Raw genomic sequence first — 72,089 nt, forward strand, 5'->3', positions numbered from 1 at the left:
AACTGCTGAAAAGCGTTGGAACTCTATTCCCCTGTTCGACAAGAATTTTTTTGAATTGAACACTTTAAAAAAATATTTACCTTTTTTCTGGCACAAAAATTCTTTGCTTAAAGTAGACCTATTCATAAAGAACAGAAGCTTCTATTTTTAGGTAATTCTAGAGACATAATAACTTTACATCAGCCTCTAGCACATGTTACAGCAATTGCATTTATATGTGATGAAATTATCTCGCCTTTCTTTTCTGTATTAAGAGATATTTCATGTGTAATTTTTACAAAATCGTTCAATGATTGCATATGCTATAATTTTGAATGATTTCTATGCTTAAAGACGTACAGTACATCCATGTATTTCAAATACGCCATTTCAAATGCAAATATGTATTTTGGGGTGGGTAATGTTACACATGCATCTTTTGCTATAGTTTTTAGTAAATTGATGGACATAAATTTGTGGAGTGGGTGTCGCGTTCTAATCTAGGACCCCGATCAATACTGTGACTTATGCCCCTATACGGCTATAATCCATTTATTCCCCTATAATGGCATAAACGATCAAGAGTGATATTTCAGAAACTCGTCTCTGGCCTAACACAATCAGAGCCACATTTCAGAATCTCTTCCTCTGCAGCTTCCTCTGCAGCTCATTAGAGCAAATGACACAGCAGAAGCCACTATCTAAGATTCCTAGATTACACTCGGAGTTCTTCAACAAGATAAAAACTCAGAAACCTGGGAAAGCCCCGCTTGCTATGTTTTGATTAGTAATAGAACTCTAATGAGCACTGAGAGACGATCACTTCCTAGTACATCTTTATTGACGTCTTATGTCCAAAAACTTACGTCAAACAAGGCACCTTTCAGGTATAAATATTACCAACGTTGCCTAAAGCAAACGCTGCCTCAATGACATCGATGATAGCGATGGTGTGGTGAACATAGGAGCAGAACAGCTGTCCCCTGCAGAGCCCAGCAGATACAAGCTGCCCACAGACGCTGCCCCTCCTCCTCCTCGACGCGCTAAGAGAGACGCTGTCTTTTCTCCTGCCGAGAAAATCCAGCTCCGGCGTTTCCAGCCTACTCTTGCGAGTGACTGGGATATCGAGTCCTGGAAGGAGATACAAGACCTCCAACATTCTATTCCAGAGGTATGGTGTTGACGAAACCCTCAGAGAGAATTCTTGAAGCAAACCTTGGCAAAACCAACTTAACTAAAACTGCTACTTACTTACTCCCTCCTAAGTATTAGGCTTAGGTCAGGTACACTGGGGTAGGCGTAGTTAGAAGCACCAGTTGAGTACGTTAGTCAAATGTATATGTGAATGTTTCATTTTAACCATTGTATGGCTAAGAAACCATATTAATGCTTTTACAGTATTATTTCGCAATCCTCATTTTACTGTACGCACTTTTTATAATAACTAGTCTTGCAATTGTGGCAATTCATTTCTCTTGCACGAGAAGAAAGACTGTTCAATAAATAATACCTTTTTATTGAAAACGCCCGTCTCTCTATTTCTCTGCACTTTGGTGAAAGTAATCTGCACAACTGACTGAGTAAAATAACTGTCTATTGTTTCACACGACTCTAGAGATTGACTCTTTTTCTAAGGAGCAAAGTTGTCATGTTTATGCGGTTGTTGGAAAACTGAATCCCTTCTTGTCTGTACCAGGGAAGCTGATCACTTCCTATTCAGTCAAGAAAGTTTCCAGTGACCTCTGAGCTAGTTGGTAACAAACCCAATTAAGTTTAGCATAGTCAGTGGAGACCTGGAAGATCCGCACTTCTACGTCCATACTACTGTTTATGTTATTCCAATGCGCAGGGCCTATTGGGAAAATAGGAACTACACACCATGTGTTGACATTGTGTTGGACATCACAACAACAGGCCCTATGGGGAATTGCAGCCTCGCTGTGTGCTGCAGGATGTGTTTGGCTCATCCACTTAATCTTGTGTGCCAGTACATTTTGATTTCCAACAAACATGTTGTGAAGGTGTGGGCCAGCGTATGTACCACATGTTCTGTCAGCTGTCCTGTGAGTCTGTTCATATGGATAAATTGCCCTTTGTGCCAGTATGTCATGTCACTGTCACGTCGCTTCCTCAGGGCCAGTGGAGAACACTGCTTTGCAAGCCTTCTCGGTAAGTTGATAAGAAATTTCTATTCCCATGAAGCCAAGAACGTTGCGCTGATGACGTCACAACGTTGCTCTGTAGCAAATGTAAATGCTTACGTGGCTCCAGTCGGGTGCCATAAATTCCAGGATTCTCCTGTGGTGTGCTGCATATCCTGGTGACGGTAGGGGTGCTTTTGTGCCATTTCTCCTCATTACTCTCTCTGTTGAGTTCCGGCCCAGCAGCTTGTTCTGTTAGGCATTTGAAAGCCCAGTTGGAAGAGCCGATGACTGGCTCTTGCGGGGCTTCATTGTGTTTACCTAATTCCCTCCCTTGTTGGACGAGCTTCTTAAGGCTCTTGCGGGGGATGCGTAATATCCATTCTTGACCCGCATTGAATCCCTGGGGTAACGACGGATTGTTGGTTTTGTGTGAGTCACGCTGCAGCGCTTTTGAATTTCTGTTTATTGGACCTTATTCATACACTGTGATTTACAGGATTACCGCATGGCTTAACTTGCCTTGAAGCAGCCTGCAGAGCATCATACCCGCTTCATATCGCTGCAATACTCTGCTACCTTTTATGTGTCTTCTGTGATCCCTGTGCTACTTGCAAAATCCTTGGAACAGGATCATATTATTGGCCATTTCTTTTGCAACTCCTACAACATGATCTTTGGTGTGTTATGGTGTTTCATCACCTTTCCATGTGCTATGAATTCATGTGCATTGTTCATCTCTGTTTTCACAGCAGGGGCTTGTAGAGCTCATTCAGAAGTAAGCTCAAATTTCCCAGTTACGTGGCTGTTAAGACTTTTTTGGGTATGTTGATAACTGCTGGATAAATACATGTAAACGTATGGAACATCCTTCTTTGTAAGTATGTAGTAATGTCCTTGTTTGATCCCCAGATCTAGTAGCACTTTCATTAATGTGATCCCAACTAGGATACAGTGGCTGTTGTTTTCCTTTACAGGTGTAACTGTTACAGTATAGGTCCTGAGGTATTCTGTGATTTAGTGACAAGAAGTGTTGAATCCTTATGCTTGTTTACCTTTGTTTCAGATCTCCCTCCCTGCTGTTCTCTTCCTTTCCTTCCCTCGCCTGATCACCCTTTTGAGTCTGTCATTTCTACTCAGACCAAGGGGCTATCAGGAGATGGACCACTTTGAGCATCGCACGTTTCAGAGGATTCAAGGCCCTGACAGTCACAGGCAGTCTTGTGCACATTGTTTCACCAGGAGTACAGGTAAACTCATTACATGACTGTTAATTTATTCTGAGCAATGGCACCGGCCATAGACATTGGCTCATGCAGCATGGCCTCAACACATACTTGATCCGTTTGTGTAGTAAATGTGTTCAACAAGGTACAATGTGCCTCATCACTGTCACCGCAGATCTCTTGCCACTTTGCATGCGTCATCTATGGAATAATTGACAACGATTGTGCATATGGGAGTATGTGTATTTTGCCAACATGCATGCAGTTTTTCATGGCTAATGATCCCTATTGTGCATGAAGTACTTGGTTGTGTATGTATTTGTGCAGGTTGCTACCCACAACGGGCAGGCAACACCTGCTGACGCTGTGTGTCCTGGGTGCAGCTTGGCCTTTAGGTGCCTGATCCTGTGCCCGTCATTTTTGGTGATTTTGCATCCATTTTCGTTCAGTGACCCATGAGTAACCAGACACTCCTTCCTTTCCATACACCGTTTACACTGTGCCTTTCTAACCTCCTTTTTTTTTGTGTGCTACTTTTTGCCTGGTGTCTCATCCGTTCCGCCGTCAGGTGTTCACTCATTCCTGCTGCTGACTCCCCTGCGGCACCTCACCACCGAGTGCCATGATTCTGCAACCCACACGCCTCCCAGATGCTCCTCCCTCCACCCATTCTTAATGCAGGCAGCAGCTTGTCTGTGCCACTGTTGCGCCACCACCGTGCCAAAGGCAGGACCGTCAGCGTCCGTCAGCGCCTGCAACATGCACAGTGCAAGACCCCCTGGTCCTTGCTTGACCCACGTAACACAACGGACTCATGCTCCAGCCACCCTCCAAACAATGAACACCAGACAATCAACCACCTGCTATCAGGCAACCCCTAAGCGCACACACGGCAGCTTCACATGCTGTGTGTGCAACTCCTACTGCCGACACCGCGCTGCCCCGCCTCACAGACCATGTCCGTACAACCAGGTCATGTGCCTCCTACTGCACACCTGCTCCATCCACCAGCACGCCATTGGACTCTGTTACCTCCTCAACACAACAGCCCCACACATCGCCTTCATTACAGTAACCTGGCTCAACGCATCCTCAGCCCACAACTTCAACATTGCCATCACAGACTGATACAAGATCACCCGCAGGGACCAACAATCCAGGAGGATGAATTGCAATTCATTCTGAAGTACACCCTCAGTGTCACATTCAACAACAGGGACACACTCAGCATTGTGAAGCACCTGCAATTCAGGTTTCACACCAACCCCCTGACCACCCTCAGTCTAACACTCATCTACAGATCTCCAGGCCTACACCCACAATTCCGCTAAGCCATCAACAACTGCATCAGCACGCAGGACCTCACCTACACAGACTACATGTGGCAGGGGGGCAGCAACTTCTGGCTGGAGGACAACCACACCACCATCCTTCATTGGTATATCAACATTTGCATACAGTTCTCCGACAAGCAACGCACTGCCCCACACTCCGCTACAGATGCCCCAGAGATTCTTGACCTAAATCACCACAGACATCCGTCCTTGGTGTTCTTGTTGACTGGTGTGTTGCTCCGCCTGCAGGTTTTTGATCTCTGTGAGGGTCCCCACTACCTGGCTGAACTCCCTGGTGTCCCGCCGGTATGCCTCCATGATGTTGCGTAGTTGAGACATACCGGCCCCTACAGCTGGCTGGTCAGGTTCTCGCCTCCGCCTGCCGCCACTCCCACCACCCCTGCCCACACGAGCCTGGCCTGCCGTTGTGGCCACATCTGGTCGACGGAACACCTAAGGGATGGCAGTGGTGGTGTTGTCTGCCACCTATTGGGTGCCCGGCGAACCTTGTCCCTAATTGTCAGACTGGCTCAGTTGTTGACTGTGGGCAGGGCTCCAAGATGTCTGCTGGGATGTGGCAGGAATGGTGGTGGTGGTTGGCGCAGATGTTCCTGATCCAGGTGGGCATCAGAGGTGCTAGGTTGGTCGGGGTCATCCGTGGAGTGGTGAGAGGCGTCGCTGTCGGTCGGATGTGGGTCCTGCAGAGCCTGGGACTGTGATTCATCTCCCCCATTGTTGGGGTAGATTCAGCATGTTGCCTTGTCGGTGTGAGAGACAGACAATGTTAATGTCATTTAATGCAACATCCATTTTTCATACACATTGTAGTTGGCACTGTTCCACCTGGTAGTTGTCTATGCTTTGGATTGTCCTCAATGTTCACTTGAGGATGGGTATGTTGTGGGGTCAGATTGATCTGTGCTCAGGAGTCATTGACATGTGGGGGCATATTTACAATAACTGGCACAGCCCTGCATATCAACAGGGATTGGCCAGTCATTGTGCGCCACAGTTATGCCAGCATGGATGGGACACATTTAAAATGCGGAGCACCATGGGGGGAAAACGGCACAGCTGCATCACGCATCTGTGCCGTAGAAGTGGCACATTGCTGGAGTTGCGTCACCGGCCCAACGCACCTCCAGCAATGCTCTGTGGGGCCCTATATGCACAATGTTGCATCAATCCTTATACCTGCTTCATGCATGCACTGGGTTTTGATGCAGCATGTGCTTAAAAGTGACTGAGTGAAATCTTGTAGGGCGGCGTGGAAGAAGCGCAAGGGGCTTGTGAATCTGCACCTTGCATTTTTTGCTTTGATGCTTCTGCAAATCTGTATTGGGTTTATTGTGTTACATGGCCATTGTGACAGTGGGGCACTCCATTGCCTGTCCCAGGAGGGTATGTTTGTGTAAGGGGTGTGTAACAGGCCGTGCTGGTAGTTGCAGTCTTATTTGGAACTGGGCCTCCCTCGTGGTGTGGCTGTCCCCTATGGAGCATGCTGCCATGACAGTGGTTGTGAGTTACTGTCAAAGATATCTAACATTGTTGTCCTGGTGTTTGTGTTTGCATTGGTCCCAGGGGGCCTTGTGCTGCCTACACCAGGGCCCAGTGTCAGCTATCTTGTCAGTACTTTCCCACTCTCTGTGCATTGAGCATGGTGCATGGGTGTTTCCCTGGGCCACATGAGATGAGTGCAATTGGGCATGGGCGTCCACAGAAACGTTTCTAGTGGTGGGCAATTTTTTCACTTCATCATCCCTCTTGCACTCTTCTCACCACTGCCTTGCACCCTTCTCCCCCTCTCCCTTGCACCCTTCTCCTCCTCCCCCTTGCACTCTTCTCCCCCCCTTGTACCCTGCTCCACCTCCGCCTTGCACCCTTCTCCCCCTCCCCCTTGTACCCTTCTCCCCCTCCCGCCTTGCACCCTTCTCCCCCTCCCCCTTGCACCCTCCCCCCCTCTCCCTTGTACCCTGCGCAACCACCCTTGCACCCTTTTCTACCTTGCACCCTTCTCCCCTCTGCTTTGCACACTTCTCCCCTCCCCCTTGCACCCTTCTCACCGTCTGCCTTGCACCATTCTCGGACACCCCTTGCACCCTTCCCACCCAATGGAGGGGGCTGCCACCTGGAACAATGTCACCATTTCAAAAGCATGATTGACTAGGTCCGCCCCTGACTGGGCCCACATCAGACACACTGGCAATCCAGGGGGGGGGGCAAGAGCCCCCCTTGGCCCCCTTGCGGACGCCCATGCAATTGGCTCTGATTTAGAGTCCCACAATGCATTTTGTGACACCCACCCTCCCAGCATACCGGACATCCATTTTTGGGTCGGTGCTTCCTGTAGCATGGGACATGGCATGGCCTTGCTTTCTCAATGGGGCATACACATGTTAATGGCATTAGCGTTGTTTTTGGATATAGTTGTGGGTCGGTGGGCGCTTGGGAGTTGGTGCAGGCATTTTTTGTACTTGGGGTGTGGATGCCATTACCCCCATGTTACATGAGTTGTTTGTGTACTCACCAGGCTCCATGACTCCTTCAATTCCATGTACTCCCACCGGCGGTAGCAGGGCCATCACCTTCTCCTCCCAAGGCTGGTACTGTACTGGTCTGCGGGGGCCACCACCTCCAGTGTGCTGGCTCTGTTGGTACTCCTCGTCTATCTTCCGCTTGATCATTCTCCGCAGATCGTACCACCTGGCCTGGCAATCCTTCCTTGTGAGTCTGATGGGTGCAACAGCATTCACCCTATTGACTATCCTCTCCCATAGCTGTGTTTTCTCAGCTATGCTGGTCCGTCTGACCAATGCGCCAAACAGCTGATGCTCGACTCTGATGACTTCATCTACAAGATCTCCCTCCCCTCCTTTGTGAACTTTGGATTCTTCTGTGCGGACATAGTGTGGGGTGACGGTGTGTATTGAAGAACCAGGTTTTAGAACCCAGCGGCGCCAGGGAAAACGCCCGATGTCTTCGAGTTCTCCTGCCTTGGCAAACAGAGGCACGGGACACTTCTAAGTGACGTCAAAGACCAAATTTATTGGCTGCAACCAGGAACAGAGGTCTACGAAGCACAACACGGGTTGTTCGCTAGAGACTGCACAAATTCATAGAGCGAGACATCATCTTTTATGCTAAAAATCACATTCCTGACTAGCATCAATTATTTACAAACGGACCAATCACATGGTGACATTTCAAACGTATCGGATAACGACAAACCCACTTTTGGTTGTCCAGCCCACCAGAAATGACAAGGCAAAATCCAACATTCTTGCTCGGACAGGCCGGACGAACCCATATTAAAAGGACCTCAACCCAAACCATAATTAAGCCATAAAAAGGAACGAACAGAAACAGATGAGAAGCAAGATAGAAGGGTGTGTGTATGTACCATAAACTCAGCAATGTCCTGCTCTTTGATCTCTATCTGACCAGCTGCCTAACAAGGAACTGGCTCAACAAGGTCAGCTTCGGGCAAGGGAGTCAGTTTGTTCAGGTCACACAAAAGTCAGCTAAAGGTGTACGTGTCCCAAAGACTCGTTCGGCCGCAGTCATCGGCCTATGTGAGGGCAACCACAAAATGGCTGCCGTACACAAAATGGAACCCGTAGGTTCGAACGAAATCCCTGAACACGTAGTGTTTCCATAGATCGATTATGAAGAAAACACTCGTACATACCGCACTCGTCATTTGCGGTCCGCTGATACCAAAATCGTCTAGATGCGACGACCTTTATTGAACGGGTTCAGAATCACAGAACCTCAGACCCTCCTTTTGCCCTTACATAGGCAACAAACCCAAACCCATGTCAGTCCGAATCCAGGTCTATATTCATCAGATCATCAAGATGTTGCTGTAGCATCATCCTAGTACTTAGCAACTCTCTCTGGACAGGTCTCCTTGCACACGAAGTAGCACAAAGGCCACAAATAGCAGGAGCACACAGAGACAGAACAGGAAAAGGATAGTTAAGATCATCCCAATGACCATCAGAATCTTCCATCCCCAGGTGGATAACAATCCCCAAAACCATCCCATTAACGACCAATCTCCTTCGTCCACATGTACAGACTCGGAGATCTTATGTAGCTTGGAAATGGCTTGGAAAACTGTCGGAGCGTTGTCTGGAATGAAAACGCAGCAGCTCGATTGAATCAATTTACATACCCCACCTCTATCTGCAAGTATGACATCTAATGCAACTCTGTTCTGAAGAGTCATAAGGCGATCCGACTGGAGTTGAGCAGTCAACTTACTAAGGGCACCGGCAGTTTCGACTATGGTGAACTCAACCACTCTCGTCAACTGTCGAATGTTCCTGCTGTTAGCCATAGGTCCACATAACGGCAGAAAACCCTTCAGAAAATCTCCCAATTCTTGTCCTGCAGTATCTTCCTTACTGAAGACACCTCTAACAACTCTCGCCTTGTGGTAATCTGCCGCAGCTGTATACGTGGGAGGCAACAGGAACGAGGCAAAACATGTGCCCAAGAAATCAGGGGGCAACCATGTATACGCTCTATCGTAACAGATGAAATAGGTACCCTTAGCTGCTAGAAACACTGGAGAAGACTGGGACGCAAAAACATCCATCTCAGTGCAAACACTCTTCCCTAACTGAGCTCTCGGATTCTTGCCATTACCTTGCAGACAATAATGACCCTGATGGGGCACTATCCAAATCGAAGGGGATCTTTTCGCTCGCTGGTTAACACTCAGACTAACTCCATATCCAGTCACGTTCCATCCAATGTATGCTTGTGTCTCATCTCTCGGGATAGTCTCATAGGAACTAATTCCCCTAATCATGTCGACTATACCCTTGACTAGAGCACTTGTCTTCGGACTATCTTTCACGGAACGTAGGGGATAGACTTCACAAGCATAGATGAACATCGTTCTGTATGCCCATACGGAACCATTGTAACTAAAAGGCAAAACCAGGTAAGAAATACCTTTATCGGTAGTATGGGGCATAAGGCCACACACCCAACAATTAGTCGTGTTTACTACTAGCTGGTGTTGGTGCAGAAGCTGAACAAAGGAATTATTAGAGAATTCCATTCTCCTCACAGATTCAGGTTCGGGCAGAGGGTAAAAAGAATGTGAACAAACAGTAGGAGGAGGCATAGGTGGTGTAGTGGGCATGAAGTCACTTGAAAATAGAATGTCAAATATCCAATTGAAAACAACATTAAGCTAAACAACATAAACAAACACAATATTAAAAAACGTTTTCTGCTCATTACAATACAGATTTTGCTCTTAAAGTTCATTCTTTCAACAGGTCTCTCCATCTCGAAAAACTCCATCCTCTAATCGTGCTGTTCGCGGCGGTAGGGCGTTCCGCACTAGGCAATGAGTCTGTCAGTCCAGGGAACGCCCTTAGACCAACCAAAACCGTCGACCTAACGTCTTCGGCTTGCACTCCAAAGACTTGACACCGCGACCCTACAGCTGAACCTGGATGGTGGTTCGAAAAACATAAATCAAAACAGTTCCTCGGAGGAGAGCTTATCCCTAAAAAATCAGCAAAGAAAGAATGTATTTCTTTATTAGTCCAGCTACTCTCAGTCGCAATTTATAACGCTCTTTACCAGGCAATGTCTGTTCTCGAAACAAAAGCTCAGGTTCAGAAGTATCCAAACGATTCGACGGAGGCACAGCTTCTTGCAGAAGATCGTCGCTTTCTCGTTCAGAGTTCCTTCCAATCAAACGGGCATCGCTAAAAGGCAGAAGACGAGGCACGGTTTCAGTCTCAGAATCAGGAAGTCCTTTCTGGACCCACCGGTCGTATGGCAGAGGCAAAGGGGCCCTCTTACAATGTACGCCGTGGATCCAGTTCTTTTTACCGCGCACTCGCACTGCTGACCGTGTAGATAAAAGTACCAAGTAGGGACCAATCCAGCGGGGCTGCTCGTTCTTGTCCGCTGGAAATGTTTGATCAGGACCCACGATCCAGGTTCGATAGCATGTCCTGGATCTTCAGATGCTTGTGGCAAAGTATCATGAACCTGTTGATGCAAAACACGCAATTTAGCCGTCAATTCATAAAGGTAATCAAGCAACACAGGGTGCTCTACCTCACTGAATTTTGTCGGCCGCAGCACTCCCCATATATTTGCCGGGCGACCAAACACGACCTCGTATGGACTAAGTCCCATTTGTGAATGCACAATCATTCTCGTGGACAGGAGTGCTAACGGTAAGGCATCAGGCTATTGAAGACCAGAGCTCGCCTGGATCTTGGCTAGTTTCAGCTTAAGGGTGCCATTATAGCATTCTACCAGACCAGCTGATTGGGGATGATTTGCAGCGTGGAATTTTTTGCCTTATTCCTAACCCATCACACACTCTCTTCATCACTTGACCCACAAATTCACTCCCATTGTCACTCCAGACCATTCTCTGCAAACCATACCTAGGGAAAAATTCCTTAATAAGGGCTTTAGCTGTGGACAAGGCAGTGTTATCTTTCAAAGGGTATGCTTCCACCCATCTCGAAAAAGAGCAAACAACCACGAGCACGTACTTTAAGTTGTTGCACCTCTCCATGTGGATGAAATCTAGCTGCAAAGCCTCGACCGGATACGTTGGAGGAGCAAAATGACCAGCTGGAGTTGGAGTTCCCTTACCAGGATTGTGCATCAAACACACCTGACAGTTCTTAACCAAGTTCTCTGCACACTTAGGAATTCCAACATTCTGCCATACTGGAGCTAACAACTTACAAATCCCTTTCTCACTGATATGAGCCATTCCATGAGCCATCGTAACCACTGGAAGTACATACGCATCGGGTAACAACCATCGCTGATGCTCTGACAACTCAATCCAACAACCATTCGAATCCAATTTACCCTTACTTTCTCTCCATTCATCTAACTCTTACTCTGTAGCTTCAGCTTGGATGGATTTCACGCTCTCAATCGTATCTTCACACATACTTCTATCCGTAACCCATCTCGCCGGACCCGCAACATACATTCGACTCATCACATAGATGATCCCCAAAAGTGCTCTTTCACCATCACTAGAAATTCGATATTGGGGAATACGTGGCAATCTAGCATTCGCTTTCAACGTCACAACGTATGGCGGTATCTCCAAAAGACCCACATCGTTCGGACTAGTAGCCCAAAGAGAATCAGGGAGAGAAGACAATTCAGCTGGAAGTTTATCTTTAGATAAATACATCAGAGAGATCACTCGCTTACCTAATATAAGCTGTACTCCCAAAGGAGAACAATGTAGCATCACGTACAATCTTTTCAACAAGTCTAATCCCAACAAGTTCTCACCACAACCTGTCGTCAGAATAAGGGGTGCTTTGAATTCACAAGGTCCAACAGAAATAGACAACGGACTGGAAATCGGATTTGTAACCGGGGAGCCAGAAAAACCTACTGAAACATTCGTTAAGCCAGACAATGGTGCGCCAGGGAGTTTAGAGTGCATAATAGAACTCTTCGCAGCACCAGTATCCAACAGAAAAGGCTCTGACACACCTGATGCAATCACTTCAACATAAGGTTCATTCTGATCTACTGGAACTGAAACAACTCCCTCTCTTTGTCTATGGCTGTCCTAGCAATCATTACCATCCATATTCTCACCTTCGACGTAGTAATCGTCCGCATAGTACTGAGCTGTCCTACCAGACGCACCATTCTGCTGATCAAAGCTATTCATTGAATTCTGTGGAGGCAAGGAACGCGCTGTAACAGAACTGGACAACTATTCTTGAAATGACCCTCTTCTTTACAATACGCACACTGATTAGGGAATACAGTAAACCGCTGTTGAGAAGACTCGAACCTTTGCGAGATTCTCTGATATTGCTGAGGTTGCTGATAATCGCGCTGATTATTTCGAGGCGGATACGCTTGCTGAAAAAGAACCTTTGTCTTTAATTCTTTAGTCTTCTTGTTAGCTCTATCTTTCTCGTCCTTATCTCTATTCTCGTAGTACTGTGCAGTAGCCAAAATCTGCGCTGACAAAGAAACAGCCCAAGCACTCTCAGATTCCTTCAACTTATTGCACAACTCTGGAATTAAATTATGCACAAACGTATCAAAGAACAACCGTTGACCACCTTCCGTACTCATATCTTGACCACTATGGTCGACAAACGTCTCTTCGAACCTGGTGAACAAGTCGGACACACTTTCGTCTTTCTTCTGCTTACTTGCAGACAATTTGTCCCAATTAACACTCACGGCGGGCATCAAAGTCTTCATGTAATTAACAATCCTACCAGGGAGCTCTGCAACTAAATCCTCTGGTTTAGCACCACCAACTTGGCTACCATCTGCGGCACCAATATTAACCCATGTATCACCTAACTCTTGCGCATGATCCGTATGACGAATCATTCCCCATATAGGCTGTGGAACAACATTCCCAAACAACATGTCTATGTCGGCCAGATTCATAGTACATGAATCCGCAGTCTGTGATAATTCCTTATAGTGCCCTGCAGGATTTTTATGTGGATCAGGCAAAGACTGCTTAAGGGCCAAAATTTCAACTTGCTTCCATGGAACATGTACCCAAACACGCTGAAAATGAGGCGGAACAGCTGGATCAGCAGCTGCATCACCCGGTCTCCAAACTGGGGGAACCTCTCTCATCGGATATTGTCGCGCCTTTCTCCTAACTGAAGAATCAGGCTCAAACAACGACCTAGAAGGAGACTCACTCCTAAACGACAATAATGTCGCAACTGCTTTCTCAACATCAATACCCACTATAGTTCCCTTCGCAAACTCAGATTGTAGTCGGAACAACTCAGGCGGAGCTCGTCCCAATTCACCATTTTCCCATTCTTCACGAAGGAAAGCACACATTGTCCCAAAAACATATCTCTACGTCGGTGCTTCCCATTGACGGAAAACATCCATAACACACTCAAAACTATACTGCAAAGGGTAGGTAACCCATTTACGCGCTAAATGGTCCAATACTGAATGTTCATCTGGACCAGGCAACTGACTACGCAATTGTTTACGCTCTGCAACAGGGGTCATACCTAATGGCCCAAAAAGAAGAGAAAAGAAACCAGCAACAGTATCAGTCATTCTCTGTCGAACAGAAGGAGAAGTTGACAACAGAACAGGAGACAAAGCAGAATGAGAGGAAACCATGGTCGGAACAGTAGCAGAAGGAGCAGGTAATACAGGCGTAGGAGTAGCAGACGAAGGAGATAGCAAAGTCGGCGGCCCTTGAGAAGGCTGTGCCAAAGGAATAGGAGCCAACTGAAGAGGAGCTGGCTGTTGTAGAACCACAGGAGGCAAAGCAACCGGAGGTTGCGCAACTAAAGGTGGCCGAGGTGCTGTAGCACTCTGCACATAAGGGGGTGGCGAACTCAACAAATGTGCCATCAAAGGATATTTCTCAAGGTCTTTCTTTTCATCTTGCTGTTGAGGTGGCAAACCTGGATAGCACTTATCTATCGCCATTTTACGTTGCCTAAGCAACTGCTCACTCTCTTGTTCTTCTTCGTTATCCCTAAACTGTATAGCAGCTTGCACCATTGACATACCTCGTTCCCTTTTATTTCTCTTCGCTAACTTAATTTCTTTCTGTTTGGCTTCCTTTCGCCAAAGGCGGAAAGAGTCAAACATCGCCGGCCGGGCTTTCTTCTTGAACAGTTTGACTTCTAGATTATCTAAAATCTCAGTTTCAAAGCTGCCATGTTGGGGCCACTTTAGGACACCAGCCTTCCTGGTATACCTAATCCATACTTCATCATACGTGATAGGGCCCACGCCATGTTTTAAATAGAGCTCATAGGTCGGAGTTCCAATCTGAGGCACCGGACACGAGTCCTCTAATCGGGAATCCCTATTACAACCACAACAAAATATCTTTCCAAGTCTGCTGAGACCAGGCATCTTCACTCACTAGTCTAGCTTCAAACTTCAAGGGAATATCAAAGACGATAGTCTCGCGAATACACGAGTCCCTCGGCTTTGGGGCTTGCAAGTCCCAAATCAAAGATCCCAAGGGGATACCAAAAACAAAACTAAGAACTGGGGGACGCTCCACTCATACTTAACTGAAATATCGATGACGTCGCCATAAGACCCGTCTATTGTCTCGCACTACAAATCGTCTAATGGCTCCAAGACAGGGCGACAGTCAGGGCAGCAGTCCTTCGTAGCCGTCGGAAAGCGGGGAACCTCGCAGCAAAGACTTTCGGACCACTGAGGAAATATAAATTTTATGGTCAAGTAATGTTCCCTAACGTGCACCCCACCGTCTCCATGTACCAGCTTAAAGTGCATGTAACTTCCCTCCTGTGCCAGCTATGAAGACGCAAATACATTTGCGTCCAACGTTAACATGTCCTCTTTCAGACACACCCTGAATGGGTTGAATATTCCGTTTCTAAGTATGCTATGCCAACGTCTTTTTGTGGTGTACTTTACACGTTTTTCAGCTCTGGCGAAGTAGGCCCTGAATTCTGCCATCGAGCCTTTTTCCTGTTTTCTGACTCCGAAAGCCTCAGCCCAGGCTGCCTCTGTACCCGTGACCTCTGCCTTACTCCCTGTGCGGCTCACGGCGCTTAGCTCAGCCTGCTGCCTGCCAAGACTGTATTCAACCTTCGAATTATCTGTTCCGCTCCTCGAAAATGCATTCCTGCCTACTAGTTTAAGTAAACATCCCCCCAGCTGCAGAGCAAAGGGCCCGGCCTCACTGTCTCCGTCCAAGTAATTCATAGCCTCTGTTACCATGGTAGGCCCATGCCCCTCGCATCTCATGCAGACACTTAGGCGCTTATACACGCACTCACAGTCAGTATAGAATAGCTTCTGCCCCAGAGACCTTTTTCGTTTAGATAATATGGTTCCCAAACATCAGATATCAGATATGATAGAGGTACGAGTTGATCTGACATGCCAGACTTCTGTCTCTTTCCGCCAGTGTAAATGTCAAGTCCCCTGCACCCTCCGGTTTCACGTCAATCACACGTCATGCAGCTGCGCGCGCATGCAGGCCTCAGATTTCTGCTGACATTGCCAAATTCTGCTTTGTTGCCACCTACTCGTGACACTCACATGTGACGTTTCTAGCACACACCTCTATGTTCACGCCTAGTTCACGCCTTCTAATTACGTATCACTACCACGTGTGTGTTTTATCTTGTTTCTCTCAGCTGTTACGCCTACTGTATTGGTTTCTACTGTACGATTTAAGTATATAAGCTATGTATTGTCAATAAAATATTGCTCTATCCCTTCCTGCACCCCAGTGGTGGCAGGAACAAGATATCCGATCTGGTACCATGACCATTCCTTTTTAAGGAATAAAACCCCTAAGAACTCTAACACCACGGACTCTGCCTCTTTCTTTCCGATTGAGTTATTTTTGTTAAAGTACTTACCTGCATAGAAATTAGGACGGTAAATCAAATATTTACCACATTATTTTGGCGCCCGAATAGGTACCCCTCCCCCACCCCACGCGCCGGTTGGTGCGTTGCAAGCTCTGTCCCCTGCCATCAGTTAGACGGAACTACGCGTATTGGCAGGATTTCCTGTATCTCCCTCTGGCCCACGGAGGTGACGAAGACTGCGATCAGCACCCAGACGAGGCGGTGAGGAGTGCGGAGGATCCCGACCAGAGCCTAGCCGAAAGAAGCAAGGTCCGAGGTGTCAAGAGGCCCACCAGTTTCCGAAGTATCCACGTGTCGAGTCGAGTCGAGTCCGGTCCAGTCCAGTCGAGTTTTCCGAGGCCTTCTGTTTCCGTGCTTCCCGGTGAGTACCATTGCTGGGACGTATCTAGACGGGTGCATTAGTATGTATCCGGTAAAGACGGGTTTGGGTACACAAATTCGGTCTGCACTGTTTTAGACAGTGTATCTGTACTGTTTAGCAGTATATCCGTTATTCCAGTTCTTGCACTGTTCTTAGCAGTGTATCTGTGCTGTTTAGCAGTACATCCAGTATAGGGAGGTAGTCATATATGTCTCAAATGTCTTTCATGTGATTAATGTCGTGGTATGAGTGACTGTTTTTAATGTGCATTATTGTGTCCTTATGTAACTAGCTGTGTTCAGAGTTAAGTAGCAAGGATTGAGCATTCAGTAACTAAGTAAACAAGATGCAGTTTTTCAATAAGTTAAAGCAGATAGGAACTAGGAAAGGGATACTAGAGGAAGAAATTCCTATCCCCCCTAGGGATACTCCTGGAAATTTCATGTATCATAAGCATGGCTTAGATGCCATATTGTATCTAGATTTATGGGCCGATTATACTAAGCATCTAGACGAAAGACACAGATGGCCTGTTACCGGAACATGGGATGCCGAGTGCATCATGAAGGTAGAAGAAGCACTATGGAAAAAGAAAGCCAGACAATCTCAGAAAGACGCCATAGAATTTTGGCGTAAAGAATCACATAAACGTGCTGAAAAAGCACTCCGTAGAGAAGACAGACATAGAGAAGAGTCAGATAAAGCCCGAGAAAACGAATTAGTTACTGAAGGGATCCGAGTAAAATCAGAACAAGTAGACCGCGCGCGAAACAATCTTGTAAATGGCATGTATCTTGTGGCCGAGGGTTCGCCTGGAGCCACTTCAGAAATACCGAAAGATCTGCCGCCACCATTGGTTCCAACTAAAGTAAATCACAGGACTACTAAGGACATATTTCTGAATTCCTATCTAAACGATGTAGCACCCGCTTACACCAATCCACGTGCCCACGTCCCGCCTACTGACGGTGACGGAGATGGCAACCCGCCTCCAGACCATATCCCGCCATTACCGCAACAAGGTTCCCCCGTCCGACAGCCTGTCGTCCCTCCACCCCCACCACCTCCCACACCTAAGGTTAAGATACCAAATCCGTTTCTGCCTGATCCTACTAAGAGACAAGTCCAAGTACATATACAGACTCCACAGAGGGATAATGCCCAAGCCTCTGCCTCAGGAGGTGCGACCGGGGGTTACCAGACCCCGCCAGCAACACACAGATTACACCTTAGGGACATGCAGAACCACCCTACACTACAGTCACCCCGTCTCGACATACTCAAAGAACAACTTCCAGTTTGCAGATACGATCCAGTACCCGGCAAAGACGATAGAATGTTGATAGCATCACTACGTTTGCGACAAGCTACAGATTACCTAGTGTTATTCTCAGGAATGACTGATCACCTAGATAAAATATATCATTTTGTCCAGACTGGGGAAAATCCTGAAAGTATTAAGGAGGCCCTGGCACATCAGAAAGTCGACACTCAAGCATATATACTACGTTTTTTCATAAATTGCTTAATAAGAGAACGAGACAGGCCTGAGACAGAACAGGATGAAATGGAAGCACTAAACAAGTGGGGTCAAAATATATCCGAAGGAAAGCATGATAAAGCGAATTGTATAGCTAGTATGTACAAGAAAATAAGAAAAGCAGTAATAGACATACACGAAAAAGAAAAAGAAAATGGTTCCTCCGAGGAGGAGGAAGCACCTGAAGAACCAGAAAAGACTACAGATACGATAGCGTATGTAGGTAAGGGAACTTACCTTAGGAAAGGCATTCGTCCAGAAAGCAAGAGAGTTTTTCTCTCTGGCATATCAAAACCGAATTCTCCTGAACATCAGTTCCAAGACACTGATAAAATGCTTCGAGAACGAATGGGGTATCATGTACTCAATTCTATGGATGAACAAGAACTAGCCCGGTCAGCAGTACTATGGGCTGACAATCCTAACATATACAATAATGAAACAGTAGCGCAGACATTTCTGAACCTATCCCCAGACGAGCAGAAATTAGCAGGTACATATATGATTCAGCACCTCCTCAGGTTATACAGAAATCAACATTCTGATCCAGGTCCCTTACACGATACATTAGAAGCACTACTCATGGATAGATGGAGAGGCCTAAGTACCAAGTTAATACAAATAATTCTAGAACAACGGCACAGATATAACACTTTCTTAAGCTCACAATATGTTCCCGCTCCGCCCCCAGAAAGAAAAATGTATCATATGGAGCGTCTTGAAAGACAGAACCCTTTACGAGAAGTACATCCAGTTATGGGTACCGATAATACCTTGAAACGTGTGTATGTACACACACCTCTGACCAAGTTAGAACTATTGGAAATGAAAAAACTAGTACCCTGTCACGATAAAGACCCTGCAGGTTTTCACAGAGAACTTAAAGACATGTTACTAATGGGAGATTACACATATGCAGATATCATGAAAATGTTAAAGGTACTGCTGCCCACAGGTATCTACGAGAAACTGAAGGAAAGAGAATGGGAGGTGGGAGACAAAAAGATTATATGGACAGAAATAGAAGACGAGGAGAAACTTCGTACCCCAGGGCTAGGCCTTGGGGAGAAAACTAAAGCATTACCAGGTTTGATAGTACAGGTTCTGCCAAGATTACTGACAACTAGAAAGGAAGACTGGGACGCAATCTCGGCCTGTAAACAGAAACACGATGAAGATACCAGTGACTTCTATTCAAGATTCGAGAAATGTTTCATTATTAATAGTGGTCTTAAACCAAGTAGCGAGTCGTACCCGCATCTTTTTGTATCAAAGTTAGTCGAGAATTCCCTGACAGCAGTTAAAAACCGTGTATACAAGGTTGAGAGTACATGGCAAGCAAATACGCCATCCCAGATGTTACAGATGTTACAATACCATCAGAACAGAATTAGAGAAGAACAGGATCATGAACAGAAACGCATGAAAGACACGAAAATGAAAATGTTAGTGGCCCAGTCGGTTCCAGCCGACGGCCAGAGAAAGGGTACGGCCCAGACAGGAAATGCAGCAGCTCCCGTTAAGGGGACATGCAACTATTGCAAGCAGCCAGGTCACTATGTACATGAATGCCCAGTCCTGAAACATAATATATCAACAGGTAAAACTAAAGAAAGACCGCGTCCGCCTAGACAAGACCAGGTCCAGCAACAGACTTCACAGAATATCCAGCCCATGCAGAATACACAGCCTATGCATGTTTCACCACATACAGCACAGACAGTAGCGGTACCACAGTCACAGCCACAGCCCATTGCCGCGACTCAGCAAGTTTCACAACAGATGTACCAGTATGCCCAATCTGATTACCCCGATTATCCACGATACACATGAAACAGCCTAGAGAGGTAGGGTGGCTTGCCTCTTATTGAGATTCCTGTAGATCAAGAGGGTCCTTATGTACACAGTCAAGTATTGGGAAAAGACAGAAAGTTTTTAATTGACACAGGGGCAAGTCGCACAACAATCAGCCATGATGAAGTCCCAGGGGCACCCCTCTCAGGCTCACAGAATGTTTCCCTTGGTTTTTCAGGACAAACTATCGTAAATGAGGTATCGAAACCCGTCCCCCTGGCTGTGGGTCCATTATCACGTGTTACAGACTTGTTACTTACGAAATCATGTCCAGAAAATCTGTTAGGTATCAAAACATTGAAGGCTCTAGGAGCTGTGATATGTTGTTCTCCGGAAGGAGTTAGACTTTTCTTGCGAGATTTCAAGGGTCACTATGTATTACGAGAGTTTGACGTCAGATTGAAAAATGTACCGGATCACTTGTGGGCACAAGGCCCAACCGATGTAGGCTGCATGCACATTACACCATATCGTGTTACACTCAAACCAGGTGTTGTTCTACCACGAATCAGACAATACAATTTACCACCCGATGCTGTAGTGGCTTTACTGGAAATCATTGAAGAGCTCATTGCCCAAGGAGTGGTCGTAGAGACCGACTCCAATATCTGTATTTCCCCTATCATTCCGATTCTTAAACGTACTGATCCCAATGCACCGCCAGTATATCGGCTGGTGATTGATTTACGAGAACTGAATAAATGCATTGTACCACAGTACCCTGTGGTTCCCGACATCTCATCCCTATTGACTGCTATTGATTCAGAAGCAACGTTCTTTACTGTAATTGACCTCATGAACGCCTTCTTTAGTGTGCCTATTGATCCAGAGAGCCAATATCTCTTCGGATTCAGTTTAAATGGACGAAGTTTCAAATTTTCATGCGCACCTCAAGGATTCACAGAAAGCCCCAGCATCTATAGTCAAGCACTGAAAAGACAACTTGATTGTATTCAAATGCCAGTTAACACCGCTTTACTGCAATACGTCGATGATCTGCTGATCACCGCACGAAGTGAGCCCGAATGTGAACAAGCATCATTGACAGTTTTACATTTTCTGGCCGACAAGGGACACAAGGTGTCTCCTTCGAAGCTACAATTCTGTGTTCAGCAAGTTGTGTACTTGGGTCACTTGCTGTCCAAAGTGGGGAGACAGCTCACTCCTGACCGTATCCAGTTAATTGTAAATATGCCACAACCCCAGACACAAAAGGAAGTGCGGGCCTTTATAGGCCTCACCTCGTACTGCAGACAATGGATTCCTCAGTATGCATTTCTAGCTAAACCACTCATTCAGTTGACAACACAGGAGGCAGCGACTTCGACTGTCCTTCCTTGGACTCAGGAACATACACAGGCCTTTGAGGAATTAAAGAAAGCTTTATGCCAAGCACCAGTTTTAGCGACACCATGTTACAGCAAACCTTTTACACTTTTTGTTACAGAACGTGATGGTACAGCGTTGTCTGTCCTCACTCAAGACCAAGCAGGTTCACATAAGCCTTGCGCTTATTTTTCAAGTACATTGGATTCAGTAGCCCAGGCACTCCCTGCGTGCTTAAAGTCAGTAGCAGCAACGGCCCTAGCAATCAGACAGAGCGACTCAATTGTTTTAGGACATCAATTAACAGTACAAGTTCCACATTCTGTAGAGGTTCTTTTAAACAGAACTCAGACTCAACACTTGACTATAGCACGACTGACAGGTTATGAATTGACGCTATTCCAGCCACACATAGAAATCAGACGCTGCAGCATTCTAAATCCCGCAACATTGTTACCTTCGATTATGACAGATCCAGCCCCGCATGATTGTATAGAGATCATTAATGCAGTAACAAAGCCCCGACGAGACTTAACAGATGTTCCATTGACAAATCCAGACCTTACGTGGATGGTTCATGTATGAGAACAAGTACAGGAGAATTAGTGGCCGCGTATGCAGTGACCACTGAAACTGAAGTTAAAGAAACATATCGTATTGATACACTGTCCGCTCAAGCGGCAGAGCTCATTGCTCTGACCCGAGCCTGTATACTGGCCAAGAACAGAAATGTTAACATATACACTGATTCCCGTTATGCTTTCGGAGTCGTACACGACTTCGGAGTGTTATGGCAAGAAAGAGGTTTTTTGACCTCTCACGGTGCCAAGATCCAACACGGTCCCCTCATTCAAGCACTGTTAGAAGCAATACATCTGCCTTCAGGCATATCCATCATGAAGTGTAAAGCACATACTAAAGTTACAGATTCTGTTTCCCAGGGTAACGACCTGGCAGACCAAACAGCAAAACATACAGCATTGACTCACATCCAGACAACTGACGTGACAAAGACAATAGTACCGACACATTGTATGACAGTCAGGGATCCCACACTAGATGTAATCGATATTCAGACACATGCTACTACAGATGAAATAAAGAAATGGACTGAACTAGGAGGGATCCAGACAGATCAAGGTTGGATGACGAAGGGAAAATCTACATGGTTTCTCCCCGACTCTATGGTTCAAGTCATAATAAATACAGCACATAGTCCAGCACATCTAGGAGAGAAAGCGATGTTAGACAGTTTACAGAATCTCTGGTACAACAAACACTTACGAGCAGCAGCAAAACAGAAAGTGCGTACCTGCATGATCTGTTGTCAGTTCAATCCAGGTAAAAGCGTCCCTGTAGAGCAAGGTGGATTTCATCCTCCCGATCACCCTTTTGAAGTACTCCAGATGGATTATATCCAGATGGACCGTTGTCGAGGATTCAAATATGTCCTCGTAATTGTTTGTGCACTTTCCCGTTGGACCGAAGCATATCCAGTCCCAGATTACACTGCTCCGACCACTGCCATGAAGCTGGTTCGAGAATTCTTCCCACGATACGGCTTGCCTCGTGTCGTGTACTCAGATAACGGACAGCCATTCTCATCCGAGCTCAGGAAACAGGTTTCCCTGCTGCTAGGATATCAGTGGAGATTCCATTGTGTCCGACATCCCGAAGCCGCTGGCCTTGTAGAAAGGCATAACCAGACACTAAAAACCCGCCTTGCTAAAATCTGTAAAGAGAAAGGGGTCGACTGGATAGTCGCCCTGCCAGTTGCATTATTCTATATGAGAATGGTCGCCCATTCGAGATCAGGACTATCCCCGTATGAAGTGGTCTTTGGCAGACCACCGAATATGTGGGGGACGCCCATCCCTAAGAAAATAACCGATGTTGATTGTAATATGCTGACAGATTACCTTACCTCCTTGATGTCTGCACTCCAATCATGTCGTTCACAGGTTGCCGCAGCCTTTCCCGACAACACTGATGTAAAGCCGCACGATGTCCGTCCCGGAGATACAGTGCTAATTAGGAACTTCGACAGGAAAAGTCCGCTGGAGCCCCGCTGGAAAGAGCCGAAGACCGTCCTTCTTACAACGCGGACCGCTATCAAGGTGGAAGGCCGAAAGGGGTGGATCCACACGAGTCATAGTAAAAAATGTAATGAACTGTTGCCAGAAACTGACTCGTCCACCCCCTCCAAAGACTGCCTCGATACTAAAGACTTTAAAGTTACCAAACAAGAGAAAACTCCCCAAGAGGAGTATCGAATGAAACTTCGATCTAGCAAGTCAGACAGTTTAATTGTTTAAGTCCTCCCCTAGGTGAATCGGTTAAATAGTTTTCTGACATGTATCCCCTAGATCGAGATAGAGAGAGAGAGAGACAACTGAAGAAACGTACATATTGTAAATCACTCCGCAGTCACTGTATAGTGACGTTATTGATTATGTTTTTTCTAAGTCTTCTGATTATTGTAGCGAGTATATTGCTTCCCATATATTACCCTATCTTCAAGCGTGAACAATCTGCTTACAATGTCACTGCCGAACATTCTTTTAGTGAATTCCCTCCCCACGAACTATCTTACAGACTCGCGCTGCGCAACAACACATTCATTAGTATGTTACATCACTCCCATCAGACTAACAACGCTACAAACTGCTGGATATGTGGCCGATTCCCTCCCTATCAGAAATACAAGGGAGTTCTGCCTCTCTTTCCGTACCCGTTCACTCACAATGGCTCCTGTGGTGCATGGTTTAGAATAATTAATTCCTTAGATCCTGATGTCGCTGTTTTTAAAGGGAGCTGGGTTTGGGGAAACTTGAACTCAGTTCTGCTTAATGCCTGTTACCCTGACAAGAAGGGACTTCCCATTAGAATAGGAACAGATCTAGAAAATGAAGTATATGGATTAGGTAATTATACAATTAACCTTATGATTCTTACTGTCGAATCCGAAGCTGCACCAGTTCTCCCTGCTATGTCAGTATTACCAGTTACTGGTGATTTATGTGTCAGTAAGAAGGGTTCAGTACACTTAGGTCATAGTAAATGTACTACTGTGGTCGAATTCAGTGATCAAGGCAAGTCTTCCTTTAGAGCTACCCGTCATTCCTACTTTGTTTGTGGCCATACCGCATACATACGCTTACCTCCAGATTGGGATGGTACCTGTTACATTGCATTCCTTCTGCCACCTGTTTTTCTAGCACCTCCTGATTATCACAGAAATACAAATCTAGTAAAGAATAGACTCCGAAGAGATCTCCCGATTGTCGACTATACTGAAACGGCATGGGAGCAATACACAGATTTCAATAAAGGATTCTTTTTCTTCACAGGCCCCGTCCAAAATAGTAAACTAATACGCAGATTAACTAGAACACTTGAAGCAGTAGTGAATGAAACTGCCTCCGCTCTAGGCAACTTAACAGAGGAGCAGTCCGCCATGCGGGTTGTTGTTCTTCAGAATCGTCTTGTTATTGACGTCATCTTGGCAGATAGAGGCGGACCTTGTAAGGTCATCGGGTCAAGTTGCTGTGTTTTCATTCCAGAAAACGCCCCAACGGTATACCAAGCTATTACACGTCTTCATAAAATTGCAAGCCTGATACATCAGAATCCAGGCACCTGGACTTGGTCCGGTTGGTTCTGGACAACGTTGACCGCTTGGGGATGGAAGATCCTATCCTTCCTAGGCATTGCCCTTGTCATAGTATTCAGTTGCTGCCTGTGTCTACAGTGTGGGCCAGCGATATGTGGACTGTGTGCCACATCGTGCATTGAACATTCCAGTTTTCTCTCAAAACGTGAAAGGAAGAAAGAAGAACAAATGGTGTTACAAGAACAGACTGATCGATTCATGAGGATCGATATATCATGAAGGGTCCGTAGGGAACAAGGAGGGAATGAGGAAATATAAATTTTATGGTCAAGTAATGTTCCCTAACGTGCACCCCACCGTCTCCATGTACCAGCTTAAAGTGCATGTAACTTCCCTCCTGTGCCAGCTATGAAGACGCAAATACATTTGCGTCCAACGTTAACATGTCCTCTTTCAGACCCACCCGTTTCTAAGTATGCTATGCCAACGTCTTTTTGTGGTGTACTTTACACGTTTTTCAGCTCTGGCGAAGTAGGCCCTGAATTCTGCCATCGAGCCTTTTTCCTGTTTTCTGACTCCGAAAGCCTCAGCCCAGGCTGCCTCTGTACCCGTGACCTCTGCCTTACTCCCTGTGCAGCTCACGGCGCTTAGCTCAGCCTGCTGCCTGCCAAGACTGTATTCAACCTTCGAATTATCTGTTCCGCTCCTCGAAAATGCATTCCTGCCTACTAGTTTAAGTAAACATCCCCCCAGCTGCAGAGCAAAGGGCCCGGCCTCACTGTCTCCATGCAAGTAATTCATAGCCTCTGTTACCATGGTAGGCCCATGCCCCTCGCATCTCATGCAGACACTTAGGGGCTTATACACGCACTCACAGTCAGTATAGAATAGCTTCTGCCCCAGAGACCTTTTTCGTTTAGATAATATGGTTCCCAAACATCAGATATCAGATATGATAGAGGTACGAGTTGATCTGACATGCCAGACTTCTGTCTCTTTCCGCCAGTGTAAATGTCAAGTCCCCTGCACCCTCCGGTTTCACGTCAATCACACGTCATGCAGCTGCGCGCGCATCCAGGCCTCAGATTTCTGCTGACATTGCCAAATTCTGCTTTGTTGCCACCTACTCGTGACACTCACATGTGACGTTTCTAGCACACACCTCTATGTTCACGCCTAGTTCACGCCTTCTAATTACGTATCACTACCACGTGTGTGTTTTATCTTGTTTCTCTCAGCTGTTACGCCTACTGTATTGGTTTCTACTGTACGATTTAAGTATATAAGCTATGTATTGTCAATAAAATATTGCTCTATCCCTTCCTGCACCCCAGTGGTGGCAGGAACAAGATATCCGATCTGGTACCATGACCATTCCTTTTTAAGGAATAAAACCCCTAAGAACTCTAACACCACGGACTCTGCCTCTTTCTTTCCGATTGAGTTATTTTTGTTAAAGTACTTACCTGCATAGAAATTAGGACGGTAAATCAAATATTTACCACACCACGACGACATACAGGGGTCGATGAAGTGGCAGGCCTTCCTCCAGAATTTTCACAAGAAGCTCCTCACGATCTTCAGGCTTGGACTGGTACCGCTGAAGTTGCCCAACGTTGGGCGCCAACTGAAGAACCGGGTTTTAAAACCCAGCGGCGCCAGGGAAAACGCCTGATGTCTTCGAGTTCCCCTGCCTTTGCAAACAGAGACACGGGACACTTCTAGGTGACGTCAAAGACCAAATGTATTGGCTGCAACCAGGAACAGAGGTCTACGAAGCACAACACGGGTGGTTCGCTAGAGACTGCACAAATTCATAGAGCGAGACATCATCTTTTATGCTAAAAATCACATTCCTGACTAGCATCAATTATTTACAAACGGACCAATCACACGGTGACATTTCAAACGTATCGGATAACGACAAACCCACTTTCGGTTGTCCAGCCCACCAGAAATGACAAGTCAAAATACAACATTATTGCTCGGACAGGCCGGACGAACCCATAATAAAAGAACCTCAACCAAACCATAATTAAGCCATAAAAAGGAAGGAACAGAAACAGATGAGAAGCAAGATAGAAGGGTGTGTGTATGTACCATAAACTCAGCAATGTCCTGCTCTTTGATCTCTATCTGACTAGCTGCCTAACAAGGAACTGGCTCAACAAGGTCAGCTTCGGGCAAGGGAGTCAGTTCGTTCAGGTCACACAAAAGTCAGCTAAAGGTGTACGTGTCCCAAAGACTCGTTCGGCCGCAGTCATCGGCCTATGTGAGGGCAACCACAAAATGGCTGCCGTACACAAAATGGAACCCGTAGGTTCGAACGAAATCCCTGAACACGTAGTGTTTCCATAGATCGATTATGACGAAAACACTCGTACATACCGCACTCGTCATTTGCGGTCCGTTGATACCAAAATCGTCTAGATGCGACGACCTTTATTGAACGGGTTCAGAATCACGGAACCTCAGTATGTGGGTGTGGGTCAGAATGTGATTGGGGTATGTGTGAAGGTGGATGTGTGCAGTTTGTGGAGTCTTGTCAGTGTGTCTTGCTAATTGTGTCTGTTGGAAAGGATCAAGATTTGTGTGTGTGGGTCCATTTGTGGGTGGGGCTTAGTTTGAATTTTAGGTGGGTGTGTTATAAAGGGTGTTTCTGAGTTAGCCCCTCGGTTTGCCTGTTTGGATCTGGCTAGGACATTCATTTCCATGGTTTGTACACTGGAGACGTGTTTTGTGGTGTTGTGCGAGTCTTTTTCACCGTCCTTGTGCTGTTTTACAGTGTCTGCGTGGTTCAGTACAGATTGTTTACTTGTATTTGCTTCTGTTTATTTGTAGAAGAGTAGAAGAGACAGGACATGCTTGGAACAGGGAGAAGACAAACAGACAGTCAGTGAGCTGGAACTGAAGGAAGCAGTCAGAAGCAGTTACTTATCAGGAGGAGGTGTGAATAGCTGGAGTCTGAAGTAATGCCTTTTAGAAGAGACGGAGGAGAGATCGTGGACTAACCTGTGGGAGCAGCTGGAGTTGATTGGACATGGGCGCAGAAACAGTTAAAACAGAGTGAACAAGCTAGTGGAATGAAAAGCATCAGAGCGGCAGAAACCATTAGATTGAATCTGGAAGGTGGAGACAGTTCGTGGGGGAGAGGAGTCCAGTGCAAAGTGATCAGCGCAGAGGTGTATCCAAGAGTGCAGGAGAGAGAGAGAGTCTGAGATGAGCCAAGGCACAGACGAGAGAGGAACCCAGATGACAGCTAGAACAAGACTTCACACTAATCAGGTGATATCGATCCTGTCATATTAGTTTACTTCACACTTGCATCTTAATCTTGTCTTTATTCCCTAGGCTATTGTATTGCTAATCCTTTTCCTTGCAGCGGTGTGTTCTATCTATAGTCTTTGTCAGTTACAGATCTGTGTAGGTGTTTATATTGTTCTAATAAAGAAACCCCCTAGTTTTTAGTAACCTGAAATGTGCCTTGTATTCTTGTTCAATCCAGGTAAATGTATCTCCTAGGTGGTTGTTGTTTATATGAATGGATGAGTAACCCCAATCAGGTAAGTGGTGATCACATAAATAGGGAGCGAGTGGACCTTTGATGCCAAGAATAAGAGGTACATTATATTAATTGGCTAACTCCTAATATTGTAGTAGCAAGCCCTTAGTGAATAGGGAGAGAGAGACTTCCCAACATATAACTGAAGGTGTTCATAGGAATGTGGTCGTCGTTGATATACGGCGTTAATGAGAGCACTGATTGTGTGTATACCCACAGGATTGTGGCTTGTGTAAGTGAGAGCGCTGGGGAGGATTACCAGCGTGGAGGTTTGCCGGATTGTAAACCGTTTGGAAAAAGGGAGAGCACTGGGGCTGCAGACCCACGTGTGTAGACACGCCAGATTGTGTGTCATATCTGCCCCAGGGTAGATTAGTCTGGGTCTGAGTGGCCGCGAGACTATAAGGTATGAGTGTAGTGTAGGGCATGGATATCCTTAGTAATCAGTGAGTATTCTTAGTATCCCTATAGATTTAGTGGTGTTTCTGATAATATGAGCTTGTATATTGCGAGTTCCCCATCCTCAGGTAGGTACCCAGGTTCCTGGATAGATGGTCCTGAGGAGGGATGTGGTTACATTCTGGCTGGGTGGAGGGGCCCCTAGGGGTTGATCCCATCTAATCAGAAAACCCGGCCATGACATCTGGCGTCACGAACTGCTTACTTATCCTGTGTGCCTGGCCATGTGCTTAGAGAGTTTCCCATGTGTTGTGAGGGAGTGCCCTGAGCGCCAGTTCCATCTTGCGTAGTTTGGCAGTTTATGTAGCCTGTGTGATCTATGGGCTTGAACAGTTGCAGCGTGAGGAGATTGCATTACATCATGGCATTTGGCTTATTCAGGGTGGAAGGAATGGTTTTCATCTTGGTGTTTAAACTGTCAGGGTTGAAGGATGGCATTACATGAGGGAGCCAGTAACATCTTTGTGATGGTCCAATTGTACAAATGTGTGTGCAAAATGCTTTTAAATTGCCCATTAACTTGCTTGCTGCATCTGCTTATGCTGTGCAATTTGAAATGTGTTCATTGTTATATGATTTGTGGAGTTCTTTGCATATAGCTTATCTTGTAAATATGGCTTGTGAATAGCGCCATGTTATTGTGGCTTGTGAGGTGCATGTTCTCATGTTGACTTGCTGTGTTCCTTGTGCATTGCGCCTTGGATATATTGTTTGTGAAGAGCTTGTCTTGTAAATATGGCTTGTGAATAGCGCCATGTGGTCATGACTTGGATAGAGCATGTTATTGTTGCATTAGGTAGGAGAGAGCTGGTTCTCTTTCAAATGCTTGGAGAAATTGTTTTGTAGATGTGTGTACGTGTTATCTGTAAACGTGGAGAGATGTGCTCATGACTTTCCCATGTATCCGCGGACATTGGGGAATGATTGTGCTTGAGCTGCCAAAGGGTTAATATCTTGAATTGTGATGGCAGTATTTATTTTAATATGCTGTTTAACATGCATGGTTATCTGAACTGACTATAAAAGTCAGTGAATATTTTGATGATTGGTGGTTTGATTTTGACTTTTATTGGTTCCTGGGTCTGCCTACGTGCTTTGTCAGCTTCTTGACGGAAAGGTAACATCTTGTGCTTTGCGAAGGGCTCTGTTCATTTCACATTCTTTTTGAAATGCGTCTACGAATTTGTGTGGGTTTGCCTTGGAACAGATGACTTCATGTGTCTGACTCTTAGAGGTCGGTAAGTTATAAATCAACCAGTCGGATTGAGATAAGGGTTTGCACGGAGAGAGCTGTGTTCTTTTAAATGTGCTTCTTAATATGCATCCACAGACGTGTGGAGAATTATTTTTGAATGCATGATTTAAAATGAGTGAAATGTTAAGGAGGTGGCCCGGTTAGAATGCATGCTACGGGCTGTTTTCATTAATTATTTCTTTGAGGGTTTTCCATCTAGAAAGGAATGTGCTGGCCGATGTTTTGCAATGATCACAGGTTGAGAATAATCAATCTTGCCCGACAGTGCATGGTAACATGTGCTTTTAATTAGTGAAAGGCAACCGTGTGCTTTTAAAATAAATGTGTTCTCATTGTTATTTTCCCTGATGCAAGCTGAACCTTTTTTCAAATGTGAATGTTTTGATATGCAGCAAAACCGGCATATGTAAGTTAACCCACTCAGTTAGAAAATAAATGGCTGTTTGATAATATATGAATTTGGCCCTTTTATTAGGTTGGATTAAATAGCTTGCATGTTTAATTACGCTGTAATGCAAAATTACATGTTGCCCCTGGTTGAACAAAATGCAATGGTGAAATGTGTCTGCATTGTATGTTGTTTTAAAATTATTTCTCTTTCAACAGCTGACAATATATATTTTTATTTTTTGGATGATAGTGTGCATAGGTAGGGTGGAGCAGAATATATTGTTAAAAATGATAACTATAACGCACTACCATTTATCTATGTGTCCCTTACATTAGTTTAAATTGCATTTAGTTACAAGGCTCGCCTATGTACTTTGAGAAGCTGTTGATAGAAAGGTAATACCTTGCACGATAAACATGCTGCCTGATAGATATATGTGCAGAGAAATATTAAACCCAATAGTCCATGATAATTCGTTTTTTCGAATGCAGACTGTATAGTCTTGTGTGCAGAAGTAAATTGCCCCTTTTTGTATGTTGATCTGCATGCTGAATAAATGATGAATTAGTTAGACTAAAGTTTTTTTTTTTTTTTTAGAAAGTCGAGCTCTTAAGTAGCAGTACATTGTAACAGAATTATTTTTAAAATGCTAGTTTTCGTTAGTTGGAAAATCTAGCCTGGGAACGGCTTACAAAGAATGTGTTTGTCGACCTTGGCAGACCAGCTGGTTTGTGAAGGCGGGTTTTTTCCTCTGCAGGCTCCGAACACGGCCTGTCTTGTTATGATTGGCCAAAATCCAATTTTGTTCCGCGGACGGAATGTTTATGTAAGGGTGGGGTGAACTCGCTCTTCCTGGCTGTCGGCGCAGACAGCTTCATTGCCTGCTGATAAGGGATTCTTGCAGACTCTTGGCCCTTGGAGTTAGTTAGATACAGTAGGCCTGGGCGGGCTTCCCTGATTGGGGAAAGTGAGGCTTGCAGCGTCCTGCTCCTGCTATGAGATCATCACTTGGCAGTGATTCAAATTACTTCACACTGTAGCCTGGCTTCTGCGTATTTTTTGGAGCAGATTCAAAACTCTGAGCACGAACCTCCTTTTGAAGGGAGGGGCTGTCTCAGTATTAGGCCCTTCTGGATGTGTTTAAAAATTAGATTTTGCTAATGTTTTTAATTAATCAGGATATTTTCTTTTCAATAATGAAAAGCACTTGGGGTGCTTTTTAAATAGAAAATTTTATTTTGCAAGATTAATGATACTTGTTTTCTTGTCCTAGGATTGCTGGGTTGTGGTGTTGGTGTGTGGGTCGGCCCCCCCCCCCCCACTTCCTTTCTTATTTTAGTTTTTTACTTTCATGTTTTTATGTTAGTTTATTATTTTTGGAAGATGGAACCAGACCAGACCAGACCGGATTGGTGGTGGATGGCCGCATCGGAGGAAGTGTCCGGATACCGAAGTTGCCGGGTGGTGACCTACACTGATGTCCCAAAATTGACATTGGACTTATATTTTTGAAAAAACAAAAAACTTTTTTTTTTTATTTTGTGACAGAATCCATCATGATAAGATTTCCCGCAAAAGGATTTTGTTATGTAATTCCTTGGCCTGCATTATTCCCATGTTTTTCTTTGCAATCACTACGAACAGGCCCCACTTTAAAAAAAAACATGTCATCATGGTTTTGATGTTTATGTAGTATTATCTTTGCTTTTTAGGATGCAGTCACCTATTAGATATACACCAGCTATCTTGTAGAAATGGGGTTGTCTTTGTTTTTCCTGTTATTACACTTTCACCTTGATTGATCAAAGGGTGGTTACCCTAGACTTTAGGTTGTCCTGGGAGGTGTGTCTTTTAGTATGATTATGTATTAATGTTTACCCAGGCCTTGAGAACCGTTTGTCATGTTTACTTCTCAGATTTCACCAAATTTTTTCCTTAAGTTGACCGATGTCAGTTGGCCTCATTTAGGCCCATTGTTATTTTCGTCCCACAAACAAGCCCCTACACCAATAGATTTCATGAGTCATCATTAGCTTAAGTTGACCATAGTAGGTAATATTTTATTTTTGGAACAATGGTTCAGGTTAGGCCTAATTAGGTCCTGAGAAAAGGGTAGAGTAGCGATTATTTAATAAACGCGGGGGAGCAAGAACTGTATGTACAGGTAGGAATTTTATTTTACTCTTTCTTTTTTATAGATATACATAAATATATATACTGTATTTCAGGTGCTCAAGTGAATAGTACGGTGCAGGACGTGAAAATTTGAATACGAGGGTCCTACTTGAATTTTTGAAGCACAGCAACTGCTCACCTGTGAGGAACTCGGACCCCCTCCGTTGCTACACCGACACGCCGATAATAAATTCCAGGCGCCAACAATTAAACAAGTTGTCATAGTGACGAACGCGCTAGACGGATTATTTCACGCTCTTCAAAAATTCAAGTAGGACCCTCGTCTAAAACCATAAGTGACTGAGCGCTACTTGGATCATCCCTTTGAAAGACCTTAATTGTTGTATTCAAATTTTCAGGAAGCTCATCAGTCCTGATGATGATCTAAAGCTATATAGATCGAAACGCCGTCGACCTACCCAAGGATTTCTACTCACTCTATTGTATATAACTGTTGTTTTTTAACCTTGTTGTTGTTGTGTGACAGTCCGTTCACTTTGTTCACTTATGTCACGTCCTGCACCGTACTATTCACTTGAGCACCTGAAATACAGTATGTATATTTATGTATATCTATAAAAAAGAAAGAGTAAAATAAAATTCCTACCTGTACATACAGTTCTTGCTCCCCCGCGTTTATTAAATAATCGCTACTCTACCCTTTTCTCAGGACCTAATTAGGCCTAACCTGAACCATTGTTCCAAAAATATTATTCCACCCCAGGTTCTACTTTGTGGGGTTTCCCTTGTTTACACAAAACAGACCATAGTAGGTAGGCCTCATTTAGGCCCTTTGTTGTTTTTTTCATTAGAAGTTGAAACACATTTAGTTCTTAAGTTGTCCGAAGTAGGTAGGCCCCATTTAGGCCCCTTGCTGTTTTCATTCAACACATAAGTCCCTACATCACTAGATTTCACCAGTTATCGCTAGAAGTTGAGGCACATTTAGTTTGAGGATGCTTTGGTTAGTTTCTGTTGTTATCAGATCAAATCTTAGATATGTTTCAGCATTCAAGTCAAGGGTGCTTTGATTTGTTTTCAGTTGGTTGTTAGATTTGTATTCCCTACATTGAGTTTCAGGTGGAATTTCCTTAAGTTGTCATTCTTTTTAGAGAGTTTTTTAGTTTTTGATTTGTTGATAGATTGTGTTGATGTTTGTTTATTTGGATGTTGTTGTTTATAGATTTTCGCAAGATAAAGTCTAAAGGTGGAATGTCTTGGCAGGGTTTTTGGCTCTATTTAGTAGTGATATAGACTTTAATCTTGCTCACATCTAGGATAGGTATTCTTAGCTTGTGTTGGCCCTTTTAAGCCCTTTCTTCCAGACCTAGAAGAGGATAGCTGCTTAATATGATGATAGATCCCTTATTCTTGACTCTAACCTGTCTATTGCCTATTGGCTTTGACATACTTGACACATTGGTATGGTTTATGTAGGTAATCTGACAGAGCTAAGGGGTATTTCATCCCTTTCAGGCCTACAGGCCTAGAACTAGAGGGACTCCATCTTGAGGGAGCTGAGAGGCTTTTTAGAGTAAAGGTAAAGTTTATAGTTAAAGCTGTTGTTCGCCCTAAGCGAACCGGAGAGAACCGGCCAGAGCTGAATCTAATCAGGAATTGTTCCCGGGCTCAGGTCTCTAGACGAAACAAGCAGACTGGTCACTGTGGGAGCGTCTAGCGCAAGGAGCCTGGTGCATGGGATTGGTGGGAGGAAGCTGCTGGCTGGAACTTTCCATGAGGAAACAGCATTCTATATCAGTGAAGTGCAGAGGCGGAGCCAAGCAGTCGAGTGGAGTTGGCAGAGCGGAGAGGAGTCAAGCTGGAGTGGTAGAAGAGTGAGGAGCTGTTGGAGTAGGAGAGAGAGAGAGGGTTCAAGCTAGAGAGAGCTGAATTGAATTGAAGGAGCAGAGAGTGTTGGTAGAGTTGGAGGAGTGGAATTGCAAGAGTAGAAGAGACAGGACATGCTTGGAACAGAGAGAAGACAAACAGACAGTCAGTGAGCTGGAACTGAAGGAAGCAGTCAGAAGCAGTTACTTATCAGGAGGAGGTGTGAATAGCTAGAGTCTGAAGTAATGCCTTTTAGAAGAGACGGAGGAGAGATCGTGGACTAACCTGTGGGAGCAGCTGGAGTTGATTGGACATGGGCGCAGAAACAGTTAAAACAGAGTGAACAAGCTAGTGGAATGAAAAGCATCAGAGCGGCAGAAACCATTAGATTGAATCTGGAAGGTGGAGACAGTTCGTGGGGGAGAGGAGTCCAGTGCAAAGTGATCAGCGCAGAGGTGTATCCAAGAGTGCAGGAGAGAGAGAGAGTCTGAGATGAGCCAAGGCACAGACGAGAGAGGAACCCAGATGACAGCTAGAACAAGACTTCACACTAATCAGGTGATATCGATCCTGTCATATTAGTTTACTTCACACTTGCATCTTAATCTTGTCTTTATTCCCTAGGCTATTGTATTGCTAATCCTTTTCCTTGCAGCGGTGTGTTCTATCTATAGTCTTTGTCAGTTACAGATCTGTGTAGGTATTTATATTGTTCTAATAAAGAAACCCCCAGTTTTTAGTAAACTGAAATGTGCCTTGTATTCTTGTTCAATCCAGGTAAATGTATCTCCTAGGTGGTTGTTGTTTATATGAATGGATGAGTAACCCCAATCAGGTAAGTGGTGATCACATAAATAGGGAGCGAGTGGACCTTTGATGCCAAGAATAAGAGGTACATTATATTAATTGGCTAACTCCTAATATTGTAGTAGCAAGCCCTTAGTGAATAGGGAGAGAGAGACTTCCCAACATATAACTGAAGGTGTTCATAGGAATGTGGTCGTCGTTGATATACGGCGTTAATGAGAGCACTGATTGTGTGTATACCCACAGGATTGTGGCTTGTGTAAGTGAGAGCGCTGGGGAGGATTACCAGCGTGGAGGTTTGCCGGATTGTAAACCGTTTGGAAAAAGGGAGAGCACTGGGGCTGCAGACCCACGTGTGTAGACACGCCAGATTGTGTGTCATATCTGCCCCAGGGTAGATTAGTCTGGGTCTGAGTGGCCGCGAGACTATAAGGTATGAGTGTAGTGTAGGGCATGGATATCCTTAGTAATCAGTGAGTATTCTTAGTATCCCTATAGATTTAGTGGTGTTTCTGATAATATGAGCTTGTATATTGCGAGTTCCCCATCCTCAGGTAGGTACCCAGGTTACTGGATAGATGGTCCTGAGGAGGGATGTGGTTACGTTCTGGCTGGGTTGGAGGGGCCCCTAGGGGCTGATCCCATCTAATCAGAAAACCCGGCCATGACACCTCCTCAATCTCTCGCAGGAATCAAAACCCCCATGTCCGGAGCTCAGAGCCACACTAACAAGGATGTGGAGACCCAAAAACAAAGACCATCCAGAACGGAAGCAGCAATGTCCGACGAAGAAGCTGTGGACCTAGCCTCCACTTATGACTCCTCTTTCCCAATGCCCATATCTCCAATATCCAAGTGATCATGGGCTTCAGAAGAGACCTCCCTCTCGTGAAAACTTCAAGACCCCCACCCTTCCTGACCTCCATACCGAGGGCCCCATTAGGAAAGCATCTGAACAAAAATAATCCAGCGACTAACTGCATCCTCATTAACTGCAGATCCGCCCCCAAGCATACAACAGAATTAGCTGAAACCATCCTCTCTCAGGACCTTGACATTGCGTTCATCACGGAGACATGGCTAAATGAGACCTCCCCACCCTGTCTAGACATGCTGGTACCCCCCAGGTTTCCCCATCTTCAATAAAGACAGAAAAGGTCAACGCGGGGGTGGTGTAGCCATCATCCATAAAGATGACATTGACATCGCTGTAACGGACCCATGCAAATATAGCTCTTTTGAATCCCTACCTGTCACCATCAAGACCAAGGATAACCATCCTTTAGTTGTTCACCTTCTCTATCACCCACCTGGCAATTCCCCCACTTTGGCGAACACCTATCTGACCTGATTGCTCACTGCGCTCTCAAAGACACTAACTTCAAATCCTGGGTGATCTCAACTTACGCTGGAACAAATCCAACAACACACTAATTCAATCTCTCAACAATCTCCTTTGTGATAATAACCTTTCCCAACACTACTCTGAAGAAACCCACAACAAAGGAGCGACCATGGATGCCATCATTGTCCATCAAGACGTAATCACGATCGACAACATCCTCCCAGTGGACTGGTCGGATCATCACATGATTCTATTCCACATCAACCAACCAAAGAGTTCTATCCCTGCCTCCTGCTCAAGATCCCCCCAAATGGTAAAGAAATCTAAACCAGATCCCCCTGGACATCATGGAGAAGAGACTCAAGTTGCTCCTACCCAATAACAAAGATCTCTCCACAAACGACCTCACCTCCCTCTACAACGCAAATTTGGGATCCCTTCTTGACCAACTAGCACCCTTGAAACTAAAAAAAAGCGAGCCATCCCATCCAGATCCTGGTTCGACTCAGAAGCTAATGAAGAAAGGAGACGACTAAGAGCCGCAGAAAGACGCTGGAGGAGCTTGCCCACTACCTGCCATTGCGACAAACTCAGAACTATCCAGAAGAAATACAATAATCACATCAAGAACAAAAAATCTATGTTCTTCTGCTCTGCTCTGGAGAGCGCAAAAAACAGACCTAAGGAACTCTTCAGTATCATTAGACAGCAAACCTTCAAACCAGATACTTCCCTGGAGCAGGCCTCCAAAGAACGATGCGACAACTTCGCCAACTTCTTTGATGATAAGATTTCCAAAATTGAGCACTCTCCGGTCACCAACTGCCCCCCCCTCACAGCAGGCATGGTGGGGTGCTTGGTAGCGCCCCCCTCCCACTACTAAACCCTGGTCACTCTTTCAGCCCATTCTAGAAGAAGAGATAGTCAAACTCATTGCTACCTCCAAACCTTCATCTCACACCCTTGACCCCCTTCTGGCTCAATTCACCACAAAACTGAAACTCTCCATTGCCCCACTGTGGTGCAGGATTATCAACATTCTCCATAAAAACTGGAGTAGTCCCAGACTGTTTGAAAGTGGGACAAGTCACCCCACTACTAAAAAAAACGGCATGGACAGAAATGACTTAAACAACTTCAGACCTGTCTCTAACCTTCCTCTTCTCTCCAAAATTCTAGAAAGATGTGTTCTCCACCAACTAACTTGGCACTTGGACAATACCAGCCTACTCGACTCACATCAATCGGGATTCAGGAAAGGGTGCAGCACAGAAACTGCAATCCTCAACGTAATTGATGACTTACACAAATCACTGGACTCAGACCATTGCTGCCTCCTCATTCTACTAGACCCATCGGCGGCATTTGACACGGTCGATCACATTCTTCTCCTCAAAGCTCTGGAGGAAAGGGCCGGACTCGACGACGTGGTCCTCAACTGGTTCTCCTCAATCTTGCACATCTGCTCCCAAAGAATCAAAATCAGAAGCTTTGAATCCGACCTCCACCCAGTCAAAAGGGGAGAACCCCAAGGCTCAGTGCTCGCCCCACAACTCTTCAACATCTACATGGAACCTCTCACCACCCTACTCAGAAAAGCTAACGCCCTTTCACCTCTATGCTGATGATACACAACTCTACCTGGAAATCTCCTCTTCTAAAGACATCCATAGACTAAATGAAACACTAAAGGATGTCCAACGTTGGCCGTCAAGCAACAATTTAAAACTCAACCCGGATAAAACTGAACTACTTCTTATCTCGAACAAAGAAGAGAACCCACAAATGATCGATTTGCTAAAAGATACTGATGTACTCAATGGGAACCTCTCCTTGGCTGACTCCTTCAAATCATTAGGCATCACGCTAGACTCTAAACTTGACTTGACCAAACACATCAAGATCTCGGCAAAGAGTGCCTTCCTTAACTTGAAACTACTCAACAAATTTAAACTTTTCATTCCATCCAAAGATCTCAAACAAGCCACCCAAGCATTGGTGTTGTCACGGCTGGACTATGAAAATGGAATCCTTACGGGAATAGCCAAAACGCACCTCGCTCCTCTGAAAACAACCCTTAACGCTGCTGCCAGAATGGTCACTGGAATAAAGAAATGTGATCACATTTCTCCGGCACAATAAAAACTCAAGTGGCTATCAATAGAAATGCGCGCAAACTTTAGAACAGCCTGCCTCACTCACAAAGCCCTTCACATAGGCAAACCTGAATATCTGGCGTCCAAACTCAGAAAAGCGGGTCAGAACAGGACTCTCAGAAGCTCTAACACCCTACTTCTTATCCCACTAAAAGCACGAAAACAAAAAAACGCAGTCAGGTCCTTTGCCGGAAATTCTCCCAAAATATGGAACTCTATCCCCCCCACATCAAAATTATTCCTTCCTTCCCGAAATTTAAAAGCCAGCTCAAAATCCTTTTCCTCGACCGCTCCCTATCGAACAGATGAGAACTGCTCAGAGTGTTTAAAATGCCACTGCTCTCCTCTATGATGCGGTTTGTCAAGACCTGTTTTTGTAACTCGTCAGCACCCTCTGTACTACGACTCGTATCCTGAATGTCTTGCTGACTGTATTATATTTGCTTTCTTTAGCACTGCTTTCTACTTGTTGTGAAGCACTCCAATACCTTCCGGCCAGGCTAGCGCTATATAGAACTTCTTAAATTTAAAAAAATTAAAAAAATTAAAGTTACTTTTCCCACTCCAGAGAGTACAACAGTAGGGAAAGTGTTGGATGGCGTAGAGGTAAAAATTACTATTCCAACTCCAGAGAGTGCAACAGTAGGGAAAGTGTTGGATAGCGTAGGGGTAAAAATTACTATTCCAACTCCAGAGAGTGCAACAGTAGGGAAAGTGTTGGATAGGGTAGGGGTAAAAATTACTATTCCAACTCCAGAGAGTGCAACAGTAGGGAAAGTGTTAGATAGCGTAGAGGTAAAAATTACTATTCCAACTCTAGAGCGTGCAACAGTAGGGAAAGCGTTTTAAATTACTATTCCCACTCCAGAGAGTGCAACAGTAGGGAAAGTGTTGAATAGCGTAGAGGTAAAAACTACTATTCCAACTCCAGAGAGCGCAACAGTAGGGAAAGTGTTGAATAGTGTCGGAGTAAAAATTACTATTCCAACTCCAGAGAGTGCAACAGTAGGGAAAGTGTTGGATAGCGTAGGGGTAAAAATTACTATTCCCACTCCAGAGAGTGCAACAGTTGGGAAAGTGTTGAATAGCGTAAAAGTTAAAAATAACATACTTTTTTTTTTTTTTTTTTTTTTTTGGGAAACCTTTATTGTGCAATATAAGGAGAACAAATACGGGCCTACAACCATCAGGCCGGCCACGAAAACATTTGAAGCACGACTGCAAACAATACGGCAACACAGTAGCTCGTAAATACAACGTAGCGAGCCACCTCGGGCAGCAAATTGTTACTGTGTCCCAGGAGCAGTGAAGGTTAATTTTCAAGATTTTATCTCAAAGATAATGTTCATCATTTTTTAAAAAATAGTAAGCAAGGAGAACAGAGTCCGTGCAATATATTCAGAATATAAGCAAGCAGCTTAGGTACGCGAAAAGCAACAACAGCAGAAGCCGGAATCCCCCAGGCAACATGGCGGCACAAGATTATACGTATCAGGATAATGAAGCCAATCAGTAAGCACCGCGTCACCCGCCGCCCGCCCACCACCAAGCCCATGCGCAGACTCAAGATAGAAACAAGGAAAGAAAAGAATACGAGAGTAAGAAGAAAAACAAGGCCCATAGAAACTAAAACAGAAACTAAAATCCCATCCCCCAACCCACCCCACCCTACACGCATGCAGAGGCTACGGCCTAACCCCCCCCCCCAGCAGTGTGTCTGTCACCCAGTAAGGAACCCGAAATATAGTGATAAAGAAAGAAAGAAAAGAAAGGGAAAAACCTATTATTACCGGAGGAGGGCCAAATCCAAAGTCTCCCGATCTCCCCAGCCTGAATTACACTCCACCACCCCATACAGAATAATCACAGTAGGCAATAATCACCAATTGGGATGGGAAGGAACATCTCTGCAGTCCATGTTGAGGAAGCGCCACAGTCCGAGACCCCACCAGACAGTCCAGCACAAGTTAGCACACAGTAACCCCTAGCCCTGGCCAGATCGTAGACGTCCACCCAACCATGGTTCCCTGCAAGAGCCCGCCACAGATAAAACAAAGAGACAAGATGGCCACCCTCGGCTGAATTGAATTACCCAAGAGTAAGATGGACCCCGCCAAGAACATTCTGTCCCATTGTCCCAAGGGAACACCGTTTCCAGAGCAGACAGACATCGCAAAGAGTGATACAATAGTAGCGGAGCCTGCAGATCACAAGCCACCAGGAAAGACAGCTGCTGCGCCGACAACGCCGTAAACAATTGGTGCTTTGCCACGGGTGAAGTCTTGGTGTTAATCAAGGAAGGAAACACTGTAGCATCGCCAATGGAAACATCCTCCATGTGCTCGGGCGGCAACAACGTAGCACTATCGGAGCCCAGTGAAGGCAGATCCGTACTGCGAGGTGAAGAAGTCGGCACTATAAGCGCAGTCGAAAGTATAGCATCATCAAGCTTCCTGCCCAGCAATCGGGAGCTTTCCCCCCACGCAGCCCTCAAGTCAGCAAGCGCTAATAATACGGAGCCACAGGTCAATGCAGGCAAGCAGTCCACTTTGTCCGCAGTGTGATATGCGGCTCGCCCTCCGGCGTATCGATCAGAAGCCCGCCCGGTGCCACAGTCCCGGGCAGTAGTGTAGCCCCCCCTCGCCTCAGCGGCGCCATCCATTGTTGTCACCTCGCCGGGAATTCACGGGGATGCTCAGGCAAGGTCCGTGAATCAGAACGGGGTCCCCCGTCACCGGTAATACTCAGGGCAGCCGATACAAGTGAACAGCAAGATGAGTCCCCCCTCGGACAGTCGAGGTCGGGGGCAAGTCTGGGGCAGGCTCCGACAGCTGGCCACACACCAACACAGGGAAAGCGCGGCTTGTCTCACCTGCGTTCCCCCACAGCGAAGCGACAGGGCAAATTACGGGCAGCCGAAAGAAAGCCTCACTCGTGTTGCGGGACATGTCGTCAGCATTGCCTCAGCTCGGTCTGATTACGGAGCTCCTGCAGGCGCCATCTTAGCAAGGCAGCCCGGGTCTCACATCCAGGTCCAGGAGCGGCGGCCGGAGAAACTCGGCAATATCTCCGGTTGGAAGGCCGGCAGGGTCTTCAGACTAACGGCAACAGCCCCAGCGTACTTTCGCCGTTCTCCCGCAGCCGCGCAATTACAGGATAGTAGGCAGAATATCTCCGCGGGAGACAAAGGCTCGCGGAGCCGGGAGACTACGCGTCTGTCTCCGCCGCCATCTTGGCTCCTCCCCAAAAATAACATAGTTATGAATAACTTAATATTTTAAAATTTAAAAAATATTAAATAAATCTAAACTATTTACAGATACCAATAAATAATTATTAAAAACATAATTACCAATGAAGAATTAATTAACAATAAATTATTAAAACCAATTAATATTAATTAATTAATATTAATTACCAATTAATAAACATTGAACAATAAAAATATTTTTTATAACAAAAACATTAATTATTGAAATTAATTACCAATCAACTAATATTGAACAATTAAAAAATGTATACCACAAATATTAATTATTAAACATTAATTGTCAACTAATAATTACTTATTAATATATTAAATAAAAATGTCAATAAATAATATTTAGTAATATTTAATTACCAATTAATGAATAAACAACAATAAATTAATTTTCATAACCCAAAAAATTACACTTTTAAATAATTACCAATTAATAATTACAATCCAATACATTAATTATCAATACCCAACTATAAATGTAATAGTTACTTAATTACATATCTATTACTTTACACACTATTCCCCTATAAACGCACAACACACTCCAATAATGAAATAATACACTTAACATCATTATCAATTAATCAAATAATAAAAACTAATTACCAATTAATAAAAACTAATGACCAATTATTAATTAATTAACAATATTATAATTATCAATACCAATTAATGAAAATAAATTATTACTTAGTTACATTCAAATTACTTCCCACCCTATTCCCCTATTAACCCACAACCGGCTACAGAACGTACACACAAAAATTGATCAAAATTAATTCATAATTCCTAAAAATTAATAATTCATTTAGTATAATTAAATTACTTCCCACCCTATTCCCCTTTAAACCCACAACCTGCGACGGTACTAAAATACAAAATTAACTTAAAATAACATTAAAAAATAAAATAACACCTACATATTAAATAAATAATAATACTCATAACAATCATATAAATATCGATATTAGTAACATCGATATATTTAATATCGATGTTACTAACTTCGATATTACTTACAACGATATTAAAAAAATCGATATTACTTACCTAAATTTTCTGTCCTTCGATATTAAAAAAATCGATATTACTTACCTTCTATATCTGTCCCTTTAATATTATTACATGGATATTATGGTAGATTGATATTTAAATTTCAATATTTTGGCTGCTCACCACCACTAACATCCTTCATGTGGATTAACACTAGATTACAATTTCCACCCAATGGTATGGGCTTGAATATATTGCTAATTCAAAAGCCAGATGTTGCAGGGCAAATTGCTGACCCACATCTGATGCAAAGAACATAGCTAATGCCATTTTCCTCACTCTTCTTTTTTTTATACCTTTTTATTGGATTTTACATTTCATACAAACATGTCATACAATAATCATTCCCAACATCCGGGATGCAATATTTAATGAGTCTCGTTGTCAGGACTAGCGGTGGTGTAGTGTGTTTCCTCAAGCAGTTGGCTCATTAATTGATGGAGGTGCCAGGAGGCATCTAGGATATGGTCGGTGGTATGAGCACCGCAGTGCTGACCCGTATGACAGTCTTTAGTCCAAAGTCCCTTGTAAAGGGTATCGTAGTATGGTAATCCAGGTTCAGAACTGAACTAGGGGACTCATAACTCAGGGAGTAAGGGGCCAGGGGGGTAGGGGGAGAGGGGTTGTGGAGCCAGAGTGGTGATGCTCCGCGTTAATCCACAAACTTCAGATACTGTGCACTATCCTGACCGATGGCGCGAATCCTGGGAAGTGGCTTAGGGGGGGCCGGTAGGGTGGGGGGGGGGACGCGCGTGGACGGGTGAGGGGAAGTGGCATCTCGGTGTTGCCTGTGGATCTTGCGTGGGGTCTATACCGGCTGCGTGCGCTTGCTTAAAATTATGTAGGAGCGTTGCCCATTATAATGAGATAGGATGCCTTCGTATGCCTTGGGCCTCCTCCGGGCGGATGAGGTCTTCCTCGGCTGCGGCCCATTGCTCTACCGCCCCCCAACAAGCCGCCACTGGGGGACCCTCAGGCACGCACCAGTACATTGCTATACTGCCTTTTACCAACAGTATGGCCAACAGCGCGGATTTGGTCTCTACCTTCTTTCGTGTATTACGCTTAAAGATGCCTAGGGCGCATGCCTCCCATGTGTGAAAAACTGTTAGGCTGGTGACGGTTTGTAGTGTGATGTGTACCGTCGTCCAGAGAATTTGTAATCCGGGGCATGTCCAAAACAGGTGAAGGAATGGGGCCTCCGGAGTATGACAACGGGGGCATTCGAAATGGGAAGTTGGGTAGAATTGCTTAAGCCGTGCAGGTGTTAGGTAAGCGAGGTGTAGTATGTTGAACTAGACGTTTTTGAATCGTTGGTTGCGGGACACTTTTTTTTGATGCGCAAGGGCCGTCAGCCACTCCCTATCATGAAGTTTGCGGCCTAAATCTTCCTCCTAACAGAGCCGCAGTCTCGACAGCGATACATGTGTGAGCTCTGTGATGGATTTATAGATCCATGTGACATGGTGTCTGCCCACTCCCATATGAAGTAGTGTGTGTAACACCACAGGAGTCGCAGGCTCTCTGTCTCGTAGATCCCAGGTCCGCCTACAGTCTGCCACCAGCTGCCAATACGTCAGGAATTGGCCGGTCGGCAGCCCCCTCTCCTCGGTCAGGTCTGCAAACAAAATCAATTGACCGTCAGAAAACAAGGCTCTGGTTTGGGGAGCTGGTGGTCGGTCCAGACCTGAAGTTCTCTCGCGGTATAGAACTGCTGACCTTTTGGGAGCCCTGCCAGGGGCAGCAATGGGGAATATACTGTTAGACATGCGGTGGATCCGGAGTGTACAGGATCTGGCCACCTTGACCAACAGCGGTCTTGTGCCCGGGAGTAGCATTCGTGTCCGCTCCAGAACTGTCAGTTGCCCGTCTGGGGACTCAATTTCTCTCAGGTCCCGCTGTGCGGTCCAGTGTGATAGCCACTGCAGCTGCGCCGCTAAATAATAGGCTTCAAATGACGGGGCGCACAACCCTCCCTTATCGCGGGGCAGCTTCCTCACTCTTCTTATGAATTTGAGATATTATCAAATGACTCGCCTGTCTATCATACTTCTCAATATCAATCCCCTTTGTTTCAAATCCAACAGTTGCTACTTCCCCATATGACGTTGTGTGGTAAAGTATATTATTTATTGTACGCATCTGCTACTGTCCAAACATTTTGCAGATTCAGGCCTCAGATGGGTTTCCTGCAAAAAGTACACATTTGATTTCTTTCTCTTAAGCTCTACCTGAATTGGGGAGTTAACACTGGGTATCAAAGCTCCTTAACACTGGGTACCAAAGCTCCCCTCTTCTCCTACAAAGAATCTAATGGTAAACATTTTTGTCCATAAAAACGTGGTACCACAGTAATCAAGCATTATCTCACCAACCCTCATCACCCCCAGCCCTTTCCACTAACTTTTACTATCCTCTTTTGTATATTTAAGCAACCAATCCATAGGAATTATTCTCCACTCTTTACAAAAAATCCTGTTTAAGATAGTGTAACAGGGTCGGGATGGGTGGTCGTGTGGAATGGTGGAACCCTGATTGTGACCCTTCTAATCTTCAGACTGCGACTCAGAAGAATGATTGGGACGTAGATCAATCCGAAGAAACGTACACGGGTCCCTTTAAGTGGGAGTTTGACGACTTCCAAGAAGCCCCACCTTCTACTGACGTCGACAATCCTGGATGGTTGAAAGCAGGGGAAGCCCTGTACGCGGCGTGTGACGTCATCGGCGAGCCGGAGGACAGAGGACGCGAGGCACACCGACCGGAGGAAGAAGACGTGGGAGAAAACCGAGGACGAGAAGAAGACGGAAAGCCAGGAGGCCAACGATCCTGTGATTCGCCGTGCCACACTCCAGAGGGAGGAGTGTGGCTTAGCCAGGTTCGGCGGCGTTGGGCGGCTTGGGTGGGGAGAAAGAGTGCCCCGAGTGTATAGTGTAAAAAGCCCCTGTACGTTCTAATCCTCTGTGTTTCCATCCTCCCTTCCTCTTCCCGATTCTATTGCCGTACCTTTCCTTCGTACCTCACTCCTCTCCTTGTTCATCCACGTATTTCACACTGGAGTGTTTGTATATACACTGGTGTCCCTCACAAACACGGGAATCCCTTGGGTGCAAGCGCGTATCAGACATAGCGACTAACGGCCTCCCTCTGTCCATTCTTTTTCATGTTGCTGGACCGGGAGACGAGAAACACCTAAAGCCCGTAGCCTTCCTGGAGCATTAACGACGCTGAGCCATCTTGCACACCCTGGAATCTGGGAGTCCTTTGAGCTGTAATCCTGCGTGCCCCGAAGTCCACCACCACGGATAAAATTGAGTTTGCGAGGGAGAGACTTACATTCCGTACCAAGAGAACCCTAAAAATAAAACCCAGTTTGAAACGATATACTGGTCAAGTGTCTGTTGAGCCACCTGTTGTTACCACTGTGAGTATCCCTAGCCCCCCTGCCCCGGCTACAGATCCAAAAGTCTAACTAATCAGTTTCTTTTACGTTACTCATTGCTACCAAAGTAAACTGAAGCACCAGGCCCTTAAATTCTAGTATGAATCCTCTAATCTCTCTGTCAGCTAGCTGTTTCATATGAAAGGCCTGGATAAACAACTAAAGATGAGCCAAGTTGGCTCAAAATCTGGGGATTTCTCCCCCTAAAATCTAATTTTCCTGTTTCATTATGAAGTCCTAAAAAATCCCATAATCATGAGGGATCACGCTCCTCTTTAAAGTTGGGAAATGAGATTCAATGGCCCCTCAATTACAAAACATATTTCACCAGCAGGGCAGCTATGTACTTTATTTCTTTATTGATATCAGACCCATACCGGAGTCATCCGGTTTCTCCGGGATTCCCTGAATCTGCAGTTTATACCTACTGGATCTATATTTTCCATCCTTCCGTTTATGCTGAACCAATTTAAGACAGTCACATTTGGCTGCCTAAGACTCCATTGTCTCTTTCACCAGTGGTTGGCTGAGATTCCACCCCTGCCAGACCTTACCCAAAAGAGCTGTCATGCTCATGCACATTGTCCATCCTGCCATTCATCAGTCTGCATCCAATAGCTGTCTTGCTGTGTATTTTTATTAATTCCTTTTTCTTTTACAATCACCAGCAGCAGTTGATGTGCCTTGTCGGATTTAGAGTCAACATCACTTTAAGAATGTAATGGGACTTAGGTTCCATCTCCTTCCTTAAGTCTATTACCTCCTCCTCCTCCATCATGAAGTCAAGAGGTCTGGTGAAAAGAGTGGTTGCTGAGAGCCCCCAGAGCATATTTAGTATATTCTAAGGTGTTATCTATCTTGAAGGATCCACCCTGTTGTTTATCAACCAGGTCCAACTTTTCACATGCCAACACCTCATTCAGTTATTGTAATTCAATCTGTAGCCCAAAGCTTTTTCCATAGTTGAACGCAAGCTTCCTTTAACTAACGGCAGCAGTGGGCACAAGGGAAGCCTGCCAAACTGCTCTCATAGTGGAAGCAACAGAAGACTGTACCTCTGCTAGCTAATGCCAGAATATTGTTGACAAAAAGGTTTCCTGACATACATATTTTGTCCTAAATTCATTTTACCAAAAAATGTTGTCCTTCGGTGTGTAGTTGTTATACCACTATTTTTAAGGGGGCTCTATTTTTGTAATATATTTGTTAGATGATGTTTAGTCCATGATATTTAGTTACTGTACCACCGCTGCCACAACTCCTTTCCAAACCTATCCCTCCTTCAGTTTTCTTAGATACTTCGCCTGTGCCCTTTGGCACATTTTTACCTTTTTCATCTTTTTTGTCAATTGGGCCTCATTAGGCCTCGCCTCAACATACAAGGTCACACTCAGCTTCTAAAGTTTCACACTCAGGGCCTGATTCTGATGCGGGTTGGAAAGCTTCCCGACCGAATCCGTTTGGAAATGGTTTCCGACCCACTCCGATCTGGAGAGTCCGACCGACGGAGTACAATGCATCCGGATGCTTCCAGATATGATTTGGTTGGACTCCCATTGACTTCAATGAGAGCATATGTTCCTAACCGCATCATAAGTGGGCCCTGGGTCGGGAAGACATGTTTCAGATCCGATTTGGAAGGAGCAAATGCCATTAGGAGGCCTTCCTAAACGCATCAGAATCAGGCCATAGGTGGGAATGCTTTCCTACCCGCACAGAATCAGGCCCTAAGTAGAGACATTAAGGATGGATCTAAACTCTAGTGCTTTGATGGATCTGCAAAATGTAGTGCTCCATTATTATTACAAAACTGAATGTTAATTGGTGTAAGCATTCTAGTTTGTTAAACTGTTGTGGTACACACATATATAAAGAGGCAACATTCATATATATTATTATTCTAATCATTAGCTTATTATGTATTTACATTAGTTAGATCATATTATCTCCATAGCCGGGGGTCTACAAGTGGTTCGGGAGGCGGGGTGGAGCGGAGGGGCACCAGGCTCTGGTCAAAAAAGCATTATGCTGATAACAGTGTGTTGTTTTCTGTGGAAAGAAATGAGCAGTAGTAAGCCGCTCTGAAATGGCCCATCACTAACATCATTTGTCATAATATCCCAGCTGGCTGTATCTCGCTAACGGTAGGGGACTCCAAATATTCTTCAAAAGATGCACCCCCATTTCTAATAATCCCTCTGTGGATACCTTTACACGTTAGTAAGGCCTGACGGACCAGAATAGTATGTTTGACAATTAGGTATTTGATTGCATTTTTAAAATAATAACATAACTTAACTGTAATGTTTAAATAAGTCTAGACATATTTGATAGGTCTGTCTGCAGTCGGGGATCTGTGAATGAGAGGTAGAGTGATTCCTTTTGCTGATCTGCAGAGAGATTATCAATTGCACGATCGAGAAACTTTCCGTTATCTGCATGCCACAAATGGGTTGTATAAAGCCATTCCTAAGAACTCAGAGGTACTGGTTTCCTCGCCTGTGGAGGATAGGTTGCTAGATGACTATCTCCCGGAGAAAGCTATCTCTTCGACTTACCGGAAAATCCTCAATCATACTCCAGGCACTCAGGATAAGCTGCGTGCTAAATGGGCTGATGATGTTGGAGATCTGTATGATGACGATTGGAAAGAGGCGCTGGAATCCCCTCGCGAGGTAGCAATCCGATTCAGACTCATACAACTTACATTTTTGCATAGGACGTATTACACCAGCTCTGTATTGGTCAAGATGGGTGTGCTGGGTTCCCCTGCATGCTACGTGGCTGCGGCCTAGATGGTACTTATGTACACTAATAGTGGTACTGCCCTGTCCTATGAGAGGATTGGGAAAAAGTTATTGCTGGTATGACTCATGTCTGTAATTTCAAAATAGACGACTCCCCCTGGATGTGTCTCCTTAATATTTTGGGCGCAACAGATTTGTCACATACCGAGAAGTTGTGGGTTACACTGGAGTTCAGCTGTGTTATAAAGATTGGGAGTCAGACATGGATTGGTGCATGCAGGCTGAGAAGATGGTTTATGAAAGTAGGGGTTGTCCACAAAAATGGTCCAAAATATGGAGTCCAAGGAACGAATGTAGAGGTCTGTTGTGCACCTCTGTTGTCCTCCCTCCTCCCTAGTGGTAGACGATGAAGATATTTAATTGCTTTGAATATGGAACGACAATGTAGGTTCTTTTGTAAAGTTTCCTAACACCTAAATGTATATGTCAGGATTAGCTTCGCAGGATTCAGATGCAGTAGAATAAAGGACCATCTCCTGATATCACCAAGCACCCTGACATGGGGTTCCCCCCCAGGGTCTTCGAGTTATCAAGCGAGGGACACCAGGTAGGGGAGGGGTCAGCAGGGACAAAGGCTCTGAAAAGACATAAACAAAACAATAAGATACACATACACATAAACTACTCTCATGCATTCTCGCTAAAACACAGATGTCATCAATACCTGATTGTCCTCTGTATAAGCTTAGAACAAAACACCATATGACACCCTGAAACACCATCTGATGGGGAAAGCAGAATAATGCATCAGTGGATAGCCAATCATTACCATACACTCAATATCACTGTTATCTCCAGACCCCTACCCTGCTTCTGATTCATCTGAACCTTGCAGGACCACTTGTATCAACAGGAAAATAGTAGAACGTGAAAGCAGCCAGACAAGGTTGAAGGCACCCCGACAGCAGGCTGCTTAACAGTATTTCACTAAATCCAACTCTGGAATACCAGTTCTGTGACCCCCTACCTAGGAAGATGGTATTGTGTAAATAAATGAAGCAAAAGAAAACGCTGTTACTTTCACAGCCAAAGCAATGGAAAGTGATTCCGATAAATATCCTTATGCAACAATAACCTGCGGTTGCGACCACCGCTAAGCTCCGCTTTACAAAATATGAGGAAGGTCCCAAGATACAGACGGTGTTGCGCTGCAGCCACAAGCAGTAACCCGCTGTAATTTCCACTAAACAATTAGACAAAAATCAAAGGAAAGCAGACGGCGTTACGCTGCCTTCCTAGCACGCTGTAACCCGCTGCAATGTCATTATCAGATAAAGTTCAATCATGCCCACACACACGGAGTTACGCGGCAGAAGGCTCGCTGTAACCCGCTGTGCTCCATTGAAGGGATCCGCAAGACGCCAGAACCCACTGACTGCCTCAAACCAACAGAGGAGAGGCGGTGCCTAACGCAGGCACTGTTCCGTGGTACTCACGGACAAACACCAACTGTCTCAGCATACCGAACCGGCAGGTCCCAGACGCTCCTCCGGTTGCTGCAACTCTACACCAACCCGGCACGAACACAAACAGGAAGGAATTACGCGCACCAACTCGCGCGTATAGACAGGTTTTTACACTTCCTGTCATACCCATGGCATCATGGGAAGTGTAGTTCTATTACTCCCGATGCCGCGCGAAGGCTGATTCCTGACAGTACATCCCCCTTCCTATCGCCCCCTCGGCCCCGGTTTGGCCAGGAACCGGCGATGGAACGAACGAACAGCCGCAGGGGCATGCACATCCCGACATGTTTCCCAGGAATCGTCTTCAGCTGTATACCCTTTCCAGGACACCAGGTACCACAACACCCCCCTGCGTATCTTGGAATCTTTAATGCATCTGACCTCATATTCCAGGCCCCCATCACACAACACAGGAGGAGGAGCTCGGCGTCTAGCGCTTACAGCAGGTTTCAACAGACTGCAATGAAAGACGGGGTGTATTCTCAAAGTCCCGGGCAAGCGCAGTTTGAAAGCCACAGGATTGATGCGTTTCACCACCGTATAAGGCCCAATGAACCTGGGATGAAATATGCTGCGCAGCTTAAACTTGATATTTTTTGTTGACAGCCATACCTTGTCTCCCACCTGGTATTGGGGCCCGTCATGTCGATGCCTGTCCTTCCCCTTCTTATATACCTCCTTAGCCTGAATCAAATGCTGTCTCACCTTTTTCTGTAGGTTTTGCAGTTTCCTGACTTCCATCAATACTCTAGGCTGATTACTCACTTCTGCTGGGATAGTGATAGGCAGTACCTTAGCATCGAACCCATAGGTGGCATGGAAGGGAGACAGACCAATTGAACTGTGCCAGGAATTGTTATAAGCCAGTTCTGCCATCCACAACATGTCCACCTGATTCCTGAGCGTCTTTGGCATAACACCTCAAGTATTTTTTCAGAGTCTGGTTTAATCTCTCTGTCTGCCCATCCGTTTGTGGATGGAAGGAGGTTGATAGGGAAGAATCTATGTGCAGAGCCTTACACCTTACATACATGACCTTGGTGTACCTGTGGATTTGCTGAACGGATCAAAATGTCGTCTATATAGACCACGACAAACAAATCCACGAAGTCTTTCAGTGCATCGTTTAGAAAGAATTGGAATGCTGCAGGAGCATTGCAAAGTCCAAAAGGCATGACCTTATATTCATACAGCCCGTACCTGGTTTTGAAAGCTGTTTTCCATTCATCCCCACTTCTTATCCTTACCAAATGATACGCCCCTCTCAAATCCAGTCTTGTGTAGATCTGGGCCTCCTTCACCTGATCCAGTAGCACCGGAATCAGGGGTAATGGATATCTGTTTCTCATTGTGTTCTTATTGAGAACTCTATAGTCTACACAAGCCCTCAGATCACCATTCGCTTTGGAAATAAAGAAAAGAGGCATTGCTGCGGGAGACCTGGATGGCTGTATGAAACCTAGTGCAAGATAGAGGTCCAACTACCCCCTTAAATGCTTGGTTTCAGGTTCAGAAAGCGCATATACCCTGCATGATGGAATAGTGGTCCCCTCAATCAGATCGATACGGCAATCGTACTCCCTATGGGGGGGGCAGGATCTCAGCCATCTTTTCGCTAAACACATCCTCATACTGTATGTATTCCAAGGGTAACAATACATCCTTCTCTTCTGCGGTAGCAACCACATATGCCCGAGACAAAGCTGTAACAGCTACCTGATGCAGCGAGAACACATGGTCTATGCATTCCTCAGATGAGAACGTGATGGTTTTAGTCTTCCATTCTATGATGAGATTATGGAAGCACAACCACTACATACCCAGAATCACCTCGTACTGAGGTGCCTCTATTATGTTCATGGCCAGGCTCTCGGTATGTCTCTCTGTAACCATTTTGTATGTTAACACTACCGTTTCTGTCCGTTCCACTATCAACCCTGATTTTAGAGGTTGTCCATCGACAGTAAACACTTCCTCCGCCTTTCCCAACCTCACCCTGTGTATGCCCAACCTGGATACCAGGCCACTGTCAATGAAGTTGCCGGTGGCGCCAGAATCCAACATCACTTGTACTTGGTGTGTCTTGTGTTTGTATGTTAGATCCATGAGTATTTTCATGTGTGTCTCACTGTCCACTAGCGCCAATGCAGTCAGGGAAGGTAACTGCATTCCTGGACCTGACATCCCCCTCTCTGTTGGTTCGCTGTTCTGAGATGGGCTATAGGACGAGGACACAGCTACTTTCTTGCCACTAGACCCATATTCAGAGGTTCTGGGTTTGTTAGGACACTCTCTTACGAGGTGCCCTCTCTTTCCACAATACATGCATAACCCTTGCATGCGTCCAGTGTTTCTTTCCTCTCTAGATAGGGCAGGTCTAACTGCACCTATTTCCATAGGTTCTACTCCCACATCAGGAGAGGAGATAGGTTTACGAGAGAGCCTGTCTTACCTGTAAGACCCCCTGTCGCATCTTCTTCTGTCCCCGCCTCTATCAACCATCCTGCCATCTAATCTCAGGGTCAAATTTTTCATAGCAGCACAAGTGGTAGGTTGGGGATCTATCTGGGCGATAACATCCTTAAGCTCATCTCTTAGGCCCTGATAAAATAACGACATCCGTTTCTCTTCGGGCCACTCAGTCTCTGCTATCAGCCTGTTAAAGGTGGTTAAGTAGGTGATCAGATCTTTTCTCCCCTGTTTCAACTCCAGCAATTCCCTATCTGCGCTGAATGTGGTGGCTCTACGGTCGAACACCCGCTCAAATTCAGCCTTAAAAGCAGCCCAATCTGATAAAATGTGATCATTGTTTCTTACCAAGGGAACTGCCCAATTAGCCGCATCTCCGACTAAATAAGAAATGGCAAATGCAACTCGTGAGTGGTTATTCGGGAAAGAGGCGGGTTTGCAGGAGAAGTGTAACATGATCTGTGTTAGGAACACCTTCACTTTGGAAGGATCACCGGAGTACCTCTCCGGGCTAGCCAGAGGAATGGGAGGAGGGACAGTCACCTGAATCTAAGAGGCCCCTGTGCTTGCATCGAACGGATTCCTGGACATTCTCTCAACCTTTTCTTTTAATGCAGTGGCTTCTGCTTTGGAAGAAGCCAACTCCTGTTGTACTAACAGAAGAGCCTGCAGCACATCATCCATGGTGGCCATTATTCCACTACAACCGAACCGGGCGAAGCATATGACTTGGGCGCGTAATTCTGTCAGGATTAGCTTCGCAGGATTCAGATGCAGTAGAATAAAGGACCATCTCCTGATATCACCAAGCACCCTGACATGGGGTTTCCCCCCAGGGTCTTCGAGTTATCAAGCGAGGGACACCAGGTAGGGGAGGGGTCAGCAGGGACAAAGGCTCTGAAAAGACATAAACAAAACAATAAGATACACATACACATAAACTACTCTCATGAATTCTCGCTAAAACACAGATGTCATCAATACCTGATTGTCCTCTGTATAAGCTTAGAACAAAACACCATATGACACCCTGAAACACCATCTGATGGGGAAAGCAGAATAATGCATCAGTGGATAGCCAATCATTACCATACACTCAATATCACTGTTATCTCCAGACCCCTACCCTGCTTCTGATTCATCTGAACCTTGCAGGACCACTTGTATCAACAGGAAAATAGTAGAACGTGAAAGCAGCCAGACAAGGTTGAAGGCACCCCGACAGCAGGCAGCTTAACAGTATTTCACTAAATCCAACTCTGGAATGCCAGCTCTGTGACCCCCTACCTAGGAAGATGGTATTGGGTAAATAAATGAAGCAAAAGAAAACGCTGTTATTTTCACAGCCAAAGCAATGGAAAGTGATTCCGATAAATATCCTTATGCAACGGTAACCTGCGGTTGCGACCACCGCTAAGCTCCGCTTTACAAAATATGAGGAAGGTCCCAAGATACAGACGGTGTTACGCTGCAGCCACAAGCAGTAACCCGCTGTAATGTCCACTAAACAATTAGACAAAAATTAAAGGAAAGCAGACGGCGTTTCGCTGCCTTCCTAGCACGCTGTAACCCACTGCAATGTCATTATCAGATAAAGTTCAATCATGCCCACACACACGGCATTACGCGGCAGAAGGCTCGCTGTAACCCGCTGTGCTCCATTGAAGGGATCCGCAAGACGCCAGAACCCACTGACTGCCTCAAACCAACAGAGGAGAGGCGGTGCCTAACGCAGGCACTGTTCCGTGGTACTCACGGACAAACACCAACTGTCTCAGCATACCGATCCGGCAGGTCCCAGACGCTCCTCCGGTTGCTGCAACTCTACACCAACCCGGCACAAACACAAACAGGAAGGAATTACGCGCACCAACTCGCGCATATAGACAGGTTTTAACACTTCCTGTCATACCCATGGCATCATGGGAAGTGTAGTTCTATTACTCCATATGCCGCGCGAAGGCTGATTCCTGACAGTATATGTTTGTCGTGTTTTGAGCCTTTTGTATTGTGAGATTATAGTAATGTAATGTCTTGATTTGGTTTGTATGGTTTTATGTTTTATTTTGAATAAAAAGATTTAACAAAAATAAATAATAAGTCTAGACATATTTAAGCATTGCCAGTATAATAGAATAATTGTACATTTTTTTTAAGGTGGCCCGGCCGATAATTAATTTTTTCCACTGAGGTATGCCGCATTAAAAAGTCTGTAGACCACTGCCATAGACCTTACTGGGAGTAGACCGGTTATCCAACGTTTTTTCGCCTTATACAAAGTGATGTTGCTTTCAATGTGCTTTTACATTTTCCTTTCTGTTGGAGGTGACTAACAATCAAGGATAGCTATAAGAATAGCTCATTGTTTTGCTTTGAGAAAGGTTCGCTCACTGCACTACTTGTTATGATTTAATCTCTTTTTTGGGATGGGGAGTATCATTTTGTACCAGGCAGACCACACTACTGATATCTTCAAGACCCTGCAACTGTGTGCGTCTTTGTTCAGTGGTGAGAAGCAAGAGGAGTCTACCTACTCCCAGAAGACGGTGCTAACTGATTGGCTACATTGGGTGGGAGTAGTGGGAGAAAGTTCTAGAAGAGTGTGGTGTTATTTAATTGTGTGTATCAGATTAGTTAGCAGTTCCTGACCTGATTTCTCTTAGGAACGACTTTTCCCTAACTGATTTCTCCCATACATTGTTCTTGGGCTTGTCTCTTGAACATCTCTGCCTATTTCAATGAACCTTACTTTGGTTAATGTGAGACTGACACCTCTGCTTAGAATTTCCCTTTGCAACATTTGATGTTTTCTTTAGATTAGGGAAGTTCCTTTATGGAACCTATACTAACTCTATTTTGCCTCTTGTATCTTGTGATGATTTGTATTGCCATCTACATATTATTTAACTTCAATTTGAACAATAGTTTTAATATATGCTTACTTCTTAAACTAGTTTATTGACTGGCTAAGTATTGTAACCTTGAGAAATTCTGCTAATAAACCATCAGGGTTTGGGAACCATCGAGTGACGTAACGAAATTGAGTGGGCCCCCCTGCAAAGCACATGGAGGCCCCTTCCCCCAGCAGCCCAGCCCACCGCCTACCACTTTGCCCCACCACCCAAAAATCTGGTATATTTTGATTTGAAACCGCCAACATTTAATGAAATGCCTCTATATTATCTTGCTCAAAGTTCTAATAAGAAAGTGTGAAACACTCTTAACATTTAAACTATGCCTTTTGTAAGATTATTGTCAAGAGCAGATCATTTAACTGAGACAGCAATCAGAACAATGCCAAGGAGCGGTCCTATTGTCTTAGTGACTGCCTATTGCTGAAGAACAAAGAACAACTATGTCAAGTCCGAATGCAAATTTACATTGATGGACAATAACTTGAAACTGTGAACTACCAACCCAAACCTGCAATTTCATAGATTTGAATGACAAAATACATGAATAGCACACAAGATATAACTCAGTATCCTGAGAAATCCAAGCAAAATAGACTGGTGAATTATCTGCATGCCACACTAGGGTTGTGCATGATAATAACATGAACTGAGGAAGCAATTTCAATTCCTACCATCATGTCTTCATTAGTAAGCAGGACAAAACAGAAAGTACAAAAGGCGGAGGATGGAAAATGGTTTGGATGCTTCAGAATATTAATGTAGATGTTTGTCTGTTTGAATTTATAATTTCTGTAGTGTAAACCATGTTAATTACAAGATTTAAGGCATGCGTATTACAGACAAGTGCAAGCAACACCATAAATAACACACGATGTAGAATAAAAACAAACCATATCAACAAGTACCTAATGACAGAATCTATGCAAATTGTAGTTGGTAAAGAAAGAAAAGTCCAAATACTTTCAAAGTGCATAATAAAACAATCACCAGCCCAGCAGTATACAAAAATCAAGCATGTTTAGTAAAACAATCCCCCTTTCTTCTTGTGTCAAGGTGAAAATACTTTCAAAGTGCATGATAAAAACAAGTTCAACAGTATGCAAAAATAAAGCCAGGTTAGTCAAACAATTCCCTATTTGGTGTGTGCATAAAGGCACACATATTTCAAACCAACTGGTAAACAATAACAAGTACAGCAACATACAATAATCCAACCAGTTTAGGGAAACAATTCCATTTTTGAAGGCACACATATGTCAAAGTGACTGGTAAAACAATAACAAGTAAAGCAGACAGCAGCATAGAAAAATCAAACATATTTAGTAAAACGAAGTCCCCTATTGTTTGCGCATGAAGGCACAAATATTTAAAAGTGACTGGTACAGCAATGACAAGCCTAGCAGGTTAACATTAAACCAGTCTAGATGAATAATGCCCCTTTTATTTGTGCATATAAGCGCAAATATTAAAAAGTGATTGGCAAAATAATAACACGCTCAGCAGCAAAATAAACATACCTGGCCACTCAAATGATGCCCCTTTTGTCTGTGCAAAAGAAAGTGTCAAGGAGGGGCATATATGTCAGGTTAAACTGAATACATTTCTTCTTGCCTCTATAAACGTTTCTTCAGAATATTGAGGTAGCCTATATATATATATATATATACACACAATATTTAAAGTATGATATACTGGCAGAATGAATACCATATTAATTACTGCGTCCTCATGGGATTCAAAGGACAGACACATTTTAAAATCACACTATGAGTAGGAACTGTACTTGCAGGAGCATGAAGACATTATTTATAGAGTTTGAAGGCTGGTACAGCAGAAAACAATACTTAAAAAGTGGACACAAGGCTGAAGGCTACTTACACCAGGAAGGGTGAACGGCAAATTAGACTGGTGGCTGAAGACTACTACTGCTTGGTTCACTGAATTGGAGAGATGTATTTGACCGAAAGAATGTTTGCCTCTTTGCCTTTCTTCGTGCAGACTCTTCTGTTAGAACTCTCAATGCTTAAAGGTGCAAGGCATGACAGCCTTTCCTGCGTCATTGTTCTCCGGAGATAATTCTTGATCAATTTACATTTTGAAAATGACCTTTCTGCACTGGCTACAGTAACTGGAATTGTATGAAAAAGTTTCAGTGCTGTTGCAACATCCGAAACACTGGGCAGAATTGCATCGATTCTCAAAAATAAAAGGTCAGCCAGATCCTTTATTGTGCCACCTGAGATAAGTTGTAATTGTTCTTTCAACACAGATGTTAATGAGATGAGTTGTTGTGGAAACGCTAGGAACAAGACTTTTTCATAGTGAGGTGCCAGGCTCAGGGCTGCTTCAAACAACTCCTCACTTGCTCTGAGGATTTCTGAAGGCATCATGAAATGAGAGTGTTGTATTATGGTGTTCATACCAGCAAAACATGTTTTTATCTGATTACCAATAATATCTATGGAGACATAAAACAGACACCCTAACATTGTCTTTGGAATTGCATAACCTTTGGTCTTCACAGTTTTCAAGTGCTTTTTAGGTCTTGATCTCTGCCAATGCGCTTGCGCATTGCAGATGTCGAGACATATAGAGGTAGAACAGGGAAGCTGACCAAGAGGGCGTTGGCAGGCGGATTACACAGAGTGCATGTGCCCGTGCACGCGCTTGCCATTTGCTCCCCGAGCTGCCTCGCATCATCACATCAGATGCCGAGAGCTTCACACTTCAAAGGAAGGCTCTCCCCGCCCCCTCGGTGCAATGCCACTTCCAGAATCAGCCCTCCTCCCAGAACTGCCTGTCCTTCAAAAGCAGCTTGTTCAACTTTCAAAAGAACGATGAGTCAGCCTAAGGAACAGACGGTACTCTCAGCTCAATCTATTTTTTCACTTAAAATCACAATTTAAAACATTTATAAAAGTATATATTTAACATTTTCCTTGTTCCAAGAGAATACATTTGCCTCCTTTGTTAAGGTCAGACCCTAGTAACTGTATTTAAACATGCCTGCCATCTACCTCACTCACTCTCTCTCTCACACTCTCTCACACACATACTCTCTCTCACAGACACACTCTCTCTCACACACAGTACAGCCTTTTACCGCCACCACTCTACCACTCTCTCCACCAACACTCTACCACTCTGTCCGCCACCACTCTATCCGCCACCACTCTATCCGCTACCACCCTATCCACCACCACTCTATGCACCACCACTCCAGCGCCCACACTCTAGCACCCACACTCTAGCGCCCACACTCTAGCGCCACCACTCTAGCGCCACCACTCTAGCACCACCATTCTACCTGCTCACCACTCTACCAGCCCACCACTCTACCCGCCCACCACTCGATCCACCACCAATCGATCCACCACCACTTGATCAGCCACCACTTGATCAGCCACCACTCGATCCGCCACCACTCGATCCGCCACCACTCGATCAAACTCCACCCTCCAAATCCAAAACAACCTTCCAACACCACCCTACAACTCCACCCTCCAAACCCTCCCTCCTAATCCACCCTCCAACTCCACCCTCCAAAATGACCCTCCAACTCCACACTCCAACTCCAACCTCAAAATCCATCCTCAAAATCCACAATCCAAGTACTACTACACCCTCCAAATCTACCCTCCAACTACACCCTCTATCTCCACCATCCAACTACACCCTCCAACTCAACACTCCAAATACACCCTCCAACTCCACCTTCCAACTCCACCCTCCAACTACAAATCCACCCTCCAACACCACGACCAAAAACACCATCCAACTCCACCTTCCAACTCCACTGTCCAACTCCACCCTCCAACTCAAACATCCAAATCCACCCTCCAAATCCACCCTCCAACTACAACTCCAGCCTCCAAATCCACCCTACAAATCCACCCTCCAAATCCACCTGCAAACTACAACTACAGACTCCCACTCCACTCTCCCACTCCACCCTCCAACTCCACCCTCCAACTCCAGCCTCAAACTCTACCCTCCAACTCCAGCCTCAAACTCCACCCTCCAACTCCACCCTCCAACTCCAACTCCACCCTCCAAATCCAACTCCACCCTCCAAATCCAACTCCACCCTCCAACTCCACCCTCCAAATCCACCCTCCAACTCCAACCTCCAACTCCAACTCCACCCTCCAACTCCACCCTCAAAATCCACACTCTAACTACACCCTCAAAATCCACCCTCAAAATCCACACTCTAACTCCACCATGCAAATCCACCCTCAAAATCCACCCTCAAAATCCTCCCTCCAAATCCATTCCCAACTCCACCCTCCAAATCCAACTCCACCCTCCAAATCCAACTCCACCCTCCAAATCCAACTCCAGCCTCAAAATCCAACTCCAGCCTCCAACTCCACCCTCAAAAACCAAATCCAAATTCACCCTCAAAATTCAACTCCACCCTCAAAATCCAAATCCACCCTCAAACTCCACCATACAACTCCAACCTCCAAATCCACCATCCAACCCCAACTCCACCATCAAACTCCTACCCTCCAAATACATCCAAATACAAATCCACCATCCAACTCTACCCTCCAACTCCACCCTCCAATTCCACCCTTCAACTCCACCCTCCACCCTCCAACTCCAACTCCACCCTCCAACTCCAACTCCACCCTCCAACTCCACCCTCCAACTCCAACTCCACCTTCCAAATCCAACTCAACCATCCAACTCCATCCTCTACCCTCCAACTCCACTCTCCAACTCCAAATCCAGGCTCCAACTCCACCCTCCAACTCCACCCTACAAATCCACCCTCCAACGCCACCCTCCAACTCCACCCTCCAACTCTACCCTCCAACTCCAAATCCTACATCCAAATCCACCATCCAACTTTACCCTCCAAATCCACCCTCCAAATCCAACTCCACCCCAACTCCACCCTCCAAATCATCCCTCCAACTCCACCCTCCAAATCATCCCTCCAACTCTACCCTCCAAATCATCCCTCCAACTCCACCCTCCAAATCCACCCTCCAAATCATCCCTCTAACTCCACCTTCCAAATGATCCCTCCAAATCCACCCTCCAAACCCACCCTCCAACTCCACCCTCAAAATCAAAAGCCAACTCCACCCTCCAAATCAAAAGCCAACTCTACCCTCCAACTCCACCATCCAACCACACCATCCAAATTAAAATCCTACATCCAAATCCAAATCCACCCTCCAACTCCACCCTCCAATTCCACCCTCCAACCCCACCCTCCAACTCCAACCTCCAAATCAAAAGCCACCTCCACCCTGCAAACTCCACCCTCCAAATCAAAAGCCAACTCCACCCTCTAACTCCACCCTCCAACTCCACCCTCCAACTCCACCATCCAACTCCGCCATCCAAATCAAAATCCTACATACAAATACAAATCCACCATCCAACTCTATTCTCCAAATTCACCCTTCAAATCCAACTCCACCCTCCAACTCCACCCTCCAACTCCAAATCCTACATCCAAATCCACCATCCAACTCTACCCTCCAAATCCACCCTCCAAATCCAACTCCACCCTCCAAATCATCCCTCCAACTCCACCCTCCAAATCATCCCTCCACCCTCCAAAGTATCCCTACAGCTCCACCCTCCAAATCCACCCTCCAACTCCACCCTCCAAATCAAAAGCCAACTCCACCCTCCAACTCTACCATCCAACTACACCATCCAACTCCACCATCCTACATACAAATCCTACATCCAAATCTAAATCCACCATCCAACTCTACCCTCCAAATCCACCCTCCAAATCCAACTCCACCCCCAACTCCACCCTCCAACTCCACCCCCAACTCCACCCTCCAACTCCACCCTCCAACTCCACCTTCCAACTCCAACTCCACCCCCAAAATCAAAAGCCACCTCCACCCTCCAAATCAAAAGCCAACTCCACCCTCCAAAACAAAAGCCAACTCCACCCTCCAACTCCACCCTCCAATTCCACCATCCAACTACACCATCCAACTCCACCATCCAAACCAAAATCCTACATACAAATCCAAATCCACCATCCAACTTTACCCTCCAAATCCACCCCCAACTCCACCCCCAACTCCACCCTCCAACTCCACCCTCCAACTCCACCCTCCAAATCAAAAGGAACCTCCACCCTCCAACTCCACCCTCCAAATCAAAAGCCAACTCCACCCTCCAACTCCATCTCCCCTCTTCAAATCCAACTCCACCCTCCAAATCCAACCCAGTGTTGTTTGTAATATCAATACATGTAAGCCACATAAATACAACACATATTGCAATACAAATGCTATAGGTGTCACATTTGCAAAAGTTATAACTATTACCGTTGTAAATGACAAAGCAATTATTTTCACTATTTTCCACAACAAAACATTTTTAAAAATTGGTCTTTTACAATAGCAATAGCTCAAACTTTGCAAATGAGAAACATATTGCATTGCATTTTAACACCCTGTTAACTTCTGCTGATCTGATGCTCTCTTTCACCACACCTCCTTCTCTAACTTTCTATTCTATTCTCTTCTCCTGTGCTGTGCTGATCTGCTGCTCTCTTCCACCCCACCTCCTTATTTTACTCCCTGTTCTCTTCTGCTGTGCTGATCTGTTACTCTCTTCCAACAAACTCCTTCTCTAACTCCCTTTTCTCTTCTCCGGTACTGATCTGCTGTTCTCTTACACCCCACCTCCTTCTCTAATTTCCCAGTTCTCTTCTCCTGTGCTAATCTGCTGCTCTCTTCCACCCCGCCTCCTTCTTTAACTCACTTGTCTCTTCTGCTGTGCTAATCTGATGCTCTCTTCTACCTCACCTCCTTCTCTAACTCCCTGTTCTCTTCTCTTCTCCTGTGCTAATCTGCTGCTCTCTTCCACACCACCTCCTTCTTTAACTCCCTGTTCTCTTTTGCTGTGCTGATCTCATGCTCTCTTACACCCACCTCCTTCTCTAATTCCCTGTTCTCTTCTATTTTCCCGTACTAATCTACTGCTCTATTACACCGCCTCAATCTGTAACTCCCTGTTCTCTTTTGCTGTGCTGATCTGCTGCTCTCTTCCACCTCACCTCCTTCTCTAATTCCCTGTTCTCTTCTCTTCTCCTGTGCTGATCTGATGCTCTCTTCCCACCACCTCCTTCTCTAATTCCCTGTTCTCTTCTATTCTCCTGTGCTGATCTGCTGTTCTCTTCCACCCGCCTCCTTCTTTAACTACTTGGCCTCTTCTCCTGTGCTGATCTGCTGCTCTCTTCCACCCCACCTCCTTCTTTAACTCCCTGTTCTCTTCTCCTGTGCTGATCTGCTGTTATCTTCCACCCACCTTCTTCTTTAACTACCTGTTCTCTTCTCCTGTGCTGATCTGCTGCTCTCTTCCACCCCACCTCCTTCTTTAACTCCCTGTTCTCTTTTCCTGTGCTGATCTGCTGTTCTCCTCCACCCACCTCCTTCTTTAACTCCCTGTTCTCTTCTCCTGTGCTGTTCTGCTGCTCTCTTCCACCCTCCTCCTTCGTTAACTCCCTGTTCTCTTCTCCTGCGCTGATCTGCTGCTTTCTAAAACCCGCCTCCTTCTTTAACTCCCTGTTCATTTCTCCTGTGCTGATCTGCTGCTCTCTTCCACCCACCTCCTTCTTTAACTCCCTGTACTCTTCTCCTCTGATAATCTTTAAGCTATCTTCCATCCGCCTACTTCTTTAACTCCCTTTTCTCTTCTCCTGTGCTGATCTGCTGTTCTCGTTCACCCGCCTCCTTTTCTAACTCCCTTTTATCTTCTCCTGTGCTGATCTGCTGTTCTCTTTCACCCGCCCCCTTCTCTAACTCCCTTTTCTCCTCTCCTGTGCTAAATTGCTGTTCTTTTTCACCCCGCCCCCTTATCTAACTCACTGTTCTCTTCTCCTGTGCTAATATGTTGTTCTCTTCCACCTTGTTCCTTACTTAACTCCCTGTTCTCTTCTCATGTGCTTATCTGCTTCTCTCTTCCACCCACCTCCTTATTTAACTACATATTCTCTTCTCCTGTGCTGATCTGCTGCTCTCTTCCACCCGCCTCCTTCTTTAACTCCATCTTCTCTTCTCCTGTGCTGATCTGCTGCTCTCTTCCACCCCGCATCCTTCTTTAACTCCATGTTTTCTTCTCCTGTGCTGATCTACTGCTCTCTAAAACCCGTCTCCTTTTTTAACTCCATGTTCTCTTCTCCTGTGCTGATCTGCTGCTCTCTTCCACCCGCTTCCTTATTTAACTCCATGTTCTCTTCACCTGAGCTGATCTGCTGCTCTCTTCCACCCGCCTCCTTCTTTAACTTCCTGTTCTGTTCCCCCATCCTGATCTGCTTCTCTCTTCCACCCCGCCCCCTTCTCCAAAACCCTGTTCTCTTCTCCCGTGCTGATCTGCTGTTCCCTTCCACCGCCTACTTCTCTAACTCCCTGTTCTCTTCTCTTCTCCTGTGCTGATCTGCTGCTCTCTTTCACCCGCCTCCTTCTTTAACTCCCTGTTCTGTTCTCCCATTCTGATCTGCTGCTCTCTTCCACCCGCCCCTTTTCCAAAACCCTGTTCTCTTCTCCCGTGCTGATCTGCTGTTTCCTTCCACCGCCTACTTCTCTAACTCCATGTTCTCTTCTCCTGTGCTGATCTGCTGATCTCTTCAACACGCATCCTTCTTTAACTCCCTGTTCTCTTATAATATGCTGATCTGCTGCTCTCTTCCACATACATACTTCTGTAACCGCACACTCACATACATACAACCATGCACGCACACACATACAACAACACACATACAACCACACAAACACAACCACACACATCTATCTATCGCCCTCACTCTATCTATCGCCCTCCCTCCATCTATCTATCGCCCTCACTCCATCTACCTATCGCCCTCACTCCATCTATCTATTGCCCTCACTCTATCTATCTATCTATCGCCCTCACTCTATCTATCTATTGCCCTCACTCTATCTATCTATCGCACAACAACAGCATCACTCAGGGGCACCACAGCATCACTCAGGGGCACTACTATGCGCTGCCACAGCATCACTTGTCGCCACCACAACATCACTCAGCGCCACCACAGTATCAATCTGTGCAAACATTCAACAACAACTGGTTCAAATATGTTCTCTCAATGTTTCAAGCTTTATTACAAATGTCACAAAAAATGTTGATATTTCACTGCTGTTCTTATATTTTAGTCACAAAAAAATACACTGAACATAATCTTCACAAAAGTTATTTACAAAACTTTAAGCTATTGCCATTATAAATTACAATAACTTTTATTTAAGTATTAATTATTTAAAAAATAAGAAACATTGTTATTTGTAAAATCAATACTTCTAAGTCATGTAAAAACAAAACATGTTGCCTAAAAAATGCTATAGGTGTCACATTGTCAAAAAATAAAAGTATTAGCATTGTAAATGACAAAGCTATTAATTTCACAATTTAAAAAAAACCACATACATAACAAATTTGTCAGGTACAGGACAAAAACTCAAACTTTCCTAATGCGCGACCTATTGCATTGCAAATGCTTGTTTTACGTTGTGGTCGTTTTGTGTAAAATGCAATTGAATGTCCCATGCAGCTGCAAAGTGAAGATGCTGAGCTTTTAACATCTTCAAACTGTTCCCTGAAACTGGCTAACGTATTAGCTGCACTACTTAGCATAATTGATGCTTGTAAAAGGTCCAGATCTTTAGACTGAAACAGTTTGGACACAATATCCATTGTCTCCAGCGCTTTGGACTGGATTACAATCATTAACACAAACTCGAAAGTTGTCATGCACTTCCTAAGACCCTGAGCTTTTGTGCGTTCGTCAACCTTTTTAGACTGCAGTAAAATGGTAGTGAGTGCTTTCATGGTATCAATAAAACCATATCGTTGAGCAAGGAGTGCATCTCGTCTAGTCTCTTTAGTGTTCGCTTTGAATGAGTCGTTCTCTCTTTTGTAATTGTAAGTAGTTCCCACCGTTTGGTGCTGTGACTGAAAAATAAATATACTTTCTATAGAATGTCATAAAAATCAGTAATTTCAGGAATTTGCATGCAGGCATCATTCAACAGTAAATTTAGATTATGAGTGGCACAGTGTACATAGACTGCATTGGGTTATTTATGTCGTATTCTTGTTTGCACTCCACTATATATACCAATCATTGTGTTGGCACCATCATATCCCGACCTCTACATTTATTAGGCACTAGGCCTTTGTCCCTATGATGTTTACAAGTTCTGTTGCTATCCCCTCAGCACTTTGGCCTGTGATATTATGGAAGCCAACATAGCGTTAATTAATTTTGACTTCAGTTGGAATTTCTTCAGTATTAAGGAAGGGTGTTACATTGTAGAAGTGGGATTCTTTTCTATGTGCCACCAGTGCAGGGTCACCCTTTGTCTATGGGTTCTCAAATGAGGATCGACACTGGAGTGAAATCAAAGACAAATTTATTATACTCAAGAGCAGGGCTTCCTCATACAGACACTGCAAGTATCTGCACACGTTTTGGTACAGTCTTTATACCTCATGTCTGGCCTTCAGGCAACACGAGGCAAGTTCCGGAAATTCCAGTCAGGCCCAAACGCAAAGCTCGGTCGTCCTGTAAAATCCCCACCCATACAATTTCACATGATAACATCAAAAAGAAGATAGACAACATCTTTAGCGTTCGGCAGGGGGTAGTTTTGATGAACATCTGCTGTGGAAATGTGCTTTTCAATGAGTTACCCTTCTCTGTCCACGGCTCCTTAGACCAACAAAATAGAGATTGGCACTGAAGCTGGAATTCAAGGAACACGTTTATTAAACACTCATGAGTGGGACTACATCCACACAGCACCCTTGAGTGCTGCCTGAGGTAATATATTGAAATCACAGCACACAGGCCTTATATACAGCTTTTTCTGCACTGGTAAGCATGCAGTTACAAATAGAAGTTACAAGCATACACAGGAATAACTACCGACAAACATGGTCAGATGGAGATCGCTTAGTCAGCAAAGTGGGAGGGGGAACAGAACTGCTTACAGTAGCAAAGAGTGATCGACAGTTACATTTTTAGCTAGGGGCATTGTAGTGTAGTTCCTATATTCCCAATAGGCTCTGCGCATTAGAATAATATATCCTATAGATTTGATGTATCACTTAGGTCGACTAGGTCTCTATTGAATATATTGGACTTAATTGTGAGTGCCAGCTAGCTCAGAGGTCACTAGAAACTTTCTTGAATACACAAGAAGGGATTAGTTTCTGACAACCACATAAACATGACAACTTTGTATCCCGAAGAATAAAACTGATCTTCAAAGCAGTGGAAACAATAGATTGATATTTTACTCAGTCAATCGTGCATGCTTCAAAAAAGGGTTTATTGATCAGTCTTCTTTCTCAGACAAGTAAAGTGAACTGCTACAATCGTAATACTGGTTGCAAAGTATAATGCGTACAGTAAGAAGAGTATTATAAAATAATACTGTAAAAGCATTGTATGGTTCCTGGACCATAGATAAATACATACATAAATAACACAGGCTAAAAGTAATCAACTGGTGCTTCTAAAATACGCCTATCCCAATGTACCTAATCTAAGTCTAGTACGAGGGAAGAAGTAAGTGAGGTGTAGCATAGGTTTAGTTTGTCTTTGCCAAGAATCTAACCAAGATTTCTCTTAGGATGAATGAATCAATGAACCAAGCTCCGTACCTTGGTTTTAGAATAAAGGAGGTCTGGTATCTCTGTCTTGGGACTCGATTTCCCAACACCCCGCGAGGGGAGCTTGAAAACACTGGAGCTGGATTCTCAGCGAGAGAAAGGTCAGCTTCCCTGTCAGTGCGTCAGCTGGAGGGTCGGCTTCCTTCGGCACTTGCTTGTAGCGAGCTGCGTCGGGTAAGTAGATAGTCCAGCTGCTTCGAACCACTGTGTGTTTGCTAGGGCAAGTGTAGGCATATTTATACCTTGAAGGTGCCTAGTTTGACGTAAAGTCGGACATAATAACGTCACCAAAGAACCCCAAGGGAATGGTAGTTCTTTGAAAACGCTATGATTTCTAGGACAAATCAATATTCAAGTAAGGGGATGTCCCTAACTGCTGAAGCCAAGTTTTCCAAGAAATCGTTGTGGCTTTTTGGAACTAGTGGAAGTGGCCATGCCTGTATTTGGACTGGATGGGTTATGTCTACATATGGGCAGGATTTCTATGCCTATATAAGGGCAATGTGAATTATAGCTATATAAGGGCATGAATCGGTAAATTACGCTTTAGTCTAAAATGCTACACAACTGCATTCTAGCAGCTACAGGCCTTTTCTCATACATTGCTTTGGCTCAGTACAGAAAGAAGTAAGGCCAATCAATGCACAAACATCCTTCTGAGTACGGGGCACAGGAGTGTCTAAAATATTTGAAATACGATCTGGTGTGAGTGCACGTCCCTCCTTAGACAGGTGGTGACCTTAGTAGGCAACCTGCTGTCTACAATATTGCAATTTTATCTGAGAGACTTTGCGCTGATGAGAGGCAAGGAATGATAGTAGGGACCTTCTTCCTTCTTCACACTGTTCAGGGGTATCGGCAGCCAACAAGATGTCATCAACATATTGAATAAGAGCCACCCCCTGTGGTACCGAAAAGAATCAAGCTGCCTTTTCAATGTCTGGCTATAAATGCTAGGACTCTCTGTATACCCTTGTGGAGCTCTACAGAATCTAAAGGACCAATTATTTAAAGTGAAGCCGAACAAATAACGGCTGTCAGGGTGAATAGGTATCTAGAAAAATGTATTCTTCAAATCAATGACACTAAATGTAGTGGCAGAAGGAGGAACCATAGTAAGAAGTGTTGTGATGTCAGAGTCTACTGAGTATTGGGGCACTACGAATTTGTTAACTTCATTCAATAATGAATCTGTAAATTTTAGTGTCAGTGTCTTTTTTCAAAATAGAAAGAATAGGGCTATTACAAATGCTATAAGGGACTTCTTCTACAACCGCCACTCTGATCAAATCCTGAACAATGTGTATTAATGCTTCTTCACCTTCCAGAGATATTTTATATTGGGGCAGTCAAGGCAATGAAGCACCTTCCTTCACTTTGATATGTACTGGTGGGATAACCATTTGTCCCACATCAGTATCTGATGTAGCCCACAAAGTACTAGGTAAAGATGCCAGAGCAATATCTTCTGTAATGAGACAAGACCTCTCAACCATTGGATAGTTATCATTTAAAATAATACGCACACCTTCTGGGGAACAACGTATTGTAGCACGAAAATGTTTAAGCATATCGATACCCATTCAATTCAATTCAATTAAGCTTTATTTGATTTAAAAAATATAAATCATAAAAGCATACAGATTATTAAAAACAGTCACAATAATTACATCTCACTAAAAATAGTTATTTACACGGTTAAAAAAAACAATTTTTTACAAAGTTTAACATTAAATTAGTTAGGGGCTTCCCCTGTCTAAATTAATGTATTCGGGGCAAGTGCTAAAAATGATTTGAAGTCGGCATTTTATAACCATTTTGTACATATACGTTTTTAGCCAACTGATGGTTACTCTCTACTATTGGTCTTGACGGGGTGAGATAAAACGCCCTAGGATAAAAGTCATGTAATTGCCATGTAGATATAGGGCCATCTCCCAGTTGGGGCTGCCAGGATTATAGATAGGGAACCACACTTTCATTTCTAAATCTTACCAGGACAAGGTCCCCTTTAGTGTCCTTAGGGAGCGGTCCCAGCCAACCCACCCTTCTGACGCTTACTATCGAGCCGTCAATATTAGGTGGCAGGGGTCTATTTTTCGTTAGCCAAAAGATGACTTTGTTTCTTAAGTCGTGCTGTCTTTCAGGTATTCATTTCTTAAGTGCTGGGACACCCGAGAGAACACATACAAAAGGGGCGGCTATTGGGGGTCAATTTATATGGTCACTTCTGCCGGAGATGATACCTTTGTTATCGGCTATCACAGTGTGAGGGATTGGGCCTAAGGTCGACCTTACTTTGGGGCTAGGCCTCTGGGTTGTAGTGGATCGGCTAACTGCGTTTGGATTTTTCCGAGTTGTCCTATGTGCAGCTATTGTTTTATTCCCACTGTTATTGCTTTGAGTAGCTGATTCGTGCACCACAGTGGCAGGTAGAACAGGTTCCTGGCTGGGTTCTGCCATGTTCTTTATTAGTGACGTACTGGCGTTAATTGTCATCTCAATTTCACTGAGCTTTTCTCCTAGACTATTTATTCTTGCTATCAGTGGGGATATAATATAAGTAACCAGCCGTTCTATAAGGTCCAATAAAGTTGCCTGGGAGGTAGCAGCAGGAAAATCCAAACTTTTATGTATCTTAGCCGCTGACGGGGTAGGTGTAGTCGTTGCTAGGGAACTTAGACACAGTTTTCGTTGTTTGGCTTCACTCCCCAAGCGTGTAGTCCCGTGTCGCTTCCTTTTGGCGGGTGGGATATGAAGGGGCCCTGCATGATTACTGTTAACTTTTACAGAAGGAGATGGGGAGAGAGCATCTGGTGTGTTACAGTCTATCAATAATGGCGTAGTGGACTGGACATTAGGGGTTGCTAGGGGACTAATCAGAGGATGGAGTGGCTCGGTTACATAGTCTGCAGCGACATACTGGGTCTTACAAAGGGCATTCAGTTCGTCAAGCAAGGCAGATCCAGATTGCAAAGCACGTTATCTCTGGGCAAGCGTTGCTCTAATCTATCTAGTTCATGAGTGATAGGTGAGGTTACCCTTTCTAGATAGCAATCCATGGGCCCAGTGATCTCACTCCTCTGCGTACCACAGCTCTTAGAAGCCACCTTACGTGACATGAAGGTAGTAGATCAACAGTACAGTCTCGAAATGGGATCAATAGCGAGGGCTTTAGAATGAGCAAGTGAAAATAAGTATAATGTCGGTGTCTATTTATTTCTATTTAAAATTATTTATACAGCGCACGTACACCAGCGGTTTCTTGGCGCTAAAAAACTGAAAGAGGTCAGAGCAGAAAACCCGGGGTAGGAGAAAAATGAGAAACTAAAATTTTAATTAAAGGATTTGGCGAAAAGGTATGCCTTGAGTTGTTTCCGGAATAGCAGGTATGAGGTTGAAGCTCTGAGCTCTGCAGGCAAAGAGTTCCAAAAAGTCGGGGCGAGGGTCGCAAACTTCGAGCCTCCCCATTTCTTTCTTCGAAACCGTGGGACAGTAAGAAGGGATTGGGAAGATGACCTCAGTTCCCTAGATGGAACATAGGGAATGATCTCCGAGGAGATGAAAGCTGGCGCCGTGCCCAGTCGTGCCTGGAAGGTGATAGATGCAAGCTTAAACTGGACACGGGCCCAGACAGGAAGCCAATGTAAAGATTTCAGGAGGGGAGTGGTATGGGAGGATTTAGGGAGTTTGAACACCAGGCGCGCCGCCTGGTTTTGGATCTGCTGCAAACGCCGAAGACTATATGCAGGGATACCTGCATATAGGGCGTTGCCATAATCCAGGCGGGATACGACCATGGCAAGAGTGATAAGTTTTAGGGCATCAAATGAAAAGAAACGGGACACCTTGCGGATAGTGCGAAGAGCCAAAAAGGAGGAAGAAACCACAGAACTAACCTGGGAGTGAAGGGTGAGTTGGGAGTTGAGCTTGATGCCTAGAGTTTTAACCGAGGTAGAGGGAACAGGTGGGGCACCAAGGGAAGGGGGCCAGAAGATGGGGGACCAGGGGCTGGATGAACCACCCGTCAACACCAGCTCGGTCTTGTCTGGGTTGAGTTTAAGATGGTTGTGGTTCATCCAGTCTCGGATGTGAATCATGATAGTTTGAAAGTTGGAGACAGAGTCGGGGGAAGAAGAAAGGTTGAACACAAGCTGGAGGTCGTCCGCATAATTAAATACGGTGACCTCCATTTGTTGCAGTGAAAAGATAAGAGGGG

This window comes from Lissotriton vulgaris, chromosome 6 (assembly GCF_964263255.1).
Source record: "Lissotriton vulgaris chromosome 6, aLisVul1.2, whole genome shotgun sequence".
NCBI classification, from domain to species: domain Eukaryota; kingdom Metazoa; phylum Chordata; class Amphibia; order Caudata; family Salamandridae; genus Lissotriton; species Lissotriton vulgaris.